This window comes from Argentina anserina, chromosome 1 (assembly GCF_933775445.1).
Source record: "Argentina anserina chromosome 1, drPotAnse1.1, whole genome shotgun sequence".
In the NCBI taxonomy this organism is placed as follows: domain Eukaryota; kingdom Viridiplantae; phylum Streptophyta; class Magnoliopsida; order Rosales; family Rosaceae; genus Argentina; species Argentina anserina.
The window spans coordinates 7,682-68,629 of NC_065872.1; the positions used below are offsets into that span (position 1 = coordinate 7,682).

The following is a 60,948-nucleotide window of genomic DNA, read 5'->3' on the forward strand; positions in this document are numbered from 1 at the left end:
AATTTTATTTTGTTTTCTTGCTTGGATGTAATTTGCTTCGAGTTTTTTTGCATTTGAGGATTCTTTATAATTAATATGTTTGATTTCAGGACATGAGTAAAGAGAAGGAATTCCTAAAGACCCTGGCTGCAACGGCAAAAAGTTGGAAGTTTTGGGATAACAATTTGTATACTGCTATAACCTAATGGAGATTAAAGTTTGAGGGAAGGCATTGCATTGCATATGAGAGGTGGCTAAGGCAATTCTCTTTTGCCTTAACCAGCTAAAAGTACAGTTACAGAACCATTCTTAAGCAACAGAGAATTGCCTTAGCCACCTCTCATATGCAATGCAATGCCTTCCCTCAAACTTTGATCTCCATTAGGTTATAACAGTATACAAATTGTTATCCCAAAACTTCCAACTTTCTGCCGTTGCAGCCAGGGTCTTTAGGAATTCCTTCTCTTTACTCATGTCCTGAAATCAAACATATTAATTATAAAAAATCCTCAAATGCAAAAAAACTCGAAGCAAATTACATCCAAGCCAGAAAACAAAATAAAATTATTACCTCAAGGGTTGACCTCAAAAGTTCTAATTCTTGATTAGCTCCTTCGAGCATCGTTTTAAGAACTTTGTTCTCTCGCTCAAGTGAAACAATCTGCAGAGAAAAATCACGTTGGATATATTTCTCTATTTTGTTCCCAAAAACAAGGGGAAAATAAACATTCCTGCACCAGATTCATATTTTGAAAGGATTACCTTATTTTCTTTCGTTTTGTCACATGCGGATATGGTTTTCTTCAGTATAGTTTCATTCAATCCTTTCAACTCCTCAGTAGCATGCTCTATCTTATTTCTGAGATTGTCCAAGACCTACATAAAATATCACACCACAGCCCAAGGTGATTTTCTATCCCTTGAATTAACATGATACTGAATGGATAACATTTGATATATTTTTGCCAACAAAATACCTGGTTGTCTACTCCACCAACCAGATTGGTCTCGTCATTTTTTTGTACCGTTTCAATACTCAGCTTTGCCAACTCTGCTTCTAAGCTCTTCTCTGGCGGTGCAGCCTAACAGATACTGGAATCAATTAGCGAAAGTCAAGCAAAGAAAGTTTCTAAACTTGAGCCAGAAAGCTACTAAAAACATACGAAGAACTGAGCCAATTCCCAAAAGTTGGAGTTAGAAAGTCTACCTCAGACACATCTTCTGTTATGTGGGGAAACATTCTCTGCATTTAATTAGACAAAGAATCAACAATGTTATACTAGAACAAATTTAAACAGTCAATTCGATTTTCTGTTTTCCTTTCTTTACCTCTATCTGCTCATTAGTTAGCTTGTCTAAATGCAGCTTGTTGAACTGACATCTCACAAAAGTTGGTGTTTCATCTTTATGTTTCGCAATAGCAGCATCCTGAATTTGTATTTGGTCAGCCAACCAATACTAAAACCAATGAAAGAAACAAGTAATTAATTAGTTGAAAAAATTGATACTATTCACAAATTTCTAGTCCTTACCAACCAATACTGAAACCAATGAAAGAAACAAGTAATTAATTAGTTGAAAAAATTGATATTATTCACAAATTTCTAGTCCTTACCAACCAATATTGAAACCAATGAAAGAAACAAGTAATTAATTAGTAGAAAAAATTGATATTATTCACACATCTCTAGTCCTTACCATGACTAGGGGCATACATCCAGATACAACGACCTTCTGGGTTTCACTCTTCGTGCCCATGTCCTTAGTGTCCTTGTCCTTCGCGTGCTTGCCTAGATGAGCAAGCAAATAGTCTAATGTCATTTTCCCCCAAGAATATTTTGACATTTCTTCCAAGTCAGTACATGCTGCAACTAAACTCCACTTCAAACCGGATCCCGTTTCACAGAAAAAAAAACGTCGCAAACAGAAACATCACTATAAGACAGGCAATCCTATAGTGATTTACGGGATCTGTCTCCAAAGCATTAGTAAGGGCAGACTTCACCTCTGCTACATGCAGACTCTTCTCATTAGGAAAGCAATCATCGATCAACAAGTTGTTTCCTAGTCTAGTGGAGTGAGAACTGAGGTTATATATCTCCCCTTCCAGGTTCAGCCCGAGGATATCGACCACCTGCTGCTCCTTGATCCTATGCAAGGATCCATTAGGAAACAGGAAACCTCTCTCCTCCTCCTTGTATAGCCCAATCATCAGCTGAAAATCCGAGTCTTTTTTACGACACTGTGCCTGGGTGAGCAGCTGGCATTTTTTTATAATACTCCAAAATGGAGTTCTAGCCAGGTGCTTTTCCACCTCCAAAAGGTCGTTCTTAGCTAGTTTCTTGTTGCAATCAAACATCACCGCATTGAGCGCGTGAAGACTAGATCTCATCCCACCCCTTCCAGCCATTGAAACCTAGAAGGACAATACAGATTAATAGCTCATACACAAAGTCAGTAGAAAACCCAACACCAATCCATCTCCACATTAACATAATAGTGTCATAGCCATATATGAATGGAATTCAGCTTAATGGTCTTCTAGACATGATATACATCAGATTTTTACACACTAATCTCAATTAGAAATATAAACAGATTCTGATCCCAATTAACAGTTTTTTTAACACCAATATGAACTTGACTTGAAATCCACTCTAAGCATTAAAACCAATAGAAAAAATTTACCAGACAGATGAACAAAAGTACGAAAGTAAATCAAGCAAACACCAAATTAAAAGGAGGGACATTCTAAGCTTTATTAAGAAGCATTATGAAACATTAATGTGCTGGTGGGGAGAAAAAAAAAGGCGACAGAAACGATTTGAAACATACTAGTTGATCCTTTTTTTTTTTTTGCTGATATTCATGTTGCACATTCAGCTTACCCCTAATTGTTAGCTAGTATCTAGTTTTCGAAAAGAAGAACCACAACAATGAATACCCACTGAAAAGAAAGCTAGCCAGTATAGAGGTTTTTTAAAAGGAGAATAAGGGTGGCAGCTAGCTCATCAAAATGAACACCAAAAATAGTGTCTACCTATTGCAAATATTACACCAAATGCTGTCTGATTCTGCGGATGAAATTCCATTTTAGAAAGTTAAACATACACCTACCAGAAAGAAATTGGATGCGCTGAAAACAAACTTTTATCTTAGTAGCAAACTTTAAAGCCGGGTCTAGCGAATACAAAATGGGTAAGACATCAAAGACCTCTGAAAATACAAATCTGAACTTTCATCAACAAGAACGCCCCCCAAAAAAACATAAAGTGGCAACATGTAACATATAGTAAAGACTAGACACTGGGACGATTTGAAAACCAGAGAATCCATCAGTATTATCTAGGTAAAAAAAATCCTGAACTTGAAACACAAAACTCACCATATAAAATCGAAAACTAACAAGATAAAAAGGATCAAAACTAAAACACAGCAGTAGATTGAGCAACATTTCCAACACTAGTTCAAATTCATTAACGAAAATTCAAACTACTGGTCACATATGATAGTTGTACGGATACTTAAACACCAATTTACAAAGACCCAATACATATCACTAACAATTTTCATCTAAACACAAACATGATCACAACTATAAAGCATAAACAGCGAAATTAACAACAATCGAAAGAGAGACATCCCATCCCAAGCTTACTTCCAGAAGCAAGCAAATCTGAAACAATGAAGAGTAGGTTACCTTGAAACGTAGCTTCACAGTTAACCCTAAAACCCAAAGGTAAACCAAAGTGACTGATGTGTATTTAGATGGAAGGTTCTAATATCTTCTAGCTTCTACTGAGAAAATTTAGTTTAGATGGAGGATTTAGATGTTTGCTGTGGGTTTCACAGAGATTTGATGAAGATCCGATTCTGTTGTTTGCTGTGGGTTTAGATGGAAGGTTCAAGTATCTTCTGGCTTCTACTCAGAGAATTTAGTCCTACTGTCTTTATGGAGACACCAACGGCGTCGTTTTACCTGTCCAAAGAAAACGGCGTCGTTTTTACCTGTCCAAAAAAAAAAAAGGCGTCATTTTGACAAATTCGGTGTTGTCATGGAGCCCGTCATAAATAAACACATCCAATGTTCAGAAAGGCTGTGTTGTTTGGGGGGAATGTTAAGATAAGCATGCTTCTGAATTTGGCCTCAAGAATCGAATGAGAGGTATCATGAAACATACCTCACATATCACGAACAAAAGTCACTGTCTTGCATGATCACTTTCACATTTAACATGCCTTTCCATTCACTTCCAAACTTTTTAGGAGGCAATTATTGTCCATCAATTGTGTTTCAAGTTTCAACCTATTAGGTTTGATACCAATTATGAACTAGAGACATATTAATTGGACACTAAATAATTAAGAGAAAATGTCCAAATGCACAAAAATCCTAGAAAACATGACAATTTCGTAATCACGTGCCCATTTCAAAATACAAAATTACCCTCAATTTCTTTCAACTACCCTCTCTCTCTCTCTCTCTCTCTCTCTCTCTCTCTCTCTCTCTCTCTCTCTCTCTCTCTCCATCGACGCCCAACGCTTGATGCCTGACGAGGAAGTCCAAGTTGGAACGAAAGATCTTGGCGCGCCCAATCAGATTGATCAGCGATTCACCGACAAGCCAGGTGTCGATGCAGTCGACGTGGAAAGGGTCGAGCAAAGTAGGTGGAGGCGGAGGTCGTCGTCCAGTTGGAACTCTAATAAGCATATTGCTCAGTCTTTGACGACAGGGAGACGGAGCCGGGGCGAATAAATTTGGAAGATGTGACTTGAGGAGGAAGGAGGTGTGGAAGAGACTTGCCGGCGGCAAGAGTTTGAGCTCTAGAGTGGCGCCGTTGCGGAGTGAGGGAGAGGAGCGGTTGGAGGATCGGAGGAGGATGTGGCAGGAGAAGCAGCGAAGGGAGCTTGAAATCTAAAGTGGGTTGTCGGCAACGGAGAGAAGGAGAGGCTGTGGTGATTGTGTTCTTCGTTTGATAAGTGGAAGCAGGATTTGGCTTCTAGTAATGTGTTTGTAAAGATTACTGGGAGTGAGTAATGTATTTGTAAAGAATACTGAGGGTCAATAATGTGTTGTAAAGAGATTTTAGAGTGATTACTGGGTGTCAGTAATGTGTTGTAAAGAGATTTTACAGATTATTGAGATCAGTAACGTGATTACTGGGGGTTAGTAATTTTTCGGTGACAACAATCCGGTGACCGAGGAATAAACTTAATTATAACACACTTAATTATAAAAAGTAAATCTATGTAAAATAAGATGCAAGGGAAAAATAGTCTTCAAAGAAAATAAATTTTTGAATTTTGTACTAAACGGACAATGGTTTGATAAATTAGTGTTGAAATGGTCACACATTTGCTTACCTCACCTTTAAGCAAGAGCAAGCCCAAAATACTAAAGATACGCAAACGATAGAAAGATACGCAGTTTGAAAGAAACACACTCCCACACTTGCAAAACTCTCAAATTCAATAGAAACTCGCATCAGAAAGATACTCAAACGAGAATTGAAAAGATACACAAATTGGAATAGTAAAGATACGCAAACGATAGAAAGATACGCAGTTTGAAAGAAACACACTCCCACACTTGCAAAACTCTCAAATTCAATAGAAACTCGCATCAGAAAGCCGTTCAGAAAGATACTCAAACGAGAATTGAAAAGTTACACAAATTGGAATAGTAAAGATACTTAAACGATAGAAAGATACGCAGTTTGAAAGAAACACACTCCCACACTTGCAAAACTCTCAAATTCAATAGAAACTCGCATCAGAAAGATACTCAAACGAGAATTGAAAAGATACACAAATTGGAATAGTAAAGATACGCAAACGATAGAAAGATACGCAGTTTGAAAGAAACACACTCCCACACTTGCAAAACTATCAAATTCAATAGAAACTCGCATCAGAAAGATACACAAACGAGATTTGAAAAGATACACAAATTGGAATAGTAAAAAGGCTCCAACGATAGAAAGATACGCAGTGGTGGTGGCGAGGAGGATCGGCGCTGCGACTTGCAGAGACTGTGGCGACGTCGGGGGTCCTCACGGAGGCGAAGCACGAGCTGGCAGGCTGGAGGGTGGCTGCAGAGGTCCTTGCGACGTCGGAGAGCTGGGCGGTGCACGTCACAGCGGCCTAGGGAGGCAGATCGCACGGAGGCGATTTTCTGAGGTGAGGGAGAGAGTTTTCAGGGGAGAGAAGAGAGGGAGGCGGAGAGAGTGAGGAGAGAGAGAGAGTTTCCAATTTTGGAAACCCTAACTGCTAAAAATCCCTTTATATACTAGTTTCCAAAATCGGAAACTAACTTCCGACGTTAATAACTTCTACGTCCGACATCCGATTAGAACGCGTCACATACTCACGAACTCGTATCGACGAGCTCTACAACTTTCGTGAAAAAAGTTTTCACAACCGAGCGACAGAATAAAAGTCGACATATAAATTGCGGAAACGTAACGTTTTTCTAATTAAACGTTCCGAGAACGTATCCGTTACTCGTTTCATAACGTCGCAACCAATCACATTCATTCTAATTAAAATTCGCAATTTTATAGAATTCAAATCAAACTAATATTGTTTGAAATTTTAGGGTTATTACAATCTACCCCCCTTAAATGAATTTCGTCTCGAAATTCAAACTCACTCAACAAACAACTGTGGATATCTGGTCATCATGTCCGACTCCAGCTCCCAAGATGCATCACCCTCATCGTGGTGACTCCACAATACCTTGACTAGCTCAACTTCTTTCCTCCGAAGCTTCTTTGTGGATCTATCCAGAATACGAACCGGCTCGACAACAAATGTGGCATTTTCCTTCACTTCAATGGTGCTATGATCGATCACATGTGACTCATCTGGTACATACTTCCTCAGCATGGAAATGTGGAAGACGTTGTGAACGCCCGACATGCTAGTAGGCAAGGCTAGTCGATATGCTAGTTCGCCCACCTTCTCAAGTATCTCAAAGGGCCCAACGTACCTCGGTGTCAACTTTCCCTTCTTGCCGAATCTCACTACACCTCTCATAGGTGAAACTTTCAAGAACACATGATCACCGATCTCAAATTCCACATGTCTCCTCTTCAAGTCCGCATAGCTCTTCTGTCTGCTCTAAGCGGTCCGGATTCTATCCCGAATGATCGAGATCTTCTCCGTGGTTTCCTAAACCACCTATGGACCCATCAGTGCCTCATCACCAACTTCGGCCCAACAGATCGGAGATCGACATGGTCTACCATAAAGTGCCTCATAAGGTGCCATGCCAATGCTAGAATGGTAACTGTTGTTGTAGGCAAACTCAATCAATCTCAAATGATCTTCCCAGCCACCCTTGAAATCCAGCACACATGCTCCCAACATGTCTTCCATCACCTGATTCACCCTTTCCGTCTGCCCATCCGTATGAGGGTGAAAAACTGTACTCATATCCAGGGTAGTGCCCATCGCCTTCTGCAAACCACCCCAGAACTTCGAAGTGAAATGTGCATCTCGATCAGAAACAATAGAAACTGGAGCACCATGAAGTCTCACTACCTCATCCACATATAGTTTCCCAAGCACGTCCACGGAGTACTTCATCGACACTGGAAGAAAGTGAGCCGACTTCGTCAACCGATCGACAATCACCCATATGACATCGTGACCCTTCTTCGATCTAGGCAATCCGGTCACAAAATCCATAGATATCTCCTCCCACTTCCAAAGAGGGATAGTCAGTGGTTTCAACATGCCAGCTGGTCGTTGATGTTCTGCTTTCACTTGCTGACATGTAAGGCACTTCGATACAAACTCTGCTACATCTTTCTTCATACCGTTCCACCAGAATTGCCTGCATAAGTCCTTGTACATCTTGGTGTTCCCTGGATGAACGGTATAACATGATCGATGTGCCGTACGAAGGACCTCCTCCCGAAGATCATCACAATCTGGGACACACAATCTTGCCCCAAACCTCAACCCTCCATCGGGTCCAACTCTTCACTCAGAAGGGCACTCATCAAGCGTATCAACTACAAGATCTGCCAACTTAGCTTGTGAGAGTCTATCCCGCGCCTGACCCTGTATGATCCTCGTGATCAATGTGGGTTGCACCGTGACGCTACCAAGAAAGACTCTTGGTTCTCCTCCCGATGGTACCAAATCAAACTCTGATGCAGTTTCGAGCATGAACCATTCCTGGACCATAAATGAAGCCACCACGCCTCTCGGTTTCCTGCTCAAGGCATCGGCCACCACATTTGCCTTCCCCGGGTGGTACTCTAATGTGAAGTCATAGTCCTTGAGGAGTTCCATCCATCTCCTCTGCCTCATATTCAGCTCCTTCTGAGAGAACAAGTACTTCAAACTCTTATGATCTGAAAAGAGTTGAAACTTCTCTCCATACAAGTAATGTCTCCAAATCTTCAGGGCAAACACAACTGCCGCAAGCTCTAGGTCGTGTGTTGGGTAATTCTTCTCATGAATCTTCAACTGTCTCGAGCCATAAGCAACCACTCCTCCATGCTGCATCAACACACAACCCAAACCTTGGAGCGAAGCATCACTGTAAATGACATAGCCACCACCACTTGATGGAATCGTCAACACTGGGGCTGTGGTCAATCTGGTCTTTAGTTTGCTGAATGCTTCCTCACATGCATCCAGCATCCGTCCACACGAACGGAGTATCTTTCTTGGTCAACTTGGTCAATGAAGATGCAATACTAGAGAACCCTTCGATAAACCTCATATAGTAACCTGCCAAACCGAGGAAACTACGAATCTCTGTAGGGTTCTTTAGACGACTCCAATTCTTTACTGCCTCTACCTTTGACGGGTCCACTAGTACTCCATCTTTTGAGACAACATGACCAAGGAATTTGACCTCTTCTTTCCAGAATTCACACTTCTCTAGCTTGGCATACAGTCTCGCCTCCTTCAAGGTCTGCAACACCGTCCTCAGATGCACCACATGTTCTTCTTGTGTCTTGGAGTATATCAGAATGTCATCCACAAACACCACAACAAACTCATCCAAGTACGGGCTAAATACTTGGTTCGTCAAATTCATAAAGACAGCTGGTGCATTCGTTAGACCAAATGGCATGACAACAAACTCATAATGTCCATACCGGGTCCTGAAGGCTGTCTTCGATATATCTTCTTCCTTCACTCTGAGCTGATGATAACCGGATCTCAAATCAATCTTAGAGAACACCGTAGCACCTTTGAGCTGATCGAACAAGTCATCAATCCTAGGTAAGGGGTACCTATTCTTGATGGTCACCTTGTTCAGTTCTCTGTAGTCTACACATAACCGTAGAGAACCATCTTTCTTCTTCACGAATAACACAGGTGCTCCCCAAGGTGAAACACTAGGTCTAATGAACCCTTGGTCTAATAGCTCATCGATCTGCACCTTCAGCTCCTTAAGTTCATTCTGCCCCATTGTATAAGGTGCCTTTGACACAGGTGTTGTACCAGGTACTACATCAATGCAGAAATCTACCACTCTTCGAGGAGGTAGCCCCGGTATCTCTTGGAACACTTCACCAAACTCAGATACTACCACAATGTCTGCGATAGTTACTTTCTGATCCACCGACTCCACATGTGCCAAAACTCCTGATCTCATGGCGTTATCAGACTTGAGGCAACGATAACGAAACGCAGGCTCCCCAGGTCTATGAAATGACACCACCATGTCAAAACAATCAATCACAGTCTGTTGTGGTCTCAACCAATCAATCCCCAAGATCACATCATAAGTGTGGTCCGGAATCACAATCAACGAAACAGAGAACTCTCTACTTCCAATCAAAATCGGACAAGCTTTGAAGATTGTCTTTAACTCAAGTGACACTCCGAGGGGCGAAGTGACACATAAAGCGTTCCCAAGAGGTGTAGGAATCAACCCTAGCAACTCTACTACCGAACTAGCAATAAATGAATGCGATGTTCCCGTATCAAACAGTACTCTAGCAAGGTAGTCAAAAAGTGATAATGTACCTTCCACCCATGTGTCTCGCTGACCCACTGCGAACAATCTAGCTTGGCCCGCTGGTAGCTGTCTCTGCGGCCGTTCCTGTCTACCCTGAAGAGGTCGGGTACAATCTCGAGCTATGTGTCCCACTTGTCCGCACCTGTGGCAGCCTGCTCTCTTCGGTTTCGGACATGCTGAGGCGTAATGGCCCATCTCGTTGCAGCCATAAAACCTCACCGTTGCCAATGGTCTGACTGGTGCAGCCCTGATAGCTAGGGGTGTTGCCCCTGCCAGGCCCTGATAGTGGGGTCTTGGCCTCTTCCATGACCTACCCGTCGGTCCTGAGTGCTCGCTACCTGTACATATTGCCTTGCCTTTTCCCTTTGCATCCCTACTTCCCACATCTCCTGCTTGTGTCTTATTTGCTTGCTCCAAGCTCATGACACTCTCAAATATCAACTCCTTAGTAGTCAGGCAAAGGACTGATATCATGGTCTTGTACTCCTGTTTCAACCCTCGTAGATATTTCTGAGCTAAGGCGGTCGTACCCATAAGCCTGACATACCGGTACAGCTGCGAAAATCGAGCATCATACTCTCTAACAGTCATGTCTCCCTGTACCAGTGCCAAAAACTCCAACTCTGAGTCCTCCTGTACAGAGGGTGGAAAATACTTCTCTCGGAAAATGGTAGTGAAACCTCCCCATGTGAATGTAGACACATCCACAGTCTGTCTCATGCTCTTCCACCAGTCGAGAGCATCACCTTTTAGAAAGAATGTAGCTATCTTTCTCTTCTCAATCTCTGTGCACTCTATCATCTCAAAATAAGTGTCCATACCCTCGATCCAATGGTCAGCTACCATATGATCTAGTCCTCCATGAAAAGTTGGCGCTGACAGTGCACTAATATCCTTGATCAGCTTCAACACTCGGCCGTCATCTCTAACTGCAGTAGCTGGCTCAACCTGCTCTTCTTGTGTAGCAGCCTCCTCAAAAAGGTTCTCCACGTTGCGGACTCGGCCTGCGGCCCTACCTCGACCTCGGCCTCTCGCCCGTCCTCGGCCCTGTCCTCGGCCCTTATCTGTGTTCATCACCTTCAAACAATGGAACACTTAGTCAATACTTGTGAAGTCTCGAATTCAACCATAACAGATTCAATAGATATCAACATGAAATTTCAGAACAAGATAAAACATCGAAGTATCATCACGATACTCCCTAGAGGACCAAACCATAAGGTATGGCTCCTAAAGCATGTGATGGGTGCCCGCCTGCAGTCGGATCATCGCTCCCGGATGATATTGATAATCGCCAAATACACATTTAGGCTCTGATACCAACTGTAACGACCCCAAAATTTCGAGCTTAAAAACTCAAAATTTTAAAGTCGTTAAACACAAAATAATCTCAATGAAATCGAAATCATTTAAAATGTCACAGCGGATCATTTCTGAGTTCCCAATACAACTCAGAGAAACCAATTATTACAAACCAAATTTATAATCCATACATAAAATGGAAATGTAATATTCCTCACAATCTCTCACAAATCTCACAAATAAATGCTCACAAATTCTCACTCACAAATCCACTCTAGAAATCTCACCACAAGCAGGGTAACGAACAACTTCGAGCCTCCGGAGTCGTCTCTCAATCTCCACTAATCAGCACCTGCGGAAGTATCCCCTACACCATTGAATTTGTGCACCGGGATTGTAAACACAAACCCGGTAAGCTTTACAGCTCGTATGAGTAAAATGAAAATATATAACTCGCATATCAATATATACGAAAATTCAGAAATCAAACAAATATAAATGCACTCATGAGTCAATGGACGGCCCATCTGGTCGTCCCAAAGAAATATGAAATAAAACGCTCATGAGAAATTAAGTAACCCTTCTGGTTACCCAAATGCATTTATATTACGGGTACCAAGATCGCTGGTACACATCTGTTACCCCTCTCGTAATACACCGCCGATATTGGGCAACCACCCGCTACCCAATATCAAAACAATATGAGTACTCATTAGCAGATAACCACCCGTTACCTCACATGCAGGACTCAAGCTGACAGAGTAGAGCTCTAACTGTATCGTAACTTTCGCCCGGCCAAAGGCTAGGTTCCGACTTGCCAAACACGTACAATAATCTCACATCATATTGTACCAAACATCAGGTCCGAAGATAACTCACATTTTAACAATCTCCATGTTAAATCACGTACAATAATGTCACATCATATTGTACAAATCAAAATCACATGCTCGATAAAATCTTGTCTTCAATATGACATCATCACGATAAAATCATAACAATATATTATATAGCAAACTATATATATATATGTATTTATTTACAATTATTACAATACATATATACTCCACTATATCATATACACGTCATAATTTATAAACACGCCCGAAGACAAAACGTTTAACAAACTTCATATTAAAGTCATGTACAAACTAATTCATATGTTCGTCATAGAAATGACTAATTTCAAATGTATTCATAACAGTATATAATATAGCAAACTATATATATATACTTATTACCATTTATACAATATATATGTAATCAACTATATTGTATACATGTCGTATTTCAATATTTAAAACTCTTGCAAAAATCTTAGAATCACCACAAGGGTAGATTTGGTTTTACGAATTTATTGTTCACCATTACTATTCAGTGTTACTGTTCACTATTCACTGTTCACGTAATTACTATTTGTGTATTACTGTACAAATACACATCCAATACGTATCTATGTACGAGTACATACTATTTGCGTATTTCTGTACGTATAAATACTATTCAAAAGTACGTACTGTCTCAGTAAATAATAATTACCGAATTACCCTTTTAAAATTACTTTTTACCTTTACTAAAAGTAATTTACATTTACAATTAACGTACGTAAATAAAATTTACATTTATCGTACATAAATAAAATTTACATTTACATTTACCGTACATAAATAAATTACAAAAATACCCTTCCGGAAACATTGTTCACGCCGCTGCACGTGGCGGCGCGTGGGATGCACGCGCCACCTCTGGCAGGCCGCGCGTGGGGCACACGCGCCGACGCTAACCCCAACGCGTGTCACGACACCGCCGTCCCCAAAACCTCCGTTTTCCTTCCCTCTTCCTTCCCACGGCCTCACGCCGTGCCTAGCCCCCTCCACACGCCCACACGCGCCGCCTAAGGCGGCGGCATCTCCCTCAAAATCCTCCTCCTCCGATCTCCTCCAACACGAATCAACAACCACAAAAATCACATCCAAACATCACAACAACCTAATTAAGCTAACCCTCACCTCAATTCGACGATGGAGAGCTCGCCTTGAGCACGGTGGTGGCGAGGAGGATCGGCGCAGCGACTTGCAGAGACTGTGGCGACGTCAGGGGTCCTCACGGAGGCGAAGCACGAGCTGGCAGGCTGGAGGGTGGCTGCAGAGGTCCTTGCGACGTCGAAGGGCTGGGCGGTGCACGTCACGGCGGCCTAGGGAGGCAGATCGCACAGAGGCGATTTTCTGAGGTGAGGGAGAGAGTTTTCGGGGCAGAGAAGAGAGGGAGACGGAGAGAGTGAGGAGAGAGAGAGAGTTTCCAATTTTGGAAAACCTAACTGCTAAAAATCCCTTTATATACTAGTTTCCAAAATCGGAAACTAACTTCCGACGTTAATAACTTCTACGTCCGACATCCGATTAGAACGCGTCACATACTCACGAACTCGTATCGATGAGCTCTACAACTTTCGTGAAGAAAGTATTCACAACCGAGCGACGGAATAAAAGTCGACATATAAATTGCGGAAACGTAACGTTTTTCTAATTAAACGTTCCGAGAACGTATCCGTTACTCGTTTCATAACGTCGCAACCAATCACATTCATTCTAATTAAAATTCGCAATTTTATAGAATTCAAATCAAACTAATATTGTTTGAAATTTTAGGATTATTACAGGGAGTGTGTTTCTTTCAAACTGCGTATCTTTCTATCGTTTGCGTATCTTTACTATTCCAATTTGTGTATCTTTTCGATTCCTATTTGAACGGATTTCTGATGCGAGTTTCTATTGAGAGAAACTCAAACGAATCAGAAAGATACTCAAACGAGAATTGAAAAGATACACATATTGGAATAGTAAAGATACTCAAACGATAGAAAGATACACAGTTTGAAAGAAACACACGCCCACACTTGCAAAACTCTCAAATTCAGTAGAAACTCGCATTATAAAGCTGTTCAGAAAGATACTCAAACGAGAATTGAAAAGTTACACAAATTGGAATAGTAAAGATACGCAAACGATAGAAAAATACGCAGTTTCAAAGAAACACACTCCCACACTTGCAAAACTCTCAAATTCAGTAGAAACTCGCATTAAAAAGAATGGTACTCGATTTGAGTAATCCATTCAGTTAAGAGAGAGCTATGGGCACATTATATTCTCGTTTGAGTATCTTTCTGAACGGCTTTCTGATGCGAGTTTCTATTGAATGATACACAAACGAGTTATCTGAAATTTGAGAGTTTTTCTGACTATGGAAAGATATAAAGTTACTCAGTTTGAAAAAGCCGTATCTTTATTATTCGTATTTTCGTTTGAAAGAAACACACTCCCAAACTTGCAAAAACTCTCAAATTCAATAGAAACTCGCATCAGAAAGATACTCAAACGAGATTTGAAAAGATACACATATTGGAATAGTAAAGATACTCAAACGATAGAAAGATACACAGTTTGAAAGAAACACACGCCCACACTTGCAAAACTCTCAAATTTGAGATAACTCGTTTGTGTATCTATTCAATAGAAACTCGCATCAGAAAGCCGTTCACACTTGCAAAACACTCGCCCACACTCGCATCAGAAAGATACTCAAACGAGATTTGAAAGAAACACACAAATTGCAATAGTAAAGATAGGCAAACGATAGAAAGATACGCAGTTTGAAAGAAACACACTCCCACACTTGCAAAACTCTCAAATTCAATAGAAACTCGCATCAGAAAGCCGTTCAGAAAGATACTCAAACGAGAATTGAAAAGATACACAAATTGGAATAGTAAAGATACGCAAACGATAGAAAGATACGCAGTTTGAAAGAAACAGACATCCACACTTGCAAAACTCTCAAATTCAATAGAAACTCGCATCAGAAAGCCGTTCAGAAAGATACTCAAACGAGAATTGAAAAGATACACAAATTGGAATAGTAAAGATACGCAAACGATAGAAAGATACGCAGTTTGAAAGAAACACACTCCCACACTTGCAAAACTCTCAAATTCAATAGAAACTTGCATCAGAAAGATACTCAAACGAGAATTGAAAAGATACATAAATTGGAATAGTAAAGATACGCAAACGATAGAAAGAGCAGTTTGAAAGAAACACACTCCCACACTTGCAAAACTCTAAAATTCAATAGAAACTCGCATTAGAAAGCCGTTCAGAAAGATACTCAAATGAGAATTGAAAAGTTACACAAATTGGATTAGTAAAGATACGCAAACGATAGAAAGATACAGAGTTTGAAAGAAACACACTCCCACACTTGCCAAACTTTCAAATTCAATAGAAACTCGCATCAGAAAGATACTCAAACGAGAATTGAAAAGATACACAAATTGGAATAGTAAAGATACACAAACGATAGAAAGATACTTAGTTTGAAAGAAACACACGCCCACACTTGCAAAACTCTCAAATTCAATAGAAACTCGCTTTAGAAAGATACTCAAACGAGAATTGAAAAGATACACAAATTAGAATAGTAAAGATACTCAAACGATAGAAAGATACACAGTTTGAAAAGATACGTATTCAATAGAAACTACGTATCTTTCTATCGTTTGCGTATCTTTCTATGGGCGTGTGTTTCTTTCAAACTGAGTATCTTTCTATCGTTTGCGTATCTTTACTATTTCAATTTGTGTATCTTTTCAATTCTCGTTTGAGTATTGTTCTGATGCAAGTTTCTATTGAATTTGAGAGTTTTGCAAGTGTGGGAGTGTGTTTCTTTCAAACTGCGTATCTTTCTATCGTTTAAGTATCTTTACTATTCCAATTTGTGTAACTTTTCAATTCTCGTTTGAGTATCTTTCTGAACGGCTTTCTGATGCGAGTTTCTATTGAATTTGAGAGTTTTGCAAGTGTGGGAGTGTGTTTCTTTCAAACTGCGTATCTTTCTATCGTTTGCGTATCTTTACTATTCCAATTTGTGTATCTTTTCAATTCTCGTTTGAGTATCTTTCTGATGCGAGTTTCTATTGAATTTGAGAGTTTTGCAAGTGTGGGAGTGTGTTTCTTTCAAACTGCGTATCTTTCTATCGTTTGCGTATCTTTACTATTTCAATTTGTGTATATTTTCAGTAGAAACACATGTGAATTCAATTTGTGTATCTTTTGCAAGTGTGGGAGAGTGTTTCTTTCAAACTGAGTACCTTTTTATCGTTTGTGTATCTTTACTATTCCAATTTGTGTATATTTTCAATTCTCGTTTGAGTATTGTTCTGAACGGCTTTCTGATGCGAGTTTCTATTGAATTTGAGCCCTAAACCCTAAACCCTAAACCCTAAACCCTAAACCCTAAATATCTCTAACAAATTACGCATTTTGGGGAAAATGAGATTTTGGAAACAAATTGCCCAAATTTTATTCCAATAGCTTCTCCATCTCATCCTCTAAAACATGATTTGGCAGAAAATTTGCATAACCAAATAACACTTTCTTGAACAATTCAAACTTATATTACAACCAGTCAAAAATATGAATAAATTATTGCAAGCTAACAATATAAGAATATACAATAATTTATGGTAATAATAAATGATAAAATTGAATAGTTTATTATTGTAATTGATAGGAGCACTTTGTGCGACGTTCTTAACATGTTTTTACCTCAATTTGTACTTTTCTTAGCCCTTATTGTTATACTATTGAGTTATTGAGTCGTAGTAAGAGTCTTGAGTGGTATTTGATGCATTTTTGTGCTTACATGAGTTAAAACAAATAATTGGTTTAAAGTCCTAGTTTGACTATGAATCCTTGTTAGGTTTTGAAACTAATTATCTCTTACTTATGATTTTATTTTCTTATTTTCAGATTGGATTAAAGAGATAATTAAAGAAAAAAAGATGGAGCCAAGTCATGCAATAATTAAATAGAAGATGATCATTAAAGGCATAAAATATGGCATGTTTTAGGGAATAAAAATGACATGTTTTAGGGATTAAAGTATGACATGTTTTAGGGAAAAAAACATGGCATGATTTAATTGTACATTGATAACAGCCTAACTCTATTCCTGCAATCATGCAAAAGATCAGATTTGTATGATTATAATCTAGTGAAGTAACCAACTTAACTGAAAGTAGTTGAATGAAGCTTTATGGATTCTCAACATCAGTATCAAACTCAAACCAAGCAAAACTCTAATAGGGAGTAGGACAGGTAAGTAGTACAATTTCTGAACTGGGAAAACTCTCCCTCCAGTAGAGCTTGATATATACAACTAGCTAACCCTGTATATGAATTAAGTTGTGACTTGGTTGAGACAATAAGGGGGGACTCACCGGTCTTCTGGTAACGCGTAAAGGTTGGGACTTGGTGCTGGCTGGTTGTGGTTGTGGTTCATATGGAGTAAAGAGGAGCTGGCTGGGACGCCAGGAAGAGGCAGAAGTAGGATTGAGCTCATCCATGGTCCAAAACCCCAAAATCAAGCTACTTGCTCGATGCCCTCCATTAAATTAAATAAAAGAATTACAGAAGCGACCAATTAAGCCCAGGAAACCACCAACCGATTCCAATCCCATCCTTCATATCTCAATCGCACAGCATTATGGAAGCATCGGCAGCAGGAGATCGATCAACATAGAACAGCAGAAGAAGAAGAAGAAGAAGAAGAAGAAGAAGAAGAAGAAGAAGAAGAAGAAGAAGAAGAAGAAGAAGAAGAAGAAGAAGAAGAAGAAGAAGAAGAAGAAGAAGAAGAAGAAGAAGAAGAAGATGATGATGATGATGATGATGATGATGATGATGATGATGATGATGATGATGATGATGATGATGATGATGATGATGATGATGATGATGATGATGATGATGATGATGATGATGATGGATGATGGATGATGGATGATGGATGATGGAAACAAACAACTACTAGGAGCAGGGCTAGCAGCAGCTCTTTGATCCCAGAGAGAGAGTGTCGGATTGATTCAACGAGATAGACCGAACGAAACTGCGATTTGGGGCTTAATACATCAAAACCAATTAGGAATTGTGTTATTTGAGGGACAAGCCACGAGTCGGTCCCGTCTTCCTTCCTCCCATTGGCAGTATTATTATTTTTTCTTTTCCTTTTCTATTTTCTACCCATTTTTTCACATTAATTTAAAAAAAACAATAAAAAGTAAAGTAAATACCATATTTTTAACCTTTTCTCATTCACACGGTTTATTTAATCAAATCTGGGTATATGGGTACTGTGCGACTCTTATTAACTGGACCGTATGTCGTGATTTCATCTGCAAATTTTATTTATTTATAAATCAAGAAGGGTCTATGGGAGACATTCTTAAACTAACTAAAAATAATTTTTTGCAAAATTAAATTGAAGAAAGCAATTCTTAATCGAATTGCTCCGATTTTAAATCAGTTGTAGCAGCGTGCTATGTTGAGGAAGAAGAAGTTTCGTCCTATGACATCCAGTATTAGTTGAATTGCAATGATCCTTTACTCTAATATATATATATATATATATATATATATATATATATATATATATATATTAGGGCACGTGTGTATACAATTTTCATAAATCCAAACTTTCATCATTTAATCGCAGTCCAGCAAATTGACTTATCCGAATGATGTCAATACACATCCCAAATCTGGAAATAAAACTACAAGGTTGAAGTAGGACAACCTAGGAGTATCAGTTTTAAAGGACTTAAAAGGGCGGACTTTGGGGTTGTAGTGAATGGGTGCATGTGATTTGGATCAAAAGCATGGGATTGAATGAAATTGATAAATCTGCAAATTGACATGGCATCATAGCATATTATTGAATGCACCCACCAAGACTTCACCAATCGCTCAAGTAAAAAACTGTAAATAACCAAAAAAAAAAAAATCAAACTTCTTCAGTCTTCAAAAGTACGTAGAGGCCCTTCTACAGAGCCACAGATGAGACTAGAACAAAACCAACACTTTTATCGAGATCACATGGTGTCCTCAAAGGCTTTCTAAGCCCAGAGATTAATCAGTGTCAGGGGGTTTCTTCCCCTGGTTACCAAGAATAAATTACGATTTAAACTCCAATTAGCGTCAATGAGAATCAAACCCAGGTGTGGGATTCCACAGTAGGAGGCTCTTATCACTCAACCACATGTGGTGGTTGGAGCAAAACCAACATTATAGATACACAAAATGCTAGAACCGGGCAAACAATACATGTCCCACACATGACTTCTAGGAACCCCAAAAACTTATTAATGATTGACAGTTATTGCCTTGAGAAAACTAAACTTGACCAAAGAAAACTCTGGAAAAACAACAAGAAACATATAATTAATCTCAACCTCTAATTTAGAATGCAATGGATGTTGATCATAAAATTTCATTAACATCCCTGCTTAAATTAACAAACCAAAACATTTTCAGTTGCATCTAAATTTGATAAATGTCAAATTTTGACAAATGCATAATCAAATCTGACAAATGCCAAACTGATTGACAGTTCTTATAACTAAAACAATCCAAAAGTGCTGGTTGAATGATTTTTACGAATCAAATTAACAACTGCAAAGTTAGAAAAAAAGTAAGGTCGATCATCAGTGGCACTCGAAACAGACTTGGAAACTCTACAAATTTATTTAACATATCTGTGCACTATACTTACAAAAGCAGCAGTATTGTTATAGCAACCCACTGCCTTTGGTAACCACATGTTGCATAAATCTAACAAGTTTATGATCTCCAAAAACATATTTCAGATAACTGACTACTATCACTTTCTCAAAAGGAACTAAATTTATTCTAGATTCTATTTATTTGAAAACTGACAACTATAGAGTGACAGAGGATAAAGCAACCTTCCGAAGCATACCTTGTTTATTTTCAACCAATTATGTATGCACTCAGAATGATAAGTGTGTTTGCAAGAAAGTACTGTTAAGTTTTCACCATCGTCATAATCTATCCGACAAATGACACACCTGAAACAGTAGTGCAAAATAAGAAACAAAAACAGCTTCGATTAAAGTTCATAAAGTCAAGTAACATGCTTACGACTCATTGATTCCATTCTGACCACTTCCCATCTTGTAGCTCACTGAAGGCAATGAAGCAATTGTATCAGGAGGAAGCCCTCTGCTCTCTGATCCAACAACTTCACCCAACGCAAGTAACTCCTGAGATAATTTAGTAATATTCACATAACAGGACAAAAAAAAACCCCAATGCATGCAATAGAATCCAGAACCAGCTTACCTCGTATGAAAGTTCATCTGGGTCAACCTCCTCCCATGCATCCTACAATCCAACACTGGTCAGATGCATAGGTTTTCTTAAAAATCAGATAATGTTTTCTCTAGTACAAGGATAAAATATTGCATCAGCAATCTATATACCAACCAGTAAAAAAAACATAGATTCAATGCAGAATTGCATTGTAAATGATAAAGGAACTTCTATTGATTCATGTAGAGGATAAAGGAACTTCCATTGTAAAAATAAGCTAATGCAAGACCAGAGATGACACGCAACACACACACACTTATGATGACAAAAACTCTACGATCAAATCTTCTGGATGTGAAGGCAAGCATAGTCCCATACAGTCCATACTCCATATAAATGAGGGTAATCATACAACATAAATTAATGGGTAAGAAACAAAAAAAAATCTTGTGGAGGACATTATTTGGTGAAAATTAGTAATGCACTACAATCCTCAAAACAATAACAGTTATGTATAAGATGCATGGTAAAATTACAAGTATTAGAACGTCCTATTCACATTTAATTATTCACACACAATTTACAGTAAGAAACTGTGAGTATGTAGTAAACAAGTGCATATCAAAATTCCTTAAGCACAAAAAGAGTGAAAAATAGAATGATAATCACATAATCAAAGAGCACATCAATTTCTTAATCTTGATATAGTCACGTGGAGAGAAACTCATTAGTTCACATGACTTTGGAGTTCAATACAATCATCAGTTCAATATTCATGAGGTTTTTGTTCTTTTATTGAGAGAGAAAAGCTGACGATGAGAATTAGAAGAGAGGTTAAGAAAGTATAAGACTTGTGAAGGAATTACAATAATATATAGTGTTAGATCTATCTATAATCATATTCTCTTCCTCCGTCTTCCCTTGCCTTCTATATATCTAATTTCTTTAATAACTCTTTAGATATTTTATTTAATCAAATGGGTCTGGAAGTTTGACTACTTCATCTTGCACATAAAAACGAATCCTATTTTTCCACATATACAATAATTGACTCCTGAGAAGTAAAGGAAAAGCTAAAGCGGAGACGGACGACCACAGTCCCGACCTTACCAGCACCGGAGGTGGGAATCCTTACTGTCAAAGAAAACAATGATACTTGGTACATAAAAAGATGCTGCAATTTTGGACAAAGTATCATTTAGGGAGCTTGAACATCTGAAATTCAAAATTTTAAAAATAACATACATATATATATATATGAGTTTTTGAAAGTTTATTATGTTTACAAAGTTGCGTAATCAGGTTGTGCTAGTACCTCTAACTTAAAATGAAATGGGATTCAGACGAGCACAATACTTAACATGATGCACAATTGTCATTTAAAAGAACAAAACAGTTTAAAATTGTTTATAGAACATATAAAATAAATATAAATAAACAAACACAGTATGAAGTATTAAATCGATTTGTAGATGCTATGATAACGAATAGTTAGCAATAATTTAATACCTGTGAGTTACCTCCCTCATCCTCTGTGTCTTCAGCTTCACCTGACAACATAAGAAGATGACAGAAGCATAAATTATCACAACAGTTCACGAATTTCACAAGCAATAGAATAAAAGTCACTGTAAAATTTACAGCAGTAACAAGCACTCACGGTCATCAATTCCTGCAAGGGCCAGCAGTCTAGCTGCCATGTCTCTCTCTTCAGCATCCTGCAGGGCTCTTGCATACGCCTCATCACTTGAAAAAACAGTGGGATCATAAACGACACTGGGGTAATTATCGTCTCCACCATCATCATGAGCGTGCACATCAAATGCATCTTCTTCTTCATCATCAGCATCAGTTCCATCATCATCATTTTCGTCAGTATCATCATGGAAATCATCTTCATCACCATGCACATAACTTCCAGCTTCCCAACTGCCATAATCGCTCTCTTCATTGTTCATTCGTAGCATCATGTATGCCCTTTCCTACTTAGTATCCAATCAAAGATTATTAGAATTCAGACAATAAGCAGAACACTACTTTTCCAAAATAGACAACAGTGAAGAAAAAATTGTTGATATTGAATGTCATTTACATTAGGATTAGATAAAGGAAAGACAACAGCAATTTAAACAATGGTTATTCATATAACATAAAACCAAGGCTCTCCAATGGGTGATAAAAATTAATGTAATGAAAGAAAATTACACATTAGGCTGAATCATTCACCACTAACACACAGACTAGCTGACAAACAAGTTGGATAGCAAAATGGGATTGATTATGCAGGCCCAACTTGCAAGGATCAAACACCTGTGAGTCGAGGCCTAAATAAATTTGTATCAGTTTTCAGCACAAATGGGCAAGAATTCAGATTCTACCGTGGCTTTTATTAAAAAAATAAATCCTAGGGCAACCGAAGTTCACCTCATCAAAATTGAGAGACCATCGGGGAAAAAATAAGCAAAATAAATTACAAACGGTGAGTTGAGGGACCTGTTCTTGGAGAGTCCGAGCAAGAGCAAGGTCAGCATCGACCTGACTGAGATTAGTGAAGGGAGTTCTTGAGGACTGCGGGGCATTAGGAGAAGGAGGCTCCGGCAATTGGGTAGTCACTTGTTCTTCTTCTTCTTCGTCTCCGCAACGATTAAGAGTAGGGTTGTCTTCTCGGTTGTTGCTGGGGTTCGGTTTGAGTCCACCGTTAGGGACCAATTTCGCGTTGTCGTTCTCCATTCAAAAGGCAGAGAAAATGGAAGAAACGAGCGATATGAAATTGAATCACAGAATATTTCAGAAAGATTATTTCGATGAGGCGGAAGAAAGATCGGACTATATATATGATTGATTATCTCGATCTAGGTCCTTAATTTTTTTTTTGTTACAAAACGTTTTAGCGCAATACCATAGTCTTAACGATGAATGACTTACGACGGACAAGTACCTGTCACATGATAATTTCCAGATCGCGAACTAACGAGGTATGCTGGCAGTGGGGATCGAACATGTGTGGATGAGAAAATTATAAATTTTTTGTATTACCGTAACAATTTTCTAGGCTTTTTTTTTAATTGAGAAAAGAATTTCTAGGCTATGTTCTCCCACTTCTCCGTTTAATACTTTCTCACAGAACATGTGTTATTAGTATTCAGTACCATTCGGTCCAGTGGTATAACCGTATAACTGTGAACTGTCTTAAAATCGTGAGTTGCACACTAGACAGGCAGACATCTTGTATACACTGGTTGTAGTTTTTTTTTTTCTTTGAATAGGTACAGAACTTTAAGAAAACTAGAGTCGATTGCAAACTTATTACGATATACCTGAACACATTCAATGATCGTTACATATCTTTCTGCTGCGATATACAGATATATCAAGAAGTTGTAATAGTACCCGTAATGGTACATAGAAATAGGTCCATTCATTACAAATTTCAAGCTCTGCTCTTATGTAATAGCCTGAATTTTACATTAGTACTACTCCGAAAAATTCGTTTGCACCCCATATGTTAGTACCAAATACAATTAGCAAGATCAGAATCTCATATCCAAATTCTATGATGCGTTTGGATGATGAAATTATAAAATTTATAGGAGTTTATAAATAATGGCATCTTAAAATCCATCAATTTCAAATTCGTTAATCCCCAATAATAAATTACTAACAAGTAACTTCCTAAGAACAAATTACTGACACTTAATAACTATCCAATAACAAATTATTGACATTCAGTAATCATGTTACTGACCCCAATAAAATAATTACTAACTCTCAATAACCATGACAATCGTGGTTTTCTCCAATAGATAAGAACATACCCCACTTGTAATTGATTTCTCCTATTTGTACAAAATCAACGTAAGCTGAAACAACCATAAACTGCAGTTCTCGACTGATGCCTAAACAAGATCCGAATTCCAAATCAGTTATAAAACAAGGAAAATTCTAGTATACATCAATGTATGCTATACATCCCACATCCGACGGTCGATATTGTTTTATGAGTGGGGTCAAACAAATAATATCTGTTGTCAACCGTTGGATGTGAGATGTATAGCATACATTGATGTATACTAGATTAACCCATAAAACAAACGACTAATTCAACAAACACAACAACGACAATGAAATTTAGACCATAAACCAAGTACTTACTTGCTCACGCTCTTCTTCTTCTTCTTGGAAGCGGCGCCGGAGACACGAGTATCGTGAATGGTCTCCTCAAGATCTGTGCCGATCAGCAAGCACATATAGGCATCAAGAGTACCCCACTTGACCTTCTCATCCCAAAGACGCTCATTGTAGATGCCGAGCTCACATAGATCATATGGTTTAAGGTCAAACCGCAACGCCACTCCAGAGCTCAAACTCTTGCCGCCGGAAAGTCTCTCCCACACCTTCTTCCTCCTCCGCCGGCACCTCCTCCTACGGTTTAAGGTCTCCAACTTGACTCGCCCCTGCTCTATCAACGTAACTGGAGACTGCGCTATATGCTTATCGGAGTTTGAGCCGGACGACAACCTTCGCCTCTTCCCGTTCTACCTCCACGCATTCCACATCAACTGCAACGACACCTGGCTCGCTGGCGAGTCGCATATCTGTCTGATTTGCAGCACCGAGATTTTCCTGTTCAACGATGAGGCTCGTCGGGCGTTGGACGTCAATGGTGAGAGAGAGAGAGAGAGAGAGAGAGAGAGAGAGAGAGAGAGAGTTTGAGGGTGAGACTGTGAGAGTGAGACAGAGGACAATTGAAAAAAAAATGAGGGTAATTTTGTATTTCCGAAGCAAATATTGAAATGGGCTAATGAAATTGAACTGAGCAAAATTTAGGTTATTTTTGTTCAAATGATCATTATCCCAAATTTTATTTTGTACATGCGGAGAAAAATTGGGATGACACAAATTCACTCACTCAATAGCTACCCACTTCCACACTCATAGGGAGTGTAGTTTCTAGTACTAATAAATCTTGCGTGTCTACTATTTTACCATAAAAACGCCTTGAAAGTGTGTTAATGTCGGAGACTTTTTCCTATTAATAAACTATATAACTACTCAATTAACTCCGTATTAATAAGTAAGTTATAATGTTCTCCACTTCTCCCTATCGCTCTCTCCCCTTGGCCATCAGCTAGGGTTTCAAGATTGACAAAATCTGCTCTATTTTTTTGGAGATAACAATAGGCTGTGCACTGCTCATCCTCTTTACCATTGCTCTCGGTTATGGTGTTTTGACATGGAGGATCTCCTTGACCCGGATTCGGATATGGTGGTTGTCCACTACTTCTTTGGAGGTTTCATGAGGGACTTGTGGTGAGGGAGGACCCTCTCTCTTTACCCTATCGAAGATGGTGCTACTCATAAGGAGGTGATGCCGATTCGATTTGGTTTTGTTGGAGTCATGTGGGAAGTTGGCAGTGGTGAGATTGGGGATTGTTGTTATCAATCTTTTGTTATAGTTCTAGGGACAACGTCCTTGGTTTGTGATGTTGATAATTTGGATCGTTGGCGGCGCTGCTAGTGACAGCGAGCTTTGGTCAACAACAACGACGATGCTAGGTTTTGGTGTTGGGTTCGCTAACTTGATCGATGGCGAAAAATTCAATTGGCTTTGTGTTGGACTTAGGTTGGTGCTTGTCACTGCAGGGAAGACTGTACCGACGGTGATATTTTTCCCTGCGGTGATGATTGCTACGACGGCGGCGGGCATGGTATCCTCACGTTGTGGTGGAGCCAATCTAGCAAAATTGGGCTTAGTGGCCTTATCAAGTTTTTTTTTGGGCTTTTTGGGTTCTGACTTGGATTGCTGCTGAGACTAGGCTTCTCTTTGGGGTCGAGAGGCTCTGGTTTTGGGCCTATTGGGTCTGGCCTTGGGTGTTTACTATGAATGGTGCTGCTTTTGTGTGGGCTTGGCTGGATTGGGTCTTTATGGCCTATCATTTTCTAGTTTAACTTGAGTCGCGTCGCAGTTATACAATGGTGCGATTGTTAAATTTTATTCAAGTCTTCTACGTCATATGTATACTGCTAATTTTGTATTTCATGATCATAAAAATGTGGGTGAATCTTAGCTTTGTTGGTTAATTTTGCTTAGTGATTGCTAGTTTTTGAGTCATAAGAGATAGCTCTTATTGTCGGCATTCAGATGAAATACAAATGAGTTGCTGTTTGATTAAAAAAACTAGTTGTATTTTATCAAAATTTTCGGTCACATGTGGGCATTTATGGTATCCAATTACTCAAACATAAGTGCCAAATTGGAATAAAATCGGATACGAAGCCTTGATTCCATAATCAATAATGCAAAAAATTTAGGTCAGAGAGATTTGATTTAGGATTACTAACATGAACGCGAACAAACTAGATAGATTCATCATTAGGAATTCTTGCTTAGCTTTCTACATGTGTAAACAATCAAAAAAAAATTTTATGTTTACAAGAAAAGTTAAAACCCCTATCACATAGCTCTCTCTCTCTAAACCTACCTTCTCCCTGTTCGGCGGTGTGCTCCTTTCGTTGTTGTCGGACGGGACTCGTTTGTCCCTTTGTGGGTTGTGGGTTGTGGGTTGTGTGTTGTGCGTACGTCAGACTCCTCATTCATCCTTTGGGATTGAGGGGTTTATGGCAACGTAGGTGACTGAGGAGAGGGGAGAGAAGAATTGTTGAACCTCTGCGGAATGGAGATTGGCGGTGCGACAAGACCATCGTGGTTTGAAGGACGACATATCGGCAACAAGGATCTGGATGGAATCTGATCATTTCGGCATGGAGTTTTCTTCGTCTCCGATCTGGATCTAGATGTGGATTTGGTTGTTCCTTGGTCAATTTTGTCAGGGTTTCTCACTCTGACTCGGGATTGGCCGAAATTGGTGGGCTTTGGTGTCTTGGCTCTAGCGGCGGGGGGAAACGGTGGCTGTGATAGGGCTATCGGCAGTGCCTTCCCTCCTCTCCTTAACCTCAGCTTGGGCTTGGGCTATCCTTTTGGACCGGGCCTAGGTCAAGGAAATGAGCCCATATAGGGAAATTATGTTTTTCAATTTTTACTTTGATATTGTTTTAGTTTCTAATATATATTTTTTGTTTTCAATAAGCTATGAGCATTGTCCTAGTAGGTGCACTCAATGTGCTTTGTATGCTCCTAATGGCAAGATGAAATTTAGTGTTGTCAAATCTATGTTCTGGTGGCAACATAGTCGGAGAGTTGTATTATTAGATATTAGGTTATATAGTTGGGATACATACATATCGATATCTCCATTATGCAGGTACTTCTTCATCTAACACTAGCGATTACCTTAGAAAAGCTACTGAAAATGTCAATATAAGAAGAGACTTTATTTAGCGGAATAAGTTGGGATTGGATCCCTCTCGAAGCTAACCGTGTTGCTGACGCTCTTGCTAAATGAGGTTGTGTTCTTTGGACTGGGGTAACCTCTTTGATTTCGGTTCTCAGGAGTGATGGCCTTCCACGGCCCCATGTACCTTAGTGTGGAAGTTTCTACCTCATTTTGTTGTAGCTTGCTGTGTTCTTCTCTGTTTTTGCCCTTGAGGCTTAATGGATTACTCATTTTAAGACCAAAAAAAAAATTAGAAATCATCATTAAACTACTGTTTGAACAAAGCAGATCCCATTTTGACAACCAAAGTTAAAACTTTAGTGGCTTTTGCAAACTGTAGGAGGCGGGAGGTAGTGAGCAATGTGACAATTCCCTTTATAAGAAATATAGACCATGTGACTACGTTTTCAAATTCAAAATAAGAACTTCCCTTTCTAGTTATTGTAGAATACCATGGCGAAGTTATTGGAGTTTGAGTTTTATAGTGCATAATACTATAGACTTCTATTTCTGAGACTGGAATAGAGATCTTTTGGGGAACTGTTAGAATTCTCATCATTGTCCGGTAGCTTCCAACTGCAGGATTGTTTGCGAAAGGTCAAAGGCCTTGTTAACCCTGCTTAGTAATAGCAGGGTTTTGGGTTTCATCTGGTCATTCATTTTTTTTTTTACTTTCCTGATAATAGAGAGATTGAGTTGGACTAATCTCTTCGATCTCGGCTTCTGATTTAGTTGCCTATAGGGGTTGGTCTTTCTTCTAGTTACAAGCTTTTGTGCAGAGTTCATTTCTGTTTGTACTTTTATTTTGTTTAGAGTGGACTCCTAGTCGGTGGTTTATTTTACAGTTGGAATGGAAGTTTCTTCCTTCCAAAAGAAATGTATTAACCACCAAAATGTTTGACACAGGAGATAAAAGTAGTTGTCCTTACTAATCTGAAGCCTAGGAACATGCGGGCTGTCAAGTCTTTTGGAATGCTTATGGACGCTTCCGATGCCTCCAATGAGAAAGTTGAGCTTCTTGTGCCTCCTGATGGTTCACTTCCTGGCCAAAGGATATGGTTTGGCTCTGAAAATGATCATCAAAATCAGCCTCCTCCAGCCACACCTAATCAGGTACTGTTTATCTTCCCTATTGTAGAAATCCATAGGCATGAACAAAGGCATATGGAGCAATTTTCTCTTTTTTGTATTAAGATTGTTGAAACTGGATATACAATGAACAACGTTTTTATACAAGCAAAAAACACTATTTCTCCTAAACTAAAACTAACGGGGCAGAGATTAAACCCATGTCTTACCACCATGCTGCACAGTAAACAGCAGGTGAACCAACTAAAGTAAAACAGATCCATGAATCTATGAATCAATCAGTCCATACATAGAACCATGCTTCCATACATAGAACCATGCTGCAATACTCCCCCTCAAGCTGGCTCAAAGATATTAATTGAGCCAAGCTTGCTTAAGATGAGCTGATATTGATCAGAAGGCAAGGACTTGGTGAAAATGTCAGCTAGTTGTTCTTCACTGCGAGTATATCTAGTTTCAATCACTTGAGCTTGTACCTGATTTCTAATATAGTGGCAGTCAACTTCAATATGTTTAGTGCGCTCATGAAACACTGGATTGGATGATATATGCATGGCAGCTTGATTATCACAATGAAGAGAGATAGGCTTGCAAGTAGGAAAACCTAAATCAGCTAGGAGACCTTTTAACCAAATTAATTCACAAGCTGCAGATGCCATTGCTCTATATTCGGCCTCTGCACTCGATCGAGCTACAACACCCTGCTTCTTGCTTCTCCATGTTACTAAATTGCCACCTACAAAGGTGCAGAAGCCAATAGTACTTTTTCGATCAAGTGCATTCCCTGCCCAATCAGCATCAACAAAACCAACTATATCTGTATGATCATTGCACCTGAGAATAATTCCTCTACCAATGGAGCCTTTCAAATATCTTAGAATGCGTTTCACAATTCTCAAATGGTGGTCAGTTGGGGCATGCATGAATTGGCTAACAATGCTCACAGCATAGGAGATATCAGGGCGAGTAATTGTGAGGTAAATGAGTTTTCCAACTAACCTTTGATAATCCTGCAAGTTAGAGAGAGAATTTCTAGGAGAGTCAAGAATGAGTTTGCTTCCAAGGGGGTTTTAGCTGGTTTGCAATCAAGAACATCTGCTTCAGCAAGAAGATCTAGCACATACTTTCGCTGATTAAGAAATAAACCCTTGTGAGAAGATGCCATTTCAATACCAAGGAAATACTTGAGAACTCCCAAGTCTTTCATTGCAAATTTTGCTTGAAGTGACTGCTTGAGAGACAAAATTTCATTACAATTATCACCAGTAATAATAAAATCATCCATATATATAAGAACCATCAGCTTTCCATGTAAACCATCTCGAATGAACAATGAAGAGTCTGCATTGCTTCTAGAAAACCCTACTCCTTCAAGAACTGAACTAACCTTTGCATACCATGCTCTAGGTGACTGTTTCAAGCCATAAATAGCTTTATGTAGTCTGCAGACCAAGCTTGGATCAGTAGCTTATGGATGTCTAGGAGGCAATCTCATATATACCTCTTCTTGTAATTCACCATTCAAAAAAGCATTCTTTACATCCATTTGATGTAAAGACCAATTTTTATTAACTGCAACAGACAACAAAACTCTCACTGTATTCATCTTTGCAACTGGTGCAAAGGTTTCCTTGTAGTCCACTCCATATGTTTGAGTGAAACCACGAGCTACTAATTGTGCTTTATGCCTCTCCAAGGTTCCATCAGCATGAAGTTTGTTCTTGTAGATCCATCTGCTGCCAACATCTTTTTTTCCCTCAGGAAGCTTCACAATGCTCCAGGTCTTGTTGTTTTCAAGGGCTGTTAACTCATCTTGCATAGCTTTCTGCCAATTTTCATGTTCAACAGCTTCTTGAAAATTTCGAGGCTCATGAAATTTGTCCAAGGAACTGAGAAAGGCTGCATAAGTAGGGGACAATTTGTCATAATTCACAAAATCTGAAACATGATATTTGGAAGTATATGCAACATAATCCTTGAATTTTGCAGGTGCATCTCTAGTTCTGATGGGATTTCTCCTAAGACCAGCAGGAAACACAGAAGGAGGGGAATCCTCATTAACAACGAGTTCAACTTGATTTGCAAATTCATCATGATGAACTGGCTCATGGTTAGTGGCTTGAACATCTCCATTATGATTAACTGCATTAATTTCAATTTCAGAATCTGTGAGAGCATTAGTTTCTGTAGAAATATTAATTGAAGGAAATAAATCTTGATAGAACTCCCCCTGTCCATGAACTCCCAATTTCTCTGTAAAATAGTTCACTGACTCATCAAATTTTACATCTCGGGAAACAATCATTTTTCTTGTGGCCAAGTTGTAACAACAATAACCCTTCTGAGTTGATGAGTACCCTAGAAAAAGGCACTTAATTGCTCTAGGGTCCAATTTTCCTCGATGTGTATCTTGAACATGCACATAACAGACACAACCAAACACTTTTAGATGAGATAGATCAATTTTCCGATTTTTCAAGACTTCCAAAGGTGACTTAGAGCCTAACACTCTACTTGGCAACCGATTTATCAAATATGTGGCAGTGAGCATAGCTTGAGACTAGTACTTCTTGGGAACATTAGCATGAAACATAATAGCTCGAGTTTTTTCCAGTAAATCTCTATTTTTCCTTTCTGCAGTGCCATTTTGCTGAGGAGTGCCAACACAGCTTGTTTGATGAATGATGCCAAATTGCTCCAAAAAATTGGACATTTTATGAGACATGTATTCTGAGCCATTATCAGATCGAAGAATTTTAATTTTTGATGAAAATTGAGTGCTAACAAGATTATGGAAATTCTTGAAAAAGTCGTATATTTCACTCTTGTGTTTAAGCAAATACACCCAAGTAATCCTTGTAAAATCATCAATGAAGGTTACAAAATACCTATATCCATCAAAGGATTGCATGATAGGTCCCCAAATATCAGAGTGGATGATTTCAAATGGATTACAAGATCTAGACACAGAGGAACTAAAAGGTAATCTAGAAAATTTGGACATATGACAAACTTCACAATGCTTGCTTTCTTGGTTCAAGGCAGGGAACAAAATGGACATCACTTTTTCAGAAGGATGAGCTAGACGTTGATGCCACAGTTGATGACTAGAGACACTACAAGCACTGACTTGGAAGGCCTGCATTTTCGTAGATATGTAATACATGCCATTTAAGAAAAAACATTCACCAATCTTCTTCTTGGTGGTAATATCCTGAAAAAAGACACCATTAGGTGAAAAAAATGGCTAGACAGTTTAAGGCTCTAGTAATCTTTCCAACAGACAATAATTGGAAGGGAAAAGAGGGGATGTATAAAGCATCAGATTTGATGTGATTAGAAAACAAGTGAATTTTTCCTTTTCCTAACACAGAAGCACCTTTGCCATTAGCAACAGATACAGATGAGGACACTTTTTCAAAATCATGTAGGCTTTCAAGATGATTAGTCATGTGATCTGTGGCTCCAGAATCAATAACCCAATATTCATGCTCAATATTCACATCAAGTGCAGTTTTAAAGGCAGACATAATACCTGGAATACCATCATCCTTGAACTGTCAGAATCAGCTAGAAATCCTGCAAACTTCCCAAGCAAGGCAATATGGGAACCATTTCCAGAAGAAGAAGCTCCTTGAGATACCAAGGTTTGTTTTTGTTGCAAGAATGATGCAAAATCATTGATGAGTGCAGTAGGGTTGGATGTAAAATTCAACAGACCATTCGAATGAGTTGATGAAGAAGAGGCCACATCAGTAGTAGCAAGATTTGCTTTGGAAAAATTGGTGTTCCACCCTTTCGGATTCTTTCTATTTTCTCTGTCCTTGTTGAATTTCACCTTCAGCTCAGGGTGTAGGATCCAACATGTTTCCTTAGCATGATTAGTGGCATCACAATGAGTGCATTTCAGCTCACTGCGCTTTCCTTTGTATGATTTCACTCCATTGTATTTTTGAGAGACAGCATACGCCCTTGAATGTGCAAGATTGTTGTTGATTTCAGAGTTCATCACTTTCCTTCGAAGTTCCTCTCTCGGCACTGTAGAACAAACAGCTCTAAATGAAGGTAACTCTGGATTCATGAGAATGTGGCTCCTTAAATCCTCATAGTCTGGACTCAGGTTTGCCAACAGTTGAAAAATCTTATCCTCTTCTGCTCTCTTGACCAAAGTTGTTGTATCTGTAGTATGAGGTCGATACAGATCCAACTCATTCCACATAGAGGTCATGCTCCCCAAGAACTGCACAAAAGAAGAGTCATCTTGTTGCAAGTTAGCAATATCCCTTTTTAATTGGAAAACCCTAGCAGAGTTATTCAAGTTTCCATACATCTCCTTAACATTAGTCCAAAGATGCATGGAAGACTCTGAATAATTGAATATTTGAGCTAATTGGGGCTCAATTGAGTTAAGAACCCAGGGCATCACTAATCTATCTTTAGCCAACCAATCATCATAACTTGCAGAACCTTCTTCTGGCACAGTAATAGTGCCAAGGACATAACCAAGCTTGCGTTTTCCCCCAAGAGCTAATATAATAGCTCTAGACCAGGAAATATAGTTATGTTCGGACAGCAAGGTCGAACACAATCTGAGATTTGTATTGTCTCCAACATCAGTCATGTTTGAAATGGAGTTGTTGAGAGAAGCAAATGGATTTTCTTCCGAAAACGAAGAACTTTCTGTCATTTGAAACTGGAGAAATAAGGGAACTTGCAAATACACTTAGGAGAAGAAGAAGAGGATATGCAGAGGCAGGATACTTAAAGTTCCTGCTCTGATACCATGTAGAAATCCATAGGCATAAACAAAGGCATATGGAGCAATTTTCTCTTTTTTGTATTAAGATTGTTGAAACTGGATATATAATGTACAACGTTTTTATACAAGCAAAGAACACTATTTCTCCTAAACTAAAGCTAACGGGGCAGAGATTAAACCCATGCCTTACCACCATGCTGCACAGTAAACAGCAGGTGAACCAACTAAAGTAAAACAGATCCATGAATCTATGAATCAATCAGTCCATACATAGAACCATGCTGCAATACCTATTTCCAAAAATAGAGATGCTTCTTTTTTTACCCTTATGTATTTGAATACAATTCTTGAAGTTTAGTTTTTATATATTTAAGTTCCCACTTGGTTAACACATCGTTAATACAGTTTGTGCTGCTTATCGGCTCCCCCATGTAAGTTTATTTTGGTGAATTATGTATAACATAATAACCTGCCACCTTAGAGTGATTATATGCCATACGAATAGATTTTTCTGATACATTATTCCTATTTTGGAGCACTTGAATTTATGCAATAGTCGAGCATTTTTTTTTTCTTGTTACAATATACTTCATCTTGCATTTTGTAACTCTTATTCACTTTTGAGTTTTGGCAGGTTCAAAAGAAAAGGATATGGGAGCTGGTGCAACCTCATCTGAAGACAGATGATGCTTGGGTTGCAGATAATGCGGACATCTGCGGGTGTGATAATCTGCCAACCTCTGAAACACGCAATCATCTCCTAATCATACCTGTAATCATGCTGTTTATTTGTCTCCCGTTCTGGTTATGAATTTGTATGATGTTCATAACGGTCATATGATACTTCAGAACTGTTTTGTTAAGAAATGGCATCTGATTAGAACATCTGATTTTGGGCTCATTATGTGGTTGCTTACATGTATATTTGTGTACTTTAGTTTATTCTATTTCTGGGATAAATAGGAGCCCAGAAGAAAGCAAGAAATGACTTGACGTTGACCTCCTTGACCTGTAGGTGATCCTAGCTGAAGTGTATTGTAGAGTGATTTATGAGACATTGCCAAAAATACAAAAAAGAGTGATTTATTAGTGCCAAACTTGGCAAGACTAGCTAGCACATTTGTGTTAACTACTCCCTAACTCTTACTATGTTAGTTGCATCTTGGAAGTTGCAAGTTGCAAGTTGCAAGTTGGAAGTTGAAACCATACCCAACAAAATATATTAATAGAGAATAACCATCTTGCATTAAAAAAAAACCATCTTGTACATTTCAATAAAATGTAAATTCCACAACTTGGTATAAGCAAATCCATAACAGACCAATTCAGAGGCAAAGACGTTGAAGAACTCTGATACTGTATAAGCAGAGAATGCAGATGCAGTTTGCACGGTGAAGCAGGGCAACATGGGAGGTATAAAAATCCCAAAATTTATTACGCAACCCATTGACAGTAAATGAACCAGAATTGCAAGCACCAGCCAAATGGCTGATGGGATGCAAGTCAAGCAAGCCCTCTAGAAATCAGCAAAAACGGCAAAAAGGTCACCATGGATGTAGTCATCATCTACCAAGCTGACCAAGAAATAGCTATTCTGCACCTGCAAACATTAATTGTGTCATCATCACGTCAGTACATATGCTACCGATTTTCAGTAAAGAAAAATGAATCAAGAAAACAAACCTCTTCAAGTAATTTCCTAGATGAGTCACCCTCAGGGTACAAGCGGCCCCATCCTCTTGACCAGATTTCAAATGCCTCATCCTTCCAAACCATAAAACTAGCAGGATCCACGACAGTCGGTTGGATTATCTCCTTTGCTGGGAAGACTCCCCATGTTACCGCATTCACATCAGTTTGACCGATATTAGATATCCAACTTCCTTCTCTGTTAACAGCCATGTACGTCAGAGATGGAAGTGCCTTGCATTGGTCAACAAGAGTACCTAACTTCTCCTTGGAACAGAAAAACTCCACATAGGCTTTCTGATAAACATATCCTCCAGGCCCACCCCATCCTGAATTTCATGTCAGATACATTAACATCATTTCCAAATTAGTTTTCATGTAATCATGGTGAGAGTAACCATTTAGAGGATGAAGAAGAATACAAACCCAATTGCAACTAAGATATGAGGGCGGGATGGTGGATGAAAATGTACCTTTTAAGCAAGGAGATTTGACCTTTATTGTACATTAAACTAAAAAGCTTCTAGATGTTCTTTATCAACTCCACATAGTATCTTTTCATCGTAGGGAAATTTTCCAAAACCATAAAAACAAAGACACAAAGGTCTGATAAAAGTGTACTTCTGGTTAGAAGATCCAACAGATATGAATAAAGTCATGAAATCCCACAATGGCACTGCTAGCATTGCTTAAACTTTCCTGGGATTTGTCATCACCTTTCTGAACTAAATGTTATCTAGTGAAAGGTGCAGAAAAGGGGATTTTCAAAAACCATAGATACCACTAGAGAGTTAGTACGAGTATTGAATAAACATCTCAGGGAGGGTCACCACTGATCACCTTTCTGAACTCAATGTTGTCATTTCTGACAGATCAAAGTGAAACCATATCATGTAGAAATATCAAGTCATGTAGATTTGTGGTTCCAATAAGACTGTCACTGGTCTCATTACTACAATTATTAGGTGACTTTCTAATTTGATCTCTTCTCATTAAAATTCAAGCAATGTCTCAAAAGGCTTTCACAGAAACAGGATACACATTCACATACTTATCATGACCATGAGCATGCATGCCTAAAAAACCTTGTACTTACCAACCGATGGTGAATCAGATCTTTCCCCATTTATTGCTGGTTGGCTGTTAATGGTAAGGAAACCTTTTGTGTTAATTTTCCCCAGCTTCTCATTTATGATTTTCGTCTCCGGCTGAAGCCCATCTAGTTCTGACCAAGGGCTACTTCTCAACTTTCCGAGGCAAAATTTCTCAAATTTCTGTTTTGTAGCACATGAAATATGTCAGATTATATCTAATATATTGAGTGCAAAGCCAGAAAAAATAGATAGACTAGTTGGAATTTCACCTCATGAATATCTTCAACATTTTTCAGTGGGACAACCCATTCTTCAACAAGTTTCTTGTCACGTGCACGTGGTCTCATGAACTGTTAAGAAACGTAAAGTCATAAAAAGCTAACTCTAGTGCAGAGGGGAAATAAAAGAGTTTGCCTTTAAGAAAAAGTGATGGCTAGATACTCTAACCAAAAAGTAAACCGAATTTTTGGTAATGTAAATGTTTCTTTCAGAAAACCTCGAGGGAAAAGTCAAGGATCTAACTGGTTCCATATTTTGAACAATAATCACCAAGACTAAAGTTCAGGTGATATGTACCTGGTAATCAGTTAGCACACCATATGAAGGATTACGAGAATCACCCCACCGACCATGTGGGTACAGGTCCCAGCCAATGGTTCTTGATATGTAGCTCTTAGGACGATTAGCCCTATCATTAGTTAATTAGACAGTAAGAAAGATGTAATGCATAAAATTTCTATACAAAGTATCGGAATTGGACGTGACAGTATAGAAAGATGTTTTTCATGGAGAACAGTATGGTGTGGTTTGTATACCAGAAAATTGGACGAACATCTTCCTTCACACGAAAAACATTTGCAGGGCGTCTCCAAGGTAAAGGCCTCGATATTTTAGCCTCTTCAATCAAACCAAGATTCTGCCAAATTAATCAAATCAGAGGGGCAGAGATTAGAGGGTATGTATTGATAATCTAAAGTATATTATACAAGTCAAGTAAAAGACACATAGAAATGTATGTGACCAAACCATAAGTATAGCCAACGCTGATTTCTCCATATTCAGTGTGTATAGATGCAATGTCCTAATCCCATGAGCTAAAATCTTCTTGCACATTTCTGTTCCAAGGTGAATTCCATAAGCTCTGACAGCTTCTTCATTGTCCTTAATAGGTTCCAAGGCAGCAGTAACTTCAGCTGGTATCTACAATATGTAACCGGTAGCGAATATTTATATTAATATAAGGAAAGAAGAAGAAGAAAAGAGCTGAATGAAATTAAAATGTAATTTTTAATTTTGGTTACTGTGCATTTATATTTTGTGTCTGTACAGTGTGTGATACTGGCCTGAGATATGCTCATGTGTAGACTGGATCCAGACATGCCTAACCCAAACAACCAGACAACTATTTAACAAGGACAGGATATTACCGGAACATATAGCATTAAGTATATATATGCCAAGGAGCTACTTTCTATTCTATCCCTTATTAGAAGTTTATACGGCATTAAAAGCTACGAACCCAACAATGTATGGGATCGGCTACAGACATAGTGAAGTTATAGTGAATCGGGTGAAGATATGTATATAACAAATAAATGAATAGAAGAGCAGAGGCAGAGGCAGTACCCTTGTTTTGCAAAAACCAGTCATGCGTATGAAACCTTTGTAGTTATTAATAGGCATAATTCCAGGAACAATAGGACAAGTGATTCCAATTTGGCGACAGTCGTTGACGAATTTGAGGAAGACATCAGTATCGTAGAATAATTGAGTGACGATCAAATCGGCACCAGCATCGACCTTTCTCTTGAGATAGGCCAAATCACTGTGATAGGATTCTGGAGTGGCAAGGCCATTGGCTTCGATGGCATCAGGATGTGCCTCTGAAGAAAATCAGCAAACCAAAATCAATTCATAACTTGCATCGGTGATTGCATAATCTGTCTCCGATGTAGGCAATGTATTAAATTGGGTAAGTAGAACGAGGAATAGACCTGGATAACCAGCAACGGTGATGCCAAAGTAGTCACCATATGTAGCTCTGATGTGAGTGACGAGGTCTTGGGCGCAGGCAAAGCCGCCCTGGATCTGAACAAACTTGTCCTGGCCATGGGGCGGGTCGCCGCGAAGAGCAAGAACGTTCTGGAGGCCGTTGGACTTGATGGTCTGGAGAGCGTGGTCGATCTTCTCGACGGGCATGTTGGTGCAGGTCAGATGCATCATGCTCTCCACGCAGATGACGTTCTGCATTTTGTTGGCGATGTCAAGAGTCAGATCCGCCGTGGAGCCTCCGGCGCCCCAAGTGATGTCGCAGAAGGCCGGATTGTGAGCCACCATCCGATCCATTCTCTCAAGTAGGTTTTCCACCCCATCCTCCGTCTTCGGCGGGAAGAACTCGAACGAGAACACCACCTTCTTCTCATCCGCCAATGCCTCGTTGATTTTGTCGATAACCTTCATTCTCTTTCCTTCTTTTTACAACCAACGAGACTCTGTGTATTTAACAAGATGATGAGAAAACAAGATCAAATATGGCCCTACAATCCTAGATCTCTACTATCTCTACTCACACGCTCACTCCCGCCAACTCAGAGTCACCGGCACCACACGACGTCGCCCCCTCTCGATTCAGATCTAAAAGAATCAAGCGAGTAACAAATTAGTGGTGCCATCTCCCTCCCTTTTTCTTATGTATTTATACATCGCCGTATCGTACCAACCCCCAATAGTTGGTGCAACTCACCAACCACGATCCGATTCTTTCTTACGTCATCAATTTTATCCAACGTAAAAGTGTGAGCAGAATTTTTTTATTTTTAGAAAAAATGAGGAGAATATGTGCATGACATATATAACAATTAATAACAACGAGTCTGTTATGAGTCAAATTGATGATATGTTATTTACAAAGAAATACTTATGTTACTAGATCAAATTTACGGAGATAAAAACTTTAGTTTTAATTTAAAAATTTCCATTTGATTATTCATAAAAGAAGAAAGATTACTGGTTGAGTATTTGCAGACATGACTGAAAACAATATTTGAAGACAATTGGTTATTTCATGCTAACCATGTCAAGGATTTCCAGTAACTCGTCTAGTGGCGACGCTAGCCTAGTGTCACGTCCCTATTTTGGGAGTGTCGATCGTGGGCTGCTGGTTGAAAGAACATCAAGGATATGTGGGATTTGCTCCAAGATTTAATGTGTGGGAGATATATGGCTGCTCCTTCCGAGGGGTTCAGGCATGTCGACCCCGTTAAATTCGGAGAGCTTGTCGCTAGTCGAGGACTTAACGTCAAAGAGGCGAGTTGGCCGCCCTACACACAAGTATGGGTCTGGAGCCGATCCCCTGATGAGCCCAAGGCAGGGCGAAACCAGTGTATTGTCCCGTTGGATAATGCTGGCTCCATGGGGATGAAGCGCCGCATGGACCAAGTGTGGCAACCGAATGGCTAGGTCCATGACACTAGGCTGTTTTAGGGTTATTTGCTTTTCTAGCATGTCGTGTGTGTTTTTCTTACTTGGAATTTTCGCATTTTATTACATACGTAGGTTGCAGAAGAATATAAGTGTGTACTTGTACTCTATTTTTGCAGCTTGCTCCTGCCACAACTAATGACTCGCTATGAACCGAATAAAGTCTTTTGTTAAACCGAAATAAATTTATTCATTTTACTTACAGGAAAAAATATTTGTAAAGGGTAGAATAAACAATTTAGACAATCTATTTTAATTTGATCCAAGTTCAATCTATGCTTGTTTGACTAAAAATTTAAACCAACTCTCGAATTGAAGTGAAGTTATGCAGCTACGACTCCTCTCTCTCTCTCTCTCTCTCTCCTTGCCCTAGCCTCCATAGTGGGTTATGGGAATTTGGCGACGGGCCTCATGAGGGTAGTACTCGCTGGCTTCAAGCATCGGGAGGTTTCTCCTCCTTTTCTTCTTCTATGACTGTGGAGGCAGGATCAAATCTGGTGTTTATACCATAGTTGGGTGATGTGATCCATGAGGATCTCGCCGTACCAATGGAGGTTGTGATCTTGGGGTTGGCTCCTCCTTCGATGACTTTTGTCTTTGAATACGGTTATGGTGATATTCTCGTCGACTTCTTTGTGGGCGGTAGAGTTGGCTTGTCCGGCAAAGGTCGGGTTGGTGTTGTGGTATGACTGATATGGGGGCTGCTTAATCAGCGGCCTTAAAGCTTTTTCTGGCGTTGACGGTGGTGTACGACAGAAGATGGCTACCAGCGATGGTATGTCAAAGTCAATTCCTTTGGGCTTGGTCTATTTGGGATGTTGAGTTGGCTTTGGATCTTGGTTGGTGTTCTAGGGTTTTCGTAGCTAGTTTTAACCCTAGGGATGCCCCTCTGCATAGGGTGGTGGTCCGAGGTTTCTCTGAATGAGTTAGCCGTGTTAATAAGGCTTTGAAACTTGTTACTTTCCGAGCCGACTGCAAAGATTCAACATAGAGATATTTGTGTGATCATACTTTCAAGCATTGTGGCTTCCAATTTGAGAGCAGAAGTATGTTATGTTGTTTCGTACATCTTCTTTATTAATATATGACTTTTCGTCACTTAAAAAAAAAGGTAATCTACTTAGATTGAAAATAACCCTACTATATGTAGTTCTATTTGCCAATACTCCAATAGTGACATTTGGTCCCCACCCGTCACATAACTACCCCACAGGCCCCACTCAACCGCACCCAGAAACGCCGTCCTTCACATATATTGGGTTTTGGGTTGGTGGCAGTGGCCCTACCATAACCTACTGCGCTCCACTCACCCAAGCAATTAGTTGGCCCACTAATTATTTTTCTTGGACAATTTATTTACATATACATAAATAAAATGATCAGCAAAGAAATCATACCCGACTTTTTTTCTCATCAACTTGCTTTCTCCCAAGCAGGTATCCTTATTCCTCTAATCCAGTCTATCCATACAAATGTTATTCACCGATCACTGGTTCCCTTACTTGCCATGCTTATACAAGAACATCTTTAACAGAAAAGAGAGGAAATGTATTCGATACAACGTTGGTACACATTTCGCATATTTTTCATTTGGGGTTGCAACATGCATTGCAAAGAATCGATCATTTGTTAATGGAACAGCAGAAGAGGGGAAATCTTGTTTTACTAGCTTTACCGGTCACTGATCCTGTGAGAGAGGTAAATATTAGAGTGACCTAGTTCTACTTCAGTTTGAAGCAAATTTAAATCATTAACTCATGATGGCTCATAAAGGGTGGCACTTACTGTACTACATGTTACAATTGCTAACGACCACAAGTCACCTTGCATGAACGAAATCCTTCAAAAATTAAAACCACCACCAAATCAAAAATCATCAACCATTGCACAAAGAAAGTTGTAATGCAGAAAAGAGATTAGTAGTGCAAGACACTGATATTTGGCAGTCAGGTACCACTGTAAATGAAGAGGTACATCGGAGAGTGGCAAATAAGTGACAACTGCAACCTAGTACAGGAATGACGATATATCCATGCATGCAATGAGCCGTACATGAAACTTTGTGCTCCCAACCACCCCCAACATCATAAACTGTATTAAAAGCTAAACACTCCAATTCTACTTCAAGATATGAAGGTATAATCTTATATATTAAATAATATGCAGATCATAGACTCTAATACCTGTGAACCGAGTGAGCATCTTTGATTAAAATAGAGAACTCTAGACTAAATTTTGTTCATTAGATCAACTTTGTGTATAAACTGAAAAAGGTGACATCAGAAGCATTGGGACGACAACGAAGACGATATATACACACAAACATATCATATATATTATTGTTATCTATATGTGTTAGCTGTAAAATGTTAACAAAATTATGTACTTGCCTCAGAATGCTATCACAATGTTACAAATTCCCATTCTTCTTTCGACATGTCTAGGATTTCAATGCCACCATCTTCAAACATGATCTGCAACCAAAAACATATATCAATCTCAAACATACTCTCTTACCAAATACACGTGCCCATTTTACAGCACCCCTACACCTGACATGACTGGAAGTTTATCCACAAAGATCGGCAGCTCTTACCGCATGTTTTTTGGAATGATTATCAAACCGTTTGATAACCCCAAATGACCTGCAATGTGTAAATATAAAAAAGTACTGAGGATATAATTTTTTTTTTCAACAAGACAATGTTAACTGAAACTTGCACAAAAGTGTTAGAAAATGTAAACTCCTATGAAAGAAAATAAGAGGTAAAGTAGCGGTACAATGAGTCATTACAACTTTAGCCAACACTCAAGAATGAACTGCACGACTTTAAGTTTTATAGTGCAAATGAGTCATTATATTTCAACGGAAGTTTGTAACTATCTGTGTAAGGTAATATGTGTCTGTGAGAGATAGCCATAACAAAACAATGACACCTTTAAGTTTTGTTGATCGAGCCAGTCATCCCCCAGCCACAATGCTCATCAATTTGGCAAATTTAGTTCAATTAGTTTTGGCCAATATCTTCGGCTTTAGTTTATTATACTTCAGTCCATGCAGTAACACTGCCCGTGAAACTATGGTGACAGCATGGACCAAGTGAAACTGACTCAAATTACAAGAACCAAATTCTTCCACAAAAGGATGGGATATCTTAGAAAGCACCAAGGGCCTAACAAAAACTCACTTTCATCTTTTCTAAATAAGAGACTAAAGCCAGGAATAGAACCGGTTATACACTATTCATTCTCCGTATTGCACAATAATTCCTAGGAATGCATGACTATCAGACATCCTGAAATTACCTCTGATTTATGGGACGACGTATTCGAATCACTTCATCGATGCAATTATAAGCAGTAGTACCACCTTGGCTATGGTCCTTACCGATAGATTGCACACTTCCTAAAGGAAAAATTTTGAGTTTATACAACAAGAATTTTAGAATCACTAACTGACAATATCGATAACGTAAGTTACACAAACACCAACGTAATAGAGGAAAGCTCACCTATAGGGAAACCACCATTCGGATAAACCTTTTTTCCAGAAAAGAGTCCCACAATTAGTCCAAGTTTGCAAAACCACACACAAAAATACACATTAGCAAAAGAAAAAAAAATCACAAAGCCAAAAATAAATAATATAAATATACTAATACTAATGTCACCTCTCACAATCTTTATGCTTTTAGGTATTTTATTTTAGAAGTGTGTACCAGTACTGGAAGTTGAACCTTCTCTGTGTGTCACACTCTTGCTTCTACTTTCTTCTTTCTTTCAATGTACATGTTACTACAGTTCTGTAATATATCGTGTTTATGTGTTCCTACCTCGTCATCTCGTCAAGTATATATATTTTGAAATGATCCAAACCATTTGTCTAAACAGTCAACCAAACATTACTCTATGTCTACATATGTGTGTGAAGTAAACACTAACCATTAGCATATCCCACATAGCAGAACAAGAATTAAACACAAATTTAGCATGTTTTATATCAGTTATTACAAGACCTCTTTGGAAGAGGATACAATCAATAATTACACAAAACTGTAAAATGATTGAAACTTTATACTCATAAGATTGTTAATAGCAAACCAACACTTACATCTTTTGCAGAGAGCAATGTTTTTACTTTGGAAGAGGACACAGCCACCTGGCATGCTACTAGTTTCAAAGCAGCAACTGATGACATCTTTGGTTTGGCAGGTCGGACACCAAGTTTTTCGCGACAACCAACAGCACCGCAATGGCAATCTTGATCTGCACCAAATTGAACAAACCTGCTGAATTTATTAGACTGGACTGTGACGTAAAATTAACAGCTAGTAGCATCATATGGCGACAAAAATCCATCAAGTTGATAATTCAAAAACCACATGCTTCTCAGACACAGATGCCAACAGTTAATCAAAGTACTCAACTAAAGGTTATAAAGGTGTTCATACTGATAGTCATAGGTGAGATGATTGCCCTTTTTTATGTCGCGAGTTGCAAATATGCCTATTCTTGTTTCACCATCGATTATCCTTCACACAAAAAATACAAAAAAGTCATATAAGATATTATATTACTATTCCAACATGAAATTAGTGTGAAGGCCCAGTAGAAGACCATTTTTGCATCTCAGTATTGGGACAACAGCTATGGTTTATATATCTTGATTTGTTTCCTTTGTACGTGGCATCAATAACCATATCTCGATTGATTTCACACAAGTAAAAGTTTGTTTCTCCACGGTGTTTCATATTCCAAAGCCTTTCCTCACATGTTTTGTCATCAATTACTGTAAGAAAGAAACAGCAATGTTTATCAGCTTTCAACTTAAAAACAAGCTACGTTTACTCAAACAAAAACAAACATGACTTGAAAATAGTTACCTTCTCCAACGTATTCTATCACAAATTCTCCTTGCTTGATATCTTCATCAGCCACGATTCCAGAACCACATTTTTCAGTCTACAATAAATTCCTTACTTCAACACAAAGTATGAAAAGTGACTAACAAAAATGAGGACTTATAGAACAAATTATATATCCATAAATATCCAAGTCAATTCTTTATGTGGCAACAAGTTGCCCCATAATTGATTCCCTCATATACAAAATTTTATCACAGAAAATCCTCTGTGAATATTGTTCAAATAGTCAGATGTAACATAGCACCTATATAGTTGCCCAAGGTTTTAATAAAGGTCCACTAACATAAGAGAGTAAGAGACCAATAACAGATCTATCTACGCAGAGAACTTTAAAAATCCTTCAATAACTGTTAGTTTGTATGTTAAAAACAAGAGTAGCTTCTACAAGATCTTTCTCCATTTGAACTATTCCCTTTTTCAGAAAATGTATTACATTTTAACCACTTCAACGTAAGACAAATACCTTAACTAGCTTCATCTTCTTCACAGGCCGGTGTTGGAATGGTTTGTTCAGACATGAACTTCCACATTTACAGCCTGAGGAGCAGCTAGACAGTAGCATCCTGCAGAAAATATAGGATCAACTTATTTCAGCATGAAATTCAAGTTGTCAACTATCATATCACATTGAAAACTGAGGAGACTTGTTAGACCTACCAGCATCGATAAGTTCATGTGCCTAAGAACTAAAAATAGACAGGTATCATATGCTGAGCTCATCAAATTATTCCACACACAAATATGAACATATGAATAAGAATAAGAGACACACAAGATGCATCATTTGATTAATCTATATTTCTGCATTTTTCAATAAGAAAACACTCCAATGCTGCCTAATAGCTATACTACCTTGGCGGGCAACAAGCAGCACTAACTAGAGAGTGGACCAACACTAAAGATAAACAGAAGTTAATACATGTAAGCAAATTTTATATCAAAATGAGAATTCATAAACCTGACATAAGGTAGAGAGATTATGTCATCCTTACCCACAATGACAATCTGTACCACAAACACTAGGAGAGCCTGTTGCTGATGGGCTGCATGAGCAGAATATTCCATCATCCTCAAGTCGTCTTTTAATCTTCTTAGTGAGATATATATCTTAAATATGTCAAGGAAACCAAAAAGTGGAAAGAGAGCTGAGTGAAAATACTTGAACTGGAGATTGAAGTATTAAATGAAAATGCAGATGGAGTGTTTCATAGACAGTAAGCAGCAATCACATTGAAGTTATGAGTTAAGTTCTGTTGAGTAAAGATTGAACTTGCAAACATAAAAGGATACTGCGCTTTATGAAAGTGTAGTTCATGGGTTTCCACTTATTAAACCAATCTGGAAGTTCAAAATCAACAGGACTTGCAATCTGCTTCAGCAACTTGTTGAATGCATTCCCGATGTGACTGCGGTCAGTATGCTGATACACAAAGCATAACAGAAAATCATTACAAGAACAAAGAACAAATCTGCCAAGAATAAACTCATGGAAAGACCCAGAAGGCATAGGGCAGTTGCTCGATTCAGATCAAGATAAAATTGGAAAAATCTATGGATCTAAGTCGAGTGGGTCACCAATTGTTTTAAAAGAAAAGCAAGAACAAGATAGACATGATTTACGACCTTCTTCATAGCAGGCATCGCACCACGAACCCCGGAGCCGTTGATTTACTTGATTTGGGAGGAGACCCGAGTTTGGAACTTGATTTTAACTGACTGGGAGAGAGAGGATAAACACAAAACGTTGCGGTTCGGGGTAAATTATGAAATTTCCCAAAAAATTAATTACACACTCATGCTTCTGCTTGAAAGTTGGGTCTCTGGGTCAAATTGATAAAAAAAAATATATATATAAAATTGGAAATAAACAAAAGGTAAAATTTTAAGAATCATTAGTATTAATTAAGCAATTAATCGGAACTGTTAAAAAGAAGTTTATGTTTTTGCCCCTCCTGATAAAACTCTACCAAGATATGATTAAATAAAACAAGGGTAAGAAAGTAATATTTTGGATCTCTATTTTGTCTTTAGAGCATACATTATTTTGTCTAAAGCATTTTTCACAAATATTATGTATTTTTTTCTTTTATATCTCTTACTTCTTATGTTTCATTATAGTAGTGTATATTTAATATGTATTAGTTATATATTGACAATGCATATCCTAAATTTTCTTATTGCTTTGCTCATTGGAAAAAAAAAAATCAAACCCACCTTTATATTAAATACTGGATCCGCCACCGATAAAAGCATATGTTACTCACTTATATCAATTAATGACAGATTATAAATATGCAAGATGTTATAAAGTATTTTGATATATATTGTTGTTGGTACGGTATTTGTGGATCGATTACAAATTTAATAGAAGCGATGAACCAATTAACACTTAACATGCAGAAATAAGTACGCATTTAATAATGCATAGAAGCATCCGAGTAATCATAATTTCAATTTTAGACGGAGTTTTTTCTTAGATGGTAATTGTCGCATGTTGTGCTGACCAGGTAGGCAGGTGCATAGCTGGGATGGCTGCAGGCAGATGCGTTCAGTTTGAACTTTGAAGCATCCTAATTTAATAATCAATCTGCCGGTCACCTTGTTCACGTACTAGCTAGCTATATGATCAATATGCTGCGTGTTGTTTTTCACTTACTAGAAGCCTAGCTAAAAACCATAGAAATAAATTAAGCAAAGGTTGTCGATCGACAACTTGGAAGATAGCTAGGTTGCTAGGCGTAAATCGCCTGGCCGCGACTGAGAATCATCAAATATGTAAATTACATACAAGTATATATAAAAGGATCGGAGGCATTAGTAGTTCATGCCTTCATGGAATGATCAAGTGGCAAGGATTGGAGGCATTATGACTTCTCCAACCCTTGGATTATTGTGCCACAATTGTTAAACATTGTGACACACTCTAATTCTAATCTGCGGGCTACTATGCTACTGTGCCACAAAAGTGTACTAGAAGTAATATAAATGTGGCATAGTAACACACGTCGGTCCCGTTTTAAAAATTATTTTTTATTGTTGTTTTTGTGAATAATTTCATAAATATATATCAACATTGTTAAGTGAATATATAGAAATATATATATATTTCATTATTCGAAAAAGAAAAATACAATTTTCTTTGTTGAAATAATATACTATAACACTAAACTAGTTGAGTTGTCATGTAATTTTAATTTTAATTTGTATGAAATAAGATAAAAGGTAATAATTCATTATAAGATAATTTTAATTTTAATTAATTTTAGTTTTCATAGTCTTTTGGCTATATAATTATAGAAAATATAAAACTAGTTGTTCCGGTCATCCAATGATAATTATTATCCGGAAATATCGACCGATGCACCAAATGATCATGAATATTAGTATATTATAACTACTTAATTATAATTTATGTAATTTAAAGTAGTTAAATTTCATGTAATTTTAATTTTTATAAAATAATTTTCAAGTTTTAAATTTTCATAATATATTTATTAAATTATAATTTATTATAATTATAATTAAATGATATAATAGAAATTAAAGGTATAAAATACATTAAAAATATATTTAAAAACTATATTGTAATACACTTGGTTGAAGAAGATGATTAGAGAACATTAATGTAAATCATTAAATATATCAATTTAGTGTGCCACGTTATATAAATAATAACGCTATTGGTGGGAGAAAAACTTTTCTGGTATATGGCCTGGCCAGATGATGATGAAATGAACCCTACCATCCACACAACCTAACGCAGCCACGACTTGAGCCACAGATACGTACATTATATATATAATTTTTTATCACGCACCCTGTTCTAACTTCTAAGTCCTCCTACAATTGTGTGTATGAAATAGTACGTCATCTTCTCGTTTCTCATCGATTGGCCGGCGTCGTCGTCGTCCAGTCTTCTTCGGCCCTCCTCTCGGTTTTATTTTATTTGAAAAACTTATATCCATAAATTAATGAGTAAACTAGTGAACAAACAAACCTCCTTAATTAATATAGAAATATAGCGATAACCGACGGAGAGACAGATCGATCTATCAACATTCACACATTGAAAGACATGTAGCTCGGTCGAGGTCAATTAACGACCAGACTACTAGTATCTGGCGCTTGCTAGCTAGGCAGCTAGGCAGGACCAACAATTCCGGTCACGATCGATCCACATCCTCGCCGGCGATACAGATCCATATATCGATCATGGCAGGAGGAGGAACAACGTTGGAATACACGCCGACATGGGTGGTGGCTTTTGTGTGTTCGGTTATAGTCTTCATATCTTTAGCAGTCGAGAGATTACTTCACTTCACTGGAAAGGCATGCATCTCTATCTACCTGACTACCTCCGATACCGCTCTCTACCGGCTTTATTCATATTCTTGTTTTGACTTTTTTCTTCTTCATTTCTCGGCGTACAGTATCTCAAGAGAAAGAACCAGAAACCTCTATTCGAGGCCTTGCAGAAAATCAAAGAAGGTGCTCCATGAATCCATCCATGCATGATCGATGCATCCATCTCTTTTTCTTGTTCTTTTTTGTTGATCGGTCATCGGTCAGAAACTCTGAATTGAGTGTTTGAAAAAAAAAAGAACACACACACGCATTTATTTCACGCCTATACTTAATCAGTTACCATGATTGGTTGTTTGTGATATTACAGAGTTGATGCTTTTGGGGTTTATATCACTCCTGCTGACGGTGTTCCAAGGACCTATAGGAAAGATCTGCATATCAGAGAAACTGGCCAGTCATTGGCTGCCTTGTAAGAAAGAAGAGTCAAAGTCAACGTCAACGACGGCCCATCTCCAGATTAGCAGCTTATTCACTAGTAACTATTATTCGCGGCAGCAGCTGCTTTTTCCAACCGGGACCGCCCGTCACCTTCGTGCAGATGACGCCGAGACGACCTCTCAATCTGCTTCCGCCGGCTCCTGTTCAGATGTAAGTCGATCAATGTCAGTATAATGCTTTCCTTGCTCCCTAAAACAATTGAATTTGGGTCAGACCACAATAAACGAGTTACGAGTGCATATACATGCATACATGTTCCATCAAGTTGTTTTATGCTTTCCCGACCCTTGAATTATATTATTATGCTGTCATAGGGTCGGACGTATAACTAACTGTTAATTTCTTTTATTCTTACCTAATAACTTGGAAAATTGCGGTACATTTTAGCTCAAATACGTACTGATCTGATTTATGTGATCTTATTCTCCAGGGGAAGGTCCCATTGCTATCCACGACTGCATTGCATCATCTACACATCTTCATCTTTGTGCTAGCCGTGGTGCATGTGACTTTTTGTGCTCTAACCATAATCTTTGGAGGGGTTAAGGTACCTTCTCGATCAAGTGCTTTTAACGTATTATGCCACCAAGAATTCTCTGTGCATATATGCTAGATATATTGCTTGCCAGTTACTGAACATGCATATATGCTAGATATATTGCTTGCCAGTTACTGAACATGCATGTGTTTTGATGTCTCTGGTAGCCATACCAGTATGCTTTTGGATACGCATGCGTTTTGTTTTTTAATTCTTGGTACATATATCATGCTAATAAGTTGCTAACTAGCTAACTAACGTACGTGTAACCTCCGGTTACTTCATCAATCTATCGGGACAGATACGTCAATGGAAACAATGGGAAGATTCTATAGTGAGAAAAGAGTACAATCCAGATGAAGGTAAGATAGCTCCTCTGTAGTATACGTACGTATATAGGCATATATAATGAATTAATGAGTGTACGTGCATGCTCTTGCAGTCCTGACAGAGAAGTTCACTGCCGTTCAAGATCATGAGTTTATCAGGGGTCGTTTTCTGGGTATCGGAAAGAATCTAGCTTTCCTGGGTTGGTTGGTGAGTCATGCATGCTAGTAGTTTAGTAACTTGATTGATTTATATTTTTCTCAGCTGAAGTAACCTGACTAATTTCTACGAATAAGAATGCTCTTAAGTACTGTTGTTGTTTAGCGTACAGTATGGCCGGATAGTCATGTACCTAGCTTACAGCATTATTAATTTTCCATACCTACACCTTTTCAGATTGCATTTTTCAAGCAATTTTATGGGTCTGTGACCAAAACAGATTATATGACAATGCGACTAGGCTTCATCAAGGTGAGCCATGCATAAAGACAGCAGTTGTTATGTTATATACTTTCAGTCTTGCTTCTTCTTTTCCCCCTTCTGCTTAGTTTCGTGATATTTAGTTTTTTCGGTGTACGTATATTTTCATGTAGACACATTGCAAAGGAAATCCAAATTTTAATTTCCACAAGTACATGGTACGTGCCCTGGAAGCAGATTTCAAGAAAGTCGTTGGAATAAGGTCAGTTAGAGTATGGGACAGGGCCGGCCCTGAAAAATTGAAGGCCCAGTGCAAAGAAAAACAAATAGGCCATTCTCCACACAAAAAAACAAATAGAAAAAAAAAATTGGCCCTTACACTGGAAAAAAAACAAACAAACAGACAAAAAAAATTAAAATTTTGGGTCTTGGCCCAGTGCGGTAGCACTGGCTGCCCCCCCTCAGGGCCGGCCTGGTATGGGATATATAGTTTCAATGGTCGTTAACTTTGCTAATATTCATAGATTACTTTTAATTTAATTAGCTGCTTCCGTTTAAGAGCGATTGTTACTAGCTTTATATAAACTCTTCAACAATAATTTGCAGTTGGTACCTTTGGGTTTTTGTGGTCGTCTTCTTGTTGCTGAATGTCGCTGGTAAGCTACCTATCCAATAATTTGCAACCTGCGTAGAGATAATGTACTTGTTATTAATGGTGTTACGTACTAACTAAACATATTTACTGTACGTCCAACTATTATACAGGTTGGCATGCCTATTTTTGGATAGCATTCGTTCCGTTCTTTGTAAGTTCGAGAAACTACGTACCTATTCTACTTTTTTTTTTTTAAAGGACGTACCCATTCTACTTCAGATGCAGGCATGATGCCAAACTGATTATAAGGCGTGTGTAGTATGTATATACGTCTCCGTATACTAGCATTTCTCTCACTATTTCCAAGTTTACATAGCTTAATGACTTACGAGTATCAATATTCAATAATATGCATCTCTCGATTTCCATATAGATGCATGGCTCATGACCGCCTTCATTTACAGATTACAGTAGCACCGATCAATATACAAACTTGTTTGTAACACACTTTACATTTTTAGTCTATTGATAATCAGTTCTATATATATTAACGTACACACACACACACACTATGTATATATATGCAGCTTTTACTTGCTGTTGGCACCAAGTTGGAGCATGTTATAATTCAATTAGCCCATGATGTGGCCGAGAAGCACATCGCAATAGAAGGAGACTTGGTGGTTCAACCTTCAGACGATCACTTTTGGTTCCGCCGACCTCGATTGGTTCTCTTACTCACTCATATCATATTGTTCCAAAATTCTTTCGAACTGGCATTTTTCTTCTGGATATTGGTATGTAATGCATGACCTCTAGGTACATAAGAATTGATCGAGTAATATTATAGCTTGGCAATGATCATCAATCGATCGATCTCTTACATGCAGATTCAATATAAATTCCATTCCTGCATGATGGGAAAAATTGGTTACGTTATCCCAAGACTCATAATCGGGTAAGCCACTATTACTTGTCTAATTAATCTGATTGTGTACAGTACGTATGATGATAACTATATCGATCTGATGACATGTTTGTTGTTTTCACTTCGGTAATATATGCCGGGGGAATTATATCGATTCTCAGAGCATTTGTCCAGTTCGTCTGCAGCTACAGCACGTTACCACTGTACGCAATCATCACACAGGTGAGTAATGTTAACTGATGAATAGCGTTTGAAAACAGCTGGATTCCTCTAAAACCTAAGACGTATAATGATCCAGTACTTCTGTATTGAATTAGATGGGAACATCGTTTAAGAAGGCAATATTCGACGAACACGTACAAGAGGGGCTTGTTGGGTGGGCTAAATCGGCAAAAAAGCACCAGGCGGCGTTGAGAAAGGCGGCAACGAATGGCAGTGGTAGTAATGGTTCTAGCAAAGCGGGTCATAGCAGCAAATACAAACTGCACAAAGAAGAGGCAGTTTCTGTGTCCAACACTGCGTGACCACACTTGAATTGGCTCACGTGGAAGAGATTCAGCCTCATCAACAGCCACCAGCCTGATGATCATGTATAAAAGTTCAATCGATGGATCGACAATTGATTGAAATTCAAGTGATCGCTGCATGCTTGCAGCTACATATGTATGACCTTTCATTTATGTCTTTCATATCTCTGTTCATTTTCTTTTTAGTTGACCACGAATCATGTATTTTGGAACAATACAGTACTTATTTATTGTGTATCTTGTTCCACAGCATGTTATGATCACACATTATATACTTCTGTAGTTCTGTTCTTCCACCTATACTACTGTAAAGTCAAGAGCACAATTATAACCATTACTAACCTCATTGGACAATTGCCAGTATCATTACTAAGATAGTAGGCTACCACCGGACGTTTATTAGTGAGAGCACAAAGAGAGCGATCAGGACTTGCTACGCAACACGACCCTAACCGGAAATCATTGGAGAATATATCCCGTAGAATGACTTCACACCATATGCCAGAACATACAGCTCTGGGGTCCATATATTCACCATCTCTTTCCCGGTAGAGATTAATCTTTTAATAGACAAGCGTAGACATCTCGAGAGTATATGCAGACACAACGCAGAAAATTTGCGTCACCTATGTTCTACTACGTGATCTGCCTTCAAAAAAAAAAAACAAACAAACAACGCAGAAAATATGCCAATGGCATCCATCACTAAAGTGCCTCCACACAAAACGTAATCACAAGTGCATGTCCAGATCTAGACATGTTTTAAAGTACAGATTGTTTTTTCCCTTTTCTTTTAAAAGATGTTAAAGAACAGAAAACATTACATTACATATCAGTCTATGCTTAAAAGTAAAAAACCAATACAGGCATCCACCTGCGCCCAGCAACTTTAGTCATAGTACTTGGAACAAAGGACTAATGTAACTGCAACCAGAACAGGCAGTTTCACTCATTCTTCTGCAGCACTGGCAGCACTTAGGTCCACGGTGAGATCAAGAACCTGACAAGCATTCCAGGAAACTAGTTAAACCCTTATTAAATTGAAAAACACCATACACACTGAAAAGAAGGGAAGCTTGTTAGTCAACAGTACTTTGCATAACAAAAAATACAACGCATTTCCATTGGACTTTAGATGACAAGAAAAAACATCTGAACTAATTTATCCTTGTATGACTAAATTTCTCACCTTTCCTGTTATCAAGGTATACATGTTGAGTACATCCATGACAGTGGACTCAAAGTGAGTTGTTGCATCATAGCTCTGTTGACCATAATAAGTCATTGTCAAGCGTACATAATTTATAAATATTCAATATAGAGGCCAGGGCTTGAACATGACTCACAGTTGATATAAAGCAATTGTCCAGAGTGGGTTCATTGACAGGCTCATATCTGTCATAGATATCAAAAAATATCTCTTCAACAGGCCCTAAAAGGTCAATTCCTGGCTTCAGCTCAGTCTGTGGATTATCAGTTTCCGCTTCTGTTGACACAAACGCAATAAACTTTCCCTTCGGAGCAACATTGTGAGAGTAAGAGGAACAGAAAAGATACCTGTTCCATTCAATAAAACATCACACTACAGCCTAAGAAATAAGAGAGAGAGAGAGAGAGAGAGAGAGAGAGAGAGAGAGAGAGTCATAGGCTAGGCTATATAAGATCCCAAGAGGCCTCTTCTACTTGCCAACTTTATCCTATGCTGGTGGGTATACTTGCGGCCATGAAGTCGTATTATGATACACTAATTTATTATACAATTGTCGATATGGACCCCTCCTGTACAGATGACTAAATGAATAAGATAATTTGTAGCAGTTTATAAGGAAAACTTACATATCTGATCTGCGACCCAACTGCTTTTGTGGCAAGATAACCTGCACTGAATGAGAATCATTTGTGTTTGGAATTGGGTGGTTCATTATGGCTATAGCCCTTGCAACCTTACCAACATTTCTGACCTGTCGAAATGCATTGAATCTTAGTACAAGATAACATCATTTTTCTTAACCCTTCAAGCTTGATACAGAAGAAACGCGATGATATATGAGGCCTATACATAAATAGACGCATTTGCATTTCCAAACAATAAAATTAATCCACCACTAAGAGTGACGGGATTATATAGCAAATCTTTGGCAGTTTCTTCACTCCTTCCAATTCTAGAAGACTCCCGACCATCTAAGTGGCACTTTCTTTATTACTAACATTTATTTAATCTTGACAAAGATAAGTAATGAGCACCTCAAATTCTATGCAAACTCAGAAGAACCATACAATTTACCTTGTTGGGTAAGTAAGAAGGGTCACAGACAACTTTCGTGCACCTAGCAGTTTCACCTGCAGATGTGACACCAATAACTCTCCCTTCCTCATTGAATTCCACCTGGCATCAGGGAGGAGAGAACTCAGAGTCTATACCAAATAACAAGAGCAGCAATTTACAATTGTAGAGTAAATAGTAACAAAATGATGCAATAGTTGAAGCCTTGAAGGACAGTGTTAAATCCATCAAATATGAGAATGACAGAAGGTACCTTGCATTCAGGTTTATTAAGCATATAAGTGCCACCATAAACCGCACTAAGTCTTGCAAATCCCTGCATAAAGCCCCACTCAGAAAAGAAGGAATGTTTTTACTGACATTGACAATAGTTATACTCATATGATAAAACATCAAGTGACAGACCTGGGGAAGCTCTCCTAGTCCATACAAGGGATAAATGTATGGAGATCCTCCTTGAAAACGTGCAAGAGATTCCGCATAAAGCTATGATAGAAACAAGAGAAAAAACTCAAGGGCATGACAATGAGGAAACACCAGATACACAAAACTAAAGATCTACATATACAAACAACAACTCATCACCATCCAACTTACCTTCATCCTCTTCACAGTATCCAGTGCAGGTTCATCCAGGTAGCGATCATCTCTATGAAGTGCTAATGCATGCCCAATGAAGTCAACAGTGTTATCATCAAGACCATACTTTCTGTTGTAACATTGACCAAACAAAAAATTCATAAATGTTCTCTGGCGCTTAGCATGTTCGTTACATGTATGTAATCAACAGAAATTAGACACCTCTTTTTCTTGAGTAACTAATTATGTACACTACAAAGCATAGAGGTAACCATAGTCAATCAAATTAACCCATCAAGTAATACGCCCACCAAATATTATGCACTCTGATGATTCAAACTTTTTATCTATTTTTATTATTGTTGAGACCATCAACAATACAACTTTAGAATCTTGTCAAAATGCATTTCAAAAATTACTTTCAGAAGTCGTAACATCCAACCACTTACGCTATCAATTCTCTAGTTGTCACTCTTGTTAGGTCCATTCCCTCATGTGTCCTGGGATCCCCTTCATTATAATCTTGAACATATATAAAGAACTTGCGGGCACGACGCTTTTCGAATAAACCCATAAGTGGAGATTTAAGTGCCTCCATATCAGTTGCCGGAACCTTGTGAACCTATTGCAATGGATATACTACTCATAAGGATTGAGATCAAATTTAAACATCAATGTGTAAGAATAATCAAGAAGTGCAGTGAGTAAGCAAAAGTCCTACTTTTCCTTTATTATAGACAAAACCACCATCCACAGCTTTGAAGGACAAATACTTGGTAACATCTGTATGAATGAGGACGCGGACTAGAGTTCCATTGGCCATCATGAACTAACAGAGACAAATGAAACATGTTAGGAACAATTAAAACAAATTAACCTGTATTTTGTAGATTGTGAGCAAAGCACAATGCAGAGCAATATAACAGACAAAATGTACCTTTGGGACCATGTCAACATTATAATCCCTACTAGCGCCCAACTGAGTTGGGGGCTTATCATCTCCCCTGAACCTCTTCCACAGCTACAAGATGATAGTTTAACATCAGTCCAACACAAAAAAGTGAAGTAAAAGAGTGAGGTACCAGAATACAAGTATGAGACTGGTACTTGTTCACAAGTTAAAGAATATGTGGGAGAAAAGGGACCTGAATAAGATTGAGTGATGCACACTCTCCACCATAATAATCATTCCTATCCATGTGTAGAACCTGGGATCATAAATCAAAAGATAAAATAGCTATAATAACTGTATCACAAGGGTAAAGGTTGTTGAAACAAAACAGGCAGTAAATAGATATGCATCCAAAAAAGAGGCCTGCACAAGAATTCAGTATAAGTAGAGCTTCAAGAACAAATAAAGGATAATTTTGAGTAAGGCAGTTGCGGATGAATCCATTTTGACTGGCAGTTTCAGGGTTTAGAGTAGGCTTGCAATTAAGATCAAGTGACTAGTACACGAAAACAAAGAGTAGATCTGCCCCGATTGCGATTCCAACGGGATCTCATGGATCCCTGATTTCTAAGTACAAATAAATAAAAACACGGAGAGCACCTTGAGGCCGTCAACGGAGAGAAGACCGCTGAGGATGCATTCCTTGAGACCAGTTCCCAACACGATAACGTCATACTGCTCATCCATTGCTCTCTTCTTCCTCCTGGTTTGCTCGATCGAGCAGATCACAATTTCTCCCGCTAGGGTTTCGTCTCTCTCGCTCTCACCGTTCCTAGCTTCTCACCGAGCCTATCTCTGTCTTGCTCCGTCAATATATATACTGTATGCGATTACCACCTACGACTCTACGAGGCTACGACTAAACACCGTAAAACAAGTATTACCCGAACACACATGTTTTTTATTTCAGTTTTTAGTTGAATAAAAATATGGTAATTCTATTTGCACTTCTAAATAAAATAAAATATTTAAGTATGCCCATTTCATCCTCTAACATAGCATTCTTTTCGAAACCTTGATTGACTCCACCTTATTGCAACATATATTTGAGAATTTCCTTTACGATTGCTGCAACTAATGGGTCTTAATATTGGGTTCTTTCATCAATATATAATTGCTACTGAGTACGTATGTGATAGAGTAATAAGGAATCCCTTCCTCTGTTACTTTGCCTCGATGGTCCCAGTACATGAATAAAATCAAATCAATCAATAACCTGCGGCAATACTTGATGGAGTTGATGGGGAGTTTAGAGGCAAGGAATGTAGCTGGGTGCAATTCAAAACAATTTACATATATTGAGAATGTCAGGGATAAAAATGGAAATGCAAGATAAAAAAATTGATAGGTTTTGTATATAAAAATATTTATTAGATACAATTAACAACACTCGTTTATTATTCATACCTCTTTCATTTTTTGTAAAAATTATTTTCTTGTTTTACCCTCTAACAAAATAGCAAGCTGATAATGGCTTTGGGAAGTTCATGTTTGAGCAACCTCTTCTCCATTTATTACGATAAATTTTGATAAATGACCCTTTTGGGGTGCTTGAATCGATTTTTGACCATGTTTTTAAAAAGAGTTGAAAAATAGCCATATCAAATATTTAAAAGTCTTTTATGTCCTTATTTAAATTTATGTAACTGATTATATCTTATATTTTCTAATCTTTTTCAATTCCTACAATTGTCAAATGTGTTTTTTCTCTTGAAGTAAATTTGCCGACCACCCCTTATATGCCCACCTATCTAAATAAAAGTCACATGTTTTTTTACTTACTATAGTTATACCATAGTTAACTCTTAAATTTGTTAAATTAATTATTAATTTATTTTTACTATGTGCTAGTAATTAATCTAGATAACCATAGTTATACCATAGTTAATCTACAACACATGGCTTTCATCTAAGTGGGTGAGCATGAGGGTGGTCAAAAAAGATGGTCGGAAAATTTGCTTCATTTTCCCCTCGCCACTTTTTTTTCTCAAATTTGCTCCTTTCTCTTCTGAAAAAAAAAATCATAATTGAAGGTGATTGATAGAGTTTCTAAATCGATAAAGGCTAGCTTACTGACACCAAATTAGAGACGGACATCCATTATCAATTAGAAATTCTTGGCATAATTTTACAGTATTGTTTGATCAACGATGAGTCAAAGTAACGCTTAGGGAACTTGACGAATGAAAATCACTTGTACTTGCATATGGTGACACAGGAGAAAAATGATCCTCAATTGACAAGTTATATCGCGAGCGAGTTTCGCAGCTTGAAGATCCATGATGCAAACTTTAACCCTAATATTTGATATTCAACTTGTAGTGTTTAATGTGTGCTTTACAAGTTTACATGCAAAGAGTATCACCAAATGTTGGCGAAATCTTTGATCGAATGCATAGATGGCTTTCAACTCATCTACAATTGAAATATGTAGAAATATATATATATATATATAATTATTTATGTATATATTTCAACCTTCAAATAACAGTATAACACTCTTTGGGCAATAATGGCTTCATTACAGCAAAAACGTTTTTGAAGGAGATGAAAGCTAGCAAGAGGCTGGGGTGGAACAGTTCATATTTTGGTCCTTGATTGTGATTATGAATGAATAATAGATAAATTAAAAAAAGGATATTAAAGACTTTTGAACAGTTTATATGGTTATTTTCAACTTCTTGATAAAAGATTGTTAAAAATCAATTCAAGCACCCAAAAAATGTCATTTATCAAAATTTCTCATTTATTACCCTGAACTGTGCAATGGTGCAACCCAAAACCAGCCACCATTCCCCACCAATGTGATCTCTCCTCAATTGATTATGTAAAACAACTATTACATCTATTTACATGTAGTGCCTCTGATTAAAATCTCAATCCGGATATTTCCATGTTTTCTTCCATATAAACGTCTCTACATGGCCATAGATTAATTTCAGTCATTTGCGTCTTCAATATGAAAATCAAGCCATATTTTAGTTCCTGAAAGCCATTAACAATTAGATACAATGATACATAGAGGTTTGGAAAGAGTTGGGATTTCTATATACTGGGCGTGGAGAGAAAGAGAGAGAGAGAGAGAGAGATTTGTTGCAGGTGAGAATTTTCAAAGTGGGATCAGTTAGTGCAGGAAAAAGGAATATGAAAACCCCAAGCATAGAGATTATGAAAAAATGTTAGTTTTTAAATCAATTGATGATTACAAGCAGCCTGAAAGAGAGAGCTAGAATTCAATCTCAAATTGAATAAATGAATAATTTGTAGATGGTAAAATAGGAAATTAATTTTTACAAAAATTATAGGAAGTATACATAGGTTTTTTTTAATATAATAAATACTTTCATTCATATCGCAAACAACAGTCAAGAGAATACATCTACATGCCACTCGCTACCACATTTATAGGGTAGACAAGGATTTATGGCAAAAGTCAAAGGGCACATATCTCGCCCACATATCTAAGCAATAAGCATCATACACAATGCAACTCAATGATCAACATGGGAATACAAGAACCAAACTAAGCAACTAGGGACAAGCCTCACATACTTAAAGAAAAAAAAACTAAAAACTATAAATATGAATCAACATAAAATAAATACAATAATGCCCTAAATGGGCTACATTTTATTGATTCAGGCCATGACCAAAAGAACGGACCCAAACCAAGTCAAAGGCCCATGTCCGCCTCTAATGAACATAAGAGAACAGTAAGCCAAAGATATGGCCATCATGCTTCATTTATGATTGCATCACCATAGCCTTGACATTGCCGCTTGTAACCATCACAACGCTACCACCCAGGTATGTAGTAGACAGACAACACCGCCTATCAAGACTACCCATAGACAACACTGCCAAGATCCGCCCCGAAATACCAAGAAAACCAACAACACTGCCACTTCCCCATCACGAACCACCACACCAGAGATCCCTCGACACTACCAGATCCCTCGACACTACCAAGACCTGACCGGCACCACCAGAAAAGCCACCAAAGCAACAACACCAAAATTTGATCACCACAACCAAAACCTCAGCATCTCCGACACAAAATGACCACCTCCCTCTCACGAGCTCCGCCAACAAAACCACCATGCCAAGCCACCAATTGACCAGCCACAACTCTCGTTCGACGACAACTTCATAGATGCGCAGTTGGACGGAGGCACAAATCCGAGAGAGA

The 60,948-nt window shown here is 38.3% G+C and overlaps 7 protein-coding genes and 1 pseudogene across 9 annotated transcripts; 3 read left to right on the plus strand and 5 right to left on the minus strand.

Moving 5' to 3' along the window:
• LOC126782689 (uncharacterized) overlaps nucleotides 1–254 on the plus strand; it is a 3,543-nt pseudogene extending 3,289 nt beyond the window's left edge.
• A 12-nt stretch (nucleotides 255–266) lies between these two features.
• Nucleotides 267–3,882, minus strand: LOC126782680 (uncharacterized). The gene is made up of 8 exons (XM_050507981.1): nucleotides 3,680–3,882; nucleotides 1,678–2,395; nucleotides 1,309–1,437; nucleotides 1,187–1,222; nucleotides 957–1,061; nucleotides 742–855; nucleotides 551–640; nucleotides 267–456 (listed from the first exon to the last, which is right to left on the minus strand). Exons 2-8 carry the CDS (start codon nucleotides 1,822–1,824, stop codon nucleotides 361–363), a joined length of 717 nt encoding a protein of 238 aa, XP_050363938.1. The 5' UTR covers nucleotides 1,825–2,395; nucleotides 3,680–3,882; the 3' UTR covers nucleotides 267–360.
• A 15,261-nt stretch (nucleotides 3,883–19,143) lies between these two features.
• LOC126782641 (E3 ubiquitin ligase BIG BROTHER-related-like) lies at nucleotides 19,144–23,294 on the minus strand. The gene is made up of 6 exons (XM_050507938.1): nucleotides 22,930–23,294; nucleotides 22,097–22,418; nucleotides 21,946–21,986; nucleotides 20,467–20,508; nucleotides 20,266–20,387; nucleotides 19,144–20,192 (listed from the first exon to the last, which is right to left on the minus strand). The coding sequence occupies exons 1-6, from the start codon at nucleotides 23,164–23,166 to the stop codon at nucleotides 20,021–20,023; spliced, it is 936 nt and encodes a 311-aa protein (XP_050363895.1). The 5' UTR covers nucleotides 23,167–23,294; the 3' UTR covers nucleotides 19,144–20,020.
• Nucleotides 23,295–27,576: 4,282 nt separating this feature from the next.
• LOC126791206 (uncharacterized) lies at nucleotides 27,577–34,549 on the plus strand. The gene is made up of 2 exons (XM_050517627.1): nucleotides 27,577–28,883; nucleotides 34,253–34,549. Exons 1-2 carry the CDS (start codon nucleotides 28,719–28,721, stop codon nucleotides 34,427–34,429), a joined length of 342 nt encoding a protein of 113 aa, XP_050373584.1. The 5' UTR covers nucleotides 27,577–28,718; the 3' UTR covers nucleotides 34,430–34,549.
• A 263-nt stretch (nucleotides 34,550–34,812) lies between these two features.
• Nucleotides 34,813–39,034, minus strand: LOC126785730 (methylenetetrahydrofolate reductase 2-like). The gene is made up of 9 exons (XM_050511358.1): nucleotides 38,396–39,034; nucleotides 38,028–38,284; nucleotides 37,428–37,601; nucleotides 37,217–37,317; nucleotides 36,978–37,089; nucleotides 36,671–36,751; nucleotides 36,404–36,581; nucleotides 35,302–35,636; nucleotides 34,813–35,218 (listed from the first exon to the last, which is right to left on the minus strand). Exons 1-9 carry the CDS (start codon nucleotides 38,859–38,861, stop codon nucleotides 35,135–35,137), a joined length of 1,788 nt encoding a protein of 595 aa, XP_050367315.1. The 5' UTR covers nucleotides 38,862–39,034; the 3' UTR covers nucleotides 34,813–35,134.
• Nucleotides 39,035–41,470: 2,436 nt separating this feature from the next.
• On the minus strand, nucleotides 41,471–46,582 carry LOC126790389 (histone-lysine N-methyltransferase ASHH3-like). Of its 3 annotated transcripts, XR_007671726.1 has the most exons (14): nucleotides 46,430–46,582; nucleotides 46,097–46,226; nucleotides 45,799–45,913; nucleotides 45,270–45,369; nucleotides 44,765–44,843; nucleotides 44,499–44,670; nucleotides 44,333–44,413; nucleotides 43,993–44,167; nucleotides 43,394–43,421; nucleotides 43,188–43,287; nucleotides 42,478–42,526; nucleotides 42,272–42,355; nucleotides 41,667–41,721; nucleotides 41,471–41,568 (listed from the first exon to the last, which is right to left on the minus strand). XR_007671726.1 is itself a non-coding variant. In XM_050516676.1 (13 exons), the coding sequence occupies exons 1-12, from the start codon at nucleotides 46,445–46,447 to the stop codon at nucleotides 42,284–42,286; spliced, it is 1,119 nt and encodes a 372-aa protein (XP_050372633.1). In that variant the 5' UTR covers nucleotides 46,448–46,582; the 3' UTR covers nucleotides 41,471–41,568; nucleotides 42,272–42,283. The 3 variants fall into 3 exon arrangements, 1 of the variants encoding a protein (XP_050372633.1); XM_050516676.1 differs by lacking the exon at nucleotides 41,667–41,721; XR_007671737.1 differs by lacking the exons at nucleotides 41,471–41,568; nucleotides 41,667–41,721 and having other exon boundaries at nucleotides 43,993–44,147.
• A 2,290-nt stretch (nucleotides 46,583–48,872) lies between these two features.
• Nucleotides 48,873–53,000, plus strand: LOC126792285 (MLO-like protein 15). Its single transcript, XM_050518745.1, is given in 15 exon segments — nucleotides 48,873–49,135; nucleotides 49,237–49,294; nucleotides 49,479–49,759; nucleotides 50,040–50,156; nucleotides 50,449–50,509; nucleotides 50,590–50,684; nucleotides 50,871–50,945; nucleotides 51,068–51,156; nucleotides 51,501–51,550; nucleotides 51,660–51,700; nucleotides 52,077–52,286; nucleotides 52,380–52,447; nucleotides 52,579–52,639; nucleotides 52,735–52,936; nucleotides 52,939–53,000. Coding segments are annotated over 15 exon segments (1,587 nt in total). The 5' UTR covers nucleotides 48,873–49,018.
• Nucleotides 53,001–53,618: 618 nt separating this feature from the next.
• Nucleotides 53,619–57,584, minus strand: LOC126799837 (guanosine nucleotide diphosphate dissociation inhibitor 2). The gene is made up of 13 exons (XM_050527100.1): nucleotides 57,360–57,584; nucleotides 56,953–57,015; nucleotides 56,745–56,828; nucleotides 56,529–56,636; nucleotides 56,257–56,429; nucleotides 55,826–55,937; nucleotides 55,634–55,714; nucleotides 55,482–55,544; nucleotides 55,229–55,330; nucleotides 54,781–54,905; nucleotides 54,291–54,501; nucleotides 54,134–54,208; nucleotides 53,619–53,944 (listed from the first exon to the last, which is right to left on the minus strand). The coding sequence occupies exons 1-13, from the start codon at nucleotides 57,444–57,446 to the stop codon at nucleotides 53,894–53,896; spliced, it is 1,335 nt and encodes a 444-aa protein (XP_050383057.1). The 5' UTR covers nucleotides 57,447–57,584; the 3' UTR covers nucleotides 53,619–53,893.
• Nucleotides 57,585–60,948: the final 3,364 nt, after the last annotated feature.

Excerpts from the sequence above, each read along its gene's own strand:
- LOC126791206 (XM_050517627.1), top strand. The coding sequence starts at position 28,719 with ATGCGGGCTGTCAAGTCTTTTGGAATGCTTATGGACGCTTCCGATGCC. Across the intron at positions 28,884-34,252 it reads CTCCAGCCACACCTAATCAG|GTTCAAAAGAAAAGGATATG; the intron begins GTACTGTTTATC and ends GAGTTTTGGCAG.
- LOC126782641 (XM_050507938.1), bottom strand. The coding sequence starts at position 23,166 with ATGGAGAACGACAACGCGAAATTGGTCCCTAACGGTGGACTCAAACCG. Across the intron at positions 22,419-22,929 it reads CTCGGACTCTCCAAGAACAG|GAAAGGGCATACATGATGCT; the intron begins GTCCCTCAACTC and ends GATACTAAGTAG. Across the intron at positions 20,388-20,466 it reads CAGATGAACTTTCATACGAG|GAGTTACTTGCGTTGGGTGA; the intron begins GTAAGCTGGTTC and ends AAATTATCTCAG.
- LOC126782680 (XM_050507981.1), bottom strand. The coding sequence starts at position 1,824 with ATGTCAAAATATTCTTGGGGGAAAATGACATTAGACTATTTGCTTGCT. Across the intron at positions 641-741 it reads ACAAAACGAAAGAAAATAAG|ATTGTTTCACTTGAGCGAGA; the intron begins GTAATCCTTTCA and ends TTTTCTCTGCAG. Across the intron at positions 457-550 it reads TTTTGAGGTCAACCCTTGAG|GACATGAGTAAAGAGAAGGA; the intron begins GTAATAATTTTA and ends GTTTGATTTCAG.
- LOC126799837 (XM_050527100.1), bottom strand. The coding sequence starts at position 57,446 with ATGGATGAGCAGTATGACGTTATCGTGTTGGGAACTGGTCTCAAGGAA. Across the intron at positions 56,829-56,952 it reads CATCACTCAATCTTATTCAG|CTGTGGAAGAGGTTCAGGGG; the intron begins GTCCCTTTTCTC and ends ATCATCTTGTAG. Across the intron at positions 56,430-56,528 it reads TTGTCTATAATAAAGGAAAA|GTTCACAAGGTTCCGGCAAC; the intron begins GTAGGACTTTTG and ends CCATTGCAATAG.
- LOC126785730 (XM_050511358.1), bottom strand. The coding sequence starts at position 38,861 with ATGAAGGTTATCGACAAAATCAACGAGGCATTGGCGGATGAGAAGAAG. Across the intron at positions 38,285-38,395 it reads CACCGTTGCTGGTTATCCAG|AGGCACATCCTGATGCCATC; the intron begins GTCTATTCCTCG and ends GATTTTCTTCAG. Across the intron at positions 36,752-36,977 it reads GTGTGCTAACTGATTACCAG|TTCATGAGACCACGTGCACG; the intron begins GTACATATCACC and ends GTTTCTTAACAG.
- LOC126790389 (XM_050516676.1), bottom strand. Across the intron at positions 44,671-44,764 it reads GATAGAATACGTTGGAGAAG|TAATTGATGACAAAACATGT; the intron begins GTAACTATTTTC and ends TCTTTCTTACAG. Across the intron at positions 43,288-43,393 it reads GAATGGTGGTTTCCCTATAG|GAAGTGTGCAATCTATCGGT; the intron begins GTGAGCTTTCCT and ends TTTTTCCTTTAG.